Source organism: Lolium perenne, chromosome 4, assembly GCF_019359855.2.
Source record: "Lolium perenne isolate Kyuss_39 chromosome 4, Kyuss_2.0, whole genome shotgun sequence".
Lineage (NCBI taxonomy): Eukaryota > Viridiplantae > Streptophyta > Magnoliopsida > Poales > Poaceae > Lolium > Lolium perenne.
In genome coordinates, this window is record NC_067247.2 from 142,387,578 (window position 1) to 142,459,387 (window position 71,810).

Sequence of the window (71,810 nt, forward strand, 5' to 3'; positions counted from 1 at the left end):
CAGCCTGGTTTAGAGCTCGGGTAAGAAAGGAGGGTTCTCACATGAAATAATAACCATGCACTCAGTTGGAAATAGTCTATAAACTGACCACCTTGGGGTGTACCATCCAGGAACTACCTCGTTCTTGATAGTTCTCTACAGCACATTCGAAGAAGATAAAACTAGCTAAATCTGTTTGGAGATGTACATGTATTTAAACATTTTTTTCCTTCTGTTTGAGTTTTTCTTGGCAACTCGAATTGAACTGAATTGAATGGAACTGAAATCGGTACGTTGACGCTGACACACGGTAGATAGTTCATCGGTAGACACTGACACTGACACTAGGTAGATAGTTCATCGGTAGACACTGACACTGACACTAGGTAGATAGTTCATCGGTACACTAACACTAACATTGGTAGATAGTTCATCGGATAGTTGAAATCTAGGGTTTATATATCTCATAAGTCATCATCGAAATCGGAGTTGTCGCCATCCTCCGCGGCCTTCTTGGCGGCTTCCTCCGCGGCATCCTCGGCCTCCATCTCCGCGACCAACTTGTCGTACCAATCGCGGTCCTCCGCGGCCTTCTTGGCGGCTTCCTCCGCGGCTTCCTCCGCCTCCATCTCCGCGACCATCTTATCGATCCAACCGGGATCGTCATCGTCAGAGCTATCGTCAACTACGATAGTGGGAGGTGGCGCCGAGGATGAAGGCGGACGAGAGGAGGCCGCCGCAGCTCGCTGCGCCGCCATTTGCGCGTAGAACTCGAGCTCCTCTGCCAGGTGCAGCGGATGCGCCACACGGAAGGCTGCCATTTCCGCCTCATCGCGGTTCCGGATGGACATCCGCATGTATTCCCGGCGGACGGCGCGCTCCTCGGCGCGGGTAAAGACGCTGAACGGCGGCGCCACGAACTCGGCCGCCGCGAGGTTGTCGACGCCGAAGAAGTTCTGCGGCCCGGCGGCGCCGTCGTAGCGCCACACCATGACGTCGTACGCGCGGGCGGTGAGTTCGGCCGAGTCGAACATCCCCAGCCAAAATCGCTCGCCGCCGCGCGTGGTCTCGGTGCCCCACCGGCCGGAGAGGCGGTGCCACACGCCGTGGTAGCCGGTGGACGAGCGCGGCAGGGCGTGGCGCGGTGGCATCTCCACCGCAGGTGGAGGCTGGGCGCAGGCGGAGGCGGGGCGGCAGGGGTCGGCGGCGAGGCGGGGCGGCGCGGCTCGGGGAGGTGCGGAGGCGCGGGCGGCAGGTGCGGCTCGGGAGGTCGCGAATCGGGGCGTGGATCCGGGGGCGGGGGTGCTCGCGGCGGCGGCAAGGGTCGAGGGGAGGCGGGCGATGGCCAGAATCGCGGCAGAGGCGGGAAATTTCCCGCGCGACGAGGAAGAGATATTTTTGGAACCGTTTGGGTTCCTATCTTTGGAATAAGTAACTTCCTATTTTGGCTATATTTGCTGTGATATTTTTGGAATAAGTAACTTCCTATCTTTGCTATATCAACGACCGAAGCGTAGCACAGTGGCTCGGTCGAGTGTTCGTGCTCGGTCGAGGGTTCGACTCCTCGCAATAGCAGTTTTTGCCTATTAATTTGCGCGAGCGCAGTGCATCCACCGCATGGGCCGTCAGACTAGCTATTCATTCACCGCTTGGGCCGCCGTGATAACAGTGGGGCTGACCCATTAAAATAGATATATCATAAAGAGCCCAATAGAGGACAGCCCAACAGAGGAGGATATCACCAGCAGCCCAACACAAGGGTGGGCAGCACAGGAAAAAAATTAGCGAGATGCATAGGTCCCACATGTGTGAGGAAAAGTGATGACATGGTAGCCAAGTCACAGCTTCAATTACGCAGAAAGCCGAACGACGATCTTGTTTCGTCGCAATAGGCTGCACTATAACGTCGTAATCCATCCCGATTAGATTGTGACGTTATCGTTTACGCGGCTAACGGCCCCAGAACGTCACTATTTTCAAGGGTTTTCCCCCCTCCAGCGGCCAACAACGGTGTGGCTCAAAAACGTCACGAAATTATGACGTTTTCCTATAGCGTCACTATTAAAACATCATAGTTGGACAGTTTTCTTGTAGTGTGCTGTAACATGCTTCATTTGAAAAATGGTGTACAAAGATGCATACTATTGAGGAAGAGTAAGTTCACCTAAAATATGTATCCTCTATCCTCCCATAAGCGCGTAATAGAATCAATTCAACATCAAAAGCACATATGCTAAAGAAGCCATTTCAACACTTATTAAACCTTTCCAAAAGGAAGAGTCACCACCACTTGTAGGTTTTTTGCAAATTTCTCTTTGACTTGTACGCAGCTAAGGCCCATCCCATAAGCGCGCTTGCCTCCTTCGTTCCTCTTTGCCTAACTAAAATAAAAGTTTGATATGGTATCAGGCCTAAGGTCTCGAGTTCAAGTCCTGATTTTCGCTATTTATCCTAAAATTGTCGATGCCCTCTCTCTGTCCATGTATTTGCCTCTTTATTCATATGTGTATTTGTTGTTGTTCTTCATCTTCTTTTATTCTTCTCCCGTTACAAGGAGAGTAGGGCTGTGAAGTGTATAAGTTGATTGTACTAGCCATTTTCATCGGTTCGGATTTTTAGTTATGTTAGTTAGTGCATGAATCTTGACACGGTATCTTAGGTTCGAGTCCTAGTTTCATACGTGTGTTTGCTCTTCTTCTATTCATGTGTTGACTTTCTTTTCTTTCGTCACAACTGAGAGGGAGTGCTGTGAAGTGTATAGATAGATTTAGTAGCCCTTTCTATGAATTCGGACTTTCAGTTATATTGGCTAATGAAACTTGATGGGACACCCTCGCCCATATAATAGTCATGTGCTTTGCATCCTCCCACAATTGATATGAGACTAAAAATTTGTTTTATGCTTGTCTTTCTGCATACACCATGTGTTTGTTGTATTCTCCCGTTTTGTTGCTGCTTCTTCAAAAAAAAAAATCCCATTTCGTCAAATTTTCATGGAGGCCGACCTGGTTCCGTACTTGTGGATAGCAAAGTTCCCAATCTTGAGACGCCTGATGGCTGACGTGGTCGTGCTAGATAGCCAGTGCTACAAACATTTGGATGGCCACCGTTGGCTATCTACAACTTGGCACTTTTTGTCCGGCCCCAGTGGCTACGTGTACTCATCTACTCCTACTCGGCACCACAGAAAAGCACCATTCTTCCCCGCCCAAATCAAGGAGCCGGCACACAACGCTCCGGCTCACCGCGACTTCGCCGGAGAAGGTGAGGTTTTCCTCAACCACACGGCGCAGATACCATCTTCTTGGAGCCTTCTCCCCCCCTTCCGTCCTCACAATTTATCTATCTACCTACAGCTGCCGCCGACGCCTCAGTCCCAACCCCCATCCCCGCCTCTCACGCGCGTCGCCGCCTCCATCGGTTTCCCCTTCTTCCTCGCCCCGCTGGACATCTCTACTCCGACTTAGTCTTTGGCTGTCGGGTCTCCTTCCAATTTGAGGTATGAGCTAGGTTATTTGTTTTCATCCTGTGCAGGGAGCAACTCTCTTTATTAAAATCAGTCAATCCCACTCCTAGAGAGGGGGAGAAGGGATCTTCACAATTTCTGGGTGCACCCGGCACACCATATAGATCCGGACTCTGGTTTCCAGTTCAATTTTAGGAAGTAGGGCTGTTAGTGGCGTTGCATAGGTACGGACTGAAATAGTATACTGAATTACTGATGCAGCTTGCTGTCTTTTTCCAGATACCGTCGCTTATAGCGGTTCTTTCAGCATGGAGCTCTGCACAGCTTCTCTATCAACTTCGGCACATCGCTCTCATATATCCACGTTTAACCGTCCACTGCCATACCATCAATATGCCAGTTCAAGATCATGGGTTTCGAAAAGGAGAAGGCAATCCTCACTCTATGTCATGAATGCCGCATCAACCCGTGTCCTACCCTCTTCTCGGGGCATAGGCAAACCTGCGCAAACTAATGGCGCAGCTGTGAGCAACCAAAAGAACAGTGCACTAGAGCAGCTTGATATCGAGCGCGGTGTCTGTATCCCTTTCCGAAAGTACTCTCCAGAAATGGTATGGAGCACTACGAGCATTTCTGTTTGCAAGATTTGGTTTTCTGAAGTTTTGCTGTAATTATTTCCCATTCCATAATTGCTAGGTCAGGAATAAAGTGTTGGGGTCAAGTGGCTCTGTGCTGTCCCTCGCTAGTCGAGGAGTGGAGATTATCTGGAAGTTAGGCTTTTACTGGTCATCTCTGGTGTACGACTACTTGGTTGGACGGGATGAAGAAATCGTGCCATTCCGTGCCCGCCAGCTCCGCAATCTCTTATGTGATCTCGGGCCGTCGTTCATAAAAGCAGGCCAGGTTATGTTCTTTTCATTTTCAGATAAATCTTATAGAAAATTAAAGCTTTACTTGCTGCTCTGTGTTACTGTCTCAACATTTATGTATTTAATTATTTATTCAGGTTCTAGCTAACAGGCCTGATATTATTCGTGAGGATTATATGAGCGAACTGTGTATTCTGCAAGATGATGTTCCCCCATTCGCTAACCAGGTATATGGTTACAACCAAATTTTCTTGCAAATTGTTCTGGGCAAATATTATGGTAGGGCTGATCAAACCAGGATGGTCAACTGAGCTTTCCTTATTGCTGCATACCTGGTAGGTGGCTTTTTCCATAATCGAGGAGGAACTTGGACAACCTCTAGAACAATTGTTCAGCAAAATTTCATCAGAGACAATAGCAGCTGCAAGTCTGGGCCAAGTTTACCGTGCCACGCTTAGAGAAACCGGCGAGGATGTTGCTATCAAGGTTTGTTTTCGTTTCATTTTATTTTCTTACTTGAAGTACTCTGAAGTTTGTGCCTTCATGCATGCATTTCCCAAATGTTCTTTAACAAGGATGGCTATAGACATACTTTCTCTATCCCCCTCTCCCCCTGATGAAATCCATGTCTTTTATTGCTTGCATTGTTCATGAGCCAAATGCTTATGTATGCTCTCTTAGAATGTCCAGATGCTGACACTACCAAGATCGCCTTGTACTCTTTGCTGAATTCCTAAATCTAAATGTTCCTTTTAACTTCGAAAGGGAATAAGCTTATTTTATGTTTATCTCTTTAATTTGTCCCATTCAAAATTACAGGTTCAGAGGCCAGGGATTGAGCCAATAATATACCGAGATTTGTTCCTTTTCCGCACTCTGGCTTCATTTTTGAATGGGATTAGCCTTCAAAAACTAGGCTGCAATGCAGAGCTTATTGTTGATGAATTCGGTGAAAAACTTTTGGAAGAACTTGATTACACTCTTGTAAGTATTTCCTTGTTCCTTGTTCTGTTTTCATGTCGATATCTAGCCTCCCTAACTTGCTTGGGAAAAAGGCTTTGATGTTGTTGTTTTTCTTGTCGATATCAAGTTACCAGAATAAGCTATTATGCATCTCAACCTTCTGTTTCTTTGCACGGAGGTATTGCTATCTTTTATGTGTCATGAAGATACTATAGGTGGTTTCAGCAACGTTTTTTATGTTTAATTGTTTATTTTGGTGATGAATGTATGGATTGGAGTTGACGTCCTTCCATTTCTATGCAATCAGGAAGCTAGAAACATTGAGGACTTCATAGTAAATTTTAAGAATGATCCAACTGTGAAGATCCCTTTAGTATATACGAAGTTTTCAGGTTCTCGTGTTTTGGTGATGGAATGGATAGATGGAATCCGATGTACCGATCCACAGGTTTGCAGAATTTATCATATCATTTGTTACCTATTTCTAATGTGAGTTAGTTCATTTAAAATTTATAGCATCATTAAGTTCACAATTTTATTCTCTCAGGCTATAAAAGCAGCTGGGATTGATGTGGAAGGCTTTCTCACAGTTGGAGTGAGTGCAGCATTGCGTCAGTTACTCGAGTTTGGCCTTTTCCATGGCGATCCGCATCCTGGAAATGTTTTTGCGATGCGAGATGGCCGTATTGCTTATGTGGACTTTGGCAATGTGGCAGTCCTTAGCCAGGTCTGGAATCTTTTTTGTTTGGCAGCAGCAGAGTTCACCTTTCCAGTTGCACTCGATTGGATTTTTGTTGTTGCTTGTCTGTCAATATATGATTAATAATATATCATGCACGGTGTACTACCAATGATTGTTTAGTAGGAAAAACTGATCACTTGGGTGGTCAAAATGTTGGTCAGCTACTTATAGTTCTACAATCTGTTAAGTGTTAACACTCCACAAAATAAGTATTATCAACACACAAGAAATGTACCGCTTGTTGTGAATGTATTCTTGTAGTGTATTGCATTGGCAGATAAGAAATTGCTTACATGTTTTATTGTCATTGTTTGTCATATATGCAGCAAAACAAAGAAATCCTGATTGATGCTGTAGTTCATGCTGTAAATGAAGACTATGCGGAAATGGCAAATGACTTCACAAGGCTTGGTTTTCTTGCTAGTGGAACAGATGTATCCCCAATTATCCCAGCTCTTGAAGCTATTTGGCAAAACTCAGCTGGAAAAGGCTTGGCGGACTTCAATTTCAGGAGTGTGACTGGTAATCCCTATGTTTGCTTCTACCTGCTCTACATCTTCCCGATATGTTTTTAGATGACATGTTTGTTGGAGTGGAAGTTCTTGTTTATTAATTCATGATACTTTTCTAAGGAATCCCTTGTGGGTGCTCGCATATGTTGAAGAATATTCTTTATTGGTTTGCTTCCACCAATGATGAATTCTTAGTGTAACACTGCTCCATGTATTCAGATATCATCATTTCCTAATGACTAATGGAATTCAAAATTACAGGAAAGTTTAATCAGCTCGTGTACAATTACCCCATCCGTATCCCAGAAAGGTTTTCTTTGGTCATTCGGTCTTTGTTAACTCAAGAAGGAATTTGTTTTACTCTTGAACCTGATTTTAAGTTCCTTGAGGTATGGCATGTGCTACCCTTTTCAGTTCTCATGAAAACATTAGTGTATGTTTGTTTGCTTACTTATGTCCTTCACTTGTTTCTTCATATTTAGGTTGCATATCCATATATAGCAAATCGTCTTTTGACAGATCCAAATCCTGCTCTCCGTGAACGGCTGATACAGGTATGTTGTAATTTCTAAAAGCCCTTCTAACATAACTCCAGTTGGTAGTGTTTGCCATATACTACATCAGTCTGAGCCAAATGTGAAATGAAGCATCAGTATAACAGCAAGCTTTTTCTTTCTCCAATACCTGGGCAATAGAAGAAGAAAGCCAGACTTTGGCCAATATACAAACTCAAGGCTTCACAGCAAACAGAAAAATAAAACACAAAAGCCAGAACAAATAAAAACTTATACAGTTTGGGTTAGTGAATTGACCTTATAATTTGGAAGCCTGTTTCTATCAAAAATGAGAAAGCAGAAAAAAATATCTTTGGTAGTTAACTAGTTATGTCTATTAGTTAACAGTGAACAGTTCATAATTTGGAGGCCTGATGTACTGTGCATGCAATTTTGCTACCTTTACTTTACTGTTGCTGTTTATAACATTTTTGAAATATTATCACCATTTACCTACCTTTTTTCTATACAGGTGTTATTCAAAGATGGGTTGTTCCAGTGGAAACGACTTGAAAACCTGATAGTTCTTGCCAAGGAAAATGTGAACAAAATGAGCACCAATCCTGCACTGATTAGCAATAGTCTGTGAGTACTGTACACACCAGTTGTGTCATATTGTACTGTTGTACCTATCAAGTTGTTCCTGTAAGTGTTCTGATTTTCCGTACTGCAGGCAAACTGTGTCAAGTCAAAAAATGGAGAAAAAATTGGATCTCACTGACACAATAAAAGATGGAGCACGGCTGTTCCTTATTGATTCTGCGATCAGGAGACAACTTATAATGGCTTTCACCGAGGACTCCAAGTTGCATGTAGAGGAGGTACTACTCTATATGGATTGGTCAATGTTGACGGAAAGGAATACCCATACAGTTACAAACTATACAAATAGATTTCTTGATGAATTACCACAACTCATTTCTCTCTTTGGCAGCTTGCTGATGTATACAGACTGGTGGAAGATCAGATAGATATACCTTCAGTTGCTCTGGAGGTTCTCCAAGGTACATCTATGAAACTCCATTTTTCTTGCTCTTGCCATTCATGGAAACATTTCTCTGTGCTTAGCTCTCCACATGTCTATCGTACTCCCTGTGCAGATTTACCATCCGTGGCACGCGATTTTATGCTTTCATGGAGTGACTCTGTTCTGTCTGATCGCCAAAACTGACCCACCCAAACAGCTCGAACAGCAAGCAGCAACCTGCTAGTTAGGAACATCCATCAACTTACGACGAGTTAATCTGCATAGAGATATAGATAGATAGACAAGATTCTTCTTCTCCTATTCTTTTGTGATGCACTACTGTATAGCAAGATCACAGATCTGCACATGCCACTTGTATAGAGGAACAGGGACTTGTATATAATTTGAGCTTGTAATATTCTGGAAAAAAGACAGTAGGTGTACACATGAGGTACAGAGATATATCAATGTGTTTGCTCATTTTGATTCTCTGTTGTATACATCAGCATCTTATTAGGGTGAGACAATGATCATGATACTTATGAGCATCTTCATGATACTTGAGACATCTTTTTATAGACGAAGAGAGTAAAAAAATATGGTTGTGCAGGCATATAATGCAATTTCCTAAATCCTAGACCCAAAAATCAATCCTGGCACGGGCATTAGATCCTCGGGACGAGAACACGCACACATAATCAGTAGTCAGTCTAAGCTCTGAACAGTAGTTGGATCCAAAGATGTCAGAGATGTAGAAGTGAGTTTGGGATAAGTGGGTCAAGCTTATTAGAGTCATGTGACTTTCATTCTAAACTATAGTCCTCCTTTTCCTTGTTAATAAATTCGGATTTCATTACTCCCTCTGATCCATTCTACTAATTGACTCGGATTTATCAGAGTCAAGTAAAAGCGATCGGAGGGAGTATCCCACTTATCTCACTTAATTTGGCACGGCAGAGAGGGACACAAAATTAGATATGAGACCAGAACTCAGATTTGACTAATTACTCGAGGCATACTTGCAAACGGATGTGCTGATGGAAGACACCAGCGCAAGGAAACTACTAAGGATGAAGCGTAAACCTGTGATTGATTGTGGAAAACCTAAGTCTGATTGAGCAATTTGTGTGTGATTGTGAAAAACATAGCTGAAAATTATTCGATGCAAGATGTGCATGTGCGATTTTAGGATTTGTTGGTGGATAATTCATAATTGTGCTATTTGCACTGGTATCTACATTAACAATCTCGATTAAAAGAGTTAATATCATAATTGGCCAAAACTGCGCAAGCATGCGGATTATAGCGCCTAAGCACTGCCTAAAGCCATTTTTCTGCTTTTAGGCATGTAAATCGACGTATACAAGCACCCTGTAACATTACATTGTTGTAGTGTAAAATGATGGCTAGTAGATAGGAAAGGCATGACAATGTTTGTGTAATTTGGAATGTGGCATCATTAACAAGATTTATTTTTATCTTATCACTGAATTAGCCTCCCTTCTTAAAAGACAATTTAATTTAGAAATACCATACAACTTTTCATAGCTCGGACAAGTTTGACAGTGTAACATAACTCCTCTTTAGAGTACCAATGTAGGACAAAATGGCATAATAACATCATAAGCATACTTTTGGCATAAGGTTGGTTAAGCATAATTTTGGCATAAGGTTGGCACATGTACCTTTTCATTGTGTTCTACACTTCTACTTTAGCTAGGAGAAAGTTCATTCGATTTTAGCATTTAGACGCTCTCTCATATATCTTGGAGCTCCTTAAGGATTATTTTAGAACAATATTTTCTATTAATACAACTCTTTGTATCATCCTTTCTAAACTTGGACCTACAACTAATCATTAAAAAAATCTTATGGGTATATATAACAAACATAAGATGATTGAATCGGAAAAGGATATATGAACTAGATTCCTTTCTTTCGACGGTTAACTCATGGGGAAGAGTTTATAGGGCAAGATTTCCACGAAAGTACAATTTTTGTCATCACGATCCTTTTGAACGTCTCTACAATTAGTCGAGGCTCTATCTCCAATCCAAAATCAAGAATTTATCATTCTTCATAGGAGTTGTAAACTAAAAATACCTTCATTATCGTGATTATAAAGAACAATCGTATATAGTTCTAGCATTTTGATAAAAAAGGAAGTACAATGGTAAGAAAAATTAGATAAAAATGTAAATAAATTAAGATCTTATATTGGATTGGCATGGCATAATCCAAATATGACTAAGAAAGAGGTAAATTGCCAAAGATGCCTAGGGTGAGGTATGATCTCTAGCTTCCCCCCCCCCCCCCCCCACCCAGTTCAAATTCAAACCTTTTTGCTAGTGAACTCTCTTTATCTCCCTCCTTTTCTTCCCAAGTCCCTCGTGGCGGGACGGAATATTTTAAGGGTATCTCTGCGGTGGCTCCTAGCTATTGTGGGCCTCATTCTCCTATTGGGTCAATGTGTCCTTAACATAATCAACCAAATTCAACTTCACAGACAAGAGCCTCTCCGGCTCACCTGCAAGACGATCACGCCCTCCTCCATACCATAACAGGTCCATTCGGCAACATATTTCCACGCCGGTGCTCCCTCACACCGATGTCCAACGGTTTCGTGGATGGTGGCAAAGGTTTATTTCTTCTGAAACTCCGCATCAGAGCACGAGCCTAAAAGCCAAGGAATCTTCTTTGCCCGACATCATGATCAAGCAGGCCCAAGAGCTTGGAGCATTACACAGAGTATTTCAAAGGGCCGCTATCTTCTTCCCAAGTTTGAGCTCTCGCGTCACTTTTCTTACTCCATCTCCCATTTGATGAAGAGCTGATGGTACATGCATGAAGTGTGGGTTTTGAGGATGTGGTTTTAAAGCATGCCATATTGCACGGTATACACGATAGTGACAATCACTTTGGTTATGGGCTTGTGGCAGATTAGGCGATGAATATTCTATGCGGAGCTTCCATATAGGGATAACTTTTGTGATTAGGAGCGGTTATACGATAATACTACCCACGATTCAAATTATTTATTGCCGATTTAAACAAGTAATTTAGATTGGAGGGAGTAACTTCTTAAAACTGGTTTTAGATGACTAGTTTTTTTGAGGAATATAGTAGGGGAAGCTTCTACACTATTTTATTTTCAACACTAAGAACCAAAATCCGCGTCAGGGGAAACTTAAACTTAGATAGTTGGGTTGTACATCCATTTTCCTAACCAAGTGATCTAGTGTTTCAAAGACGGGTTCCAAAGTGCCGAACACGGGACACAGATGAGTTTTGGTATGCCCACATCAATATGGGAATTGGCGATTACCAATTTGGTCACTTGCAACCACTAGACATAATAAGTGGGTCAAAAAACCGCGCCAAAGGCGATGGGACATATCATTTTAAAACTTCATTGTCTTTGGTAGACTTTTGTTTCTAGAATTGTCATTTCTCACACATAATTTTGAAAATCATGATTTTTGATTACTCCCTCCGTCTCGGATTAACAGGCGCGCACGTAGTTTAAGAAATTGCTTTGACCATTATTTTAGTCAATAAAATATGAAATATATGGCACAAAAATTATATCATTGGAAAGTTTTTTTTGCATACGAATCTAACGATATATATTTTGTAGACATAAAAGTTATATTTTGTTGATCAAATCAATGGTCAAAGTTTATCTTGAACTGCGTGCGTGCCTGTTAAACCCAAACGGAGGTAGTACTACTAATCTTATGAACTTAAGTCGATATTAGCAAACCACCGTGAATGATTTGTCACACATTTTAGCTCGAAGAGCATGATATGGGTCCAGACTTTGGGGTGATACTCTTTTTAATGATTTGATCGATAAAATTGTTGAACCTTTTATACTCTCCGATCCATTTTAATTAATTTGGATTTAGTATAAAAGTAAGAGAGTAGAAAAAGACACACGGCGCGATTGCATTGTAAGAAGGAAGCGGCGCAGTGAATGCGAGGAGTACTCTCTTCCAAGCCAAACACAAGGCACATCGAGTGACAGACACTGGGATTCCCCGAATCGACCCAGCTCCAATCCCCCCCAAAACCCCAAGCTTTGCAAACCCTAGCAATGGCGATGCCAACAATTTCCATCCACTGAGTCACTCTGCTCCACTCCACTCCACTCCAATCGAATCGAATCTTAAAGGAAAGGAGGGAAGGATGGGTTCTTCTCGGCCGGTCTCCAAGCAGGAGAGAGGGCGGCGGGCGATGAAGGCCATGAAGCCCCTCGGCTTCTCCAGCAAGCTGTGCTCCAACGTCCTCCGGCGCCTCCTCGAGCTCTACGACCATAGGTGGGCGCTCATCGAGGACGATAACTACCGCGTCTTCGCCGAGGCCATCCTCGACGCTCAGGTCCCGACCCCCCTTCCTTCTTTCCTCGCCATCAATCCTCCAGTCCCCAATCCACTCCCCTCACAAAATGCCTTTTTCTTGGGGCGCTCTTCAGGCCAATGGCAACGGGGATCCGCAGCCGGAGCTGGAGCAGGAGGAGACCGACGATTTCCCGGCAGAAGGAGGCCCATCGACCTCCCTCGCCGCCGCCGCCACCCGCGAGGACCCCCTCGGCCCTCCCTCGCCTCCACCCTCCTGTCCCACAGCCGAACATCAAGGCACTACCACGGAACTGGCCATCTCTCCTCGAGCCGATTCGCCTCCGCTGGCTAGAGGCACTACGAGGGTGCTCGGCAAAAGGCGGCAGAGGCAGACAATCGACGCCTATCTTCAGCCGGAGGATGGCGTATTCCTGAGGGAGCCCAAGCCTGAGCCTGTCGATATGGACTGTTGTGATGTCCAGCCTGGCCTGGTATGCCGTTCGCCGCGAGGTGTGGCATCCTCGTCCGGACTTCGAGAACCGCCTCCGCCGCAGTCCGGTCGAAATCCTAAACAGATCCCAGGTTGTCACTGACCATTTGATCCTTTTGTCCTCGTAGGTTAAGCAGATACATTTGCCTTTCTTTTACTTTCAAATCATGCCGACATTGTGCTTCTTTGCTTGGTAACCGTCAGTCGTTAAAGCATAAGAAGTAATTCCATTATCTGCTTGCTTGATTACAATGTTACAATTATCTCCCGCGCCGCACATAGATATGCCAATTGCACTCTTGCTATAATTGAATCCTTTGCTTGGTAACTTAATGCACTAAATAAGGCCCTCTGAACTTCAGAGGTCGCACCTGCTGAAACTTTGCTTGGTTGAACTCTTGTTAAGTAGCATGTTAAATATGCCTCTGATCGATCACATCTTTGCTGTTATGTTCTTTCAGCAACGGTCTTATGCTGATTCGACTTCTTTGATTTTCTATAGGTGCTAGAAACAGGACATTTCAGCGTTGCAGAAATAGGGAAATAATAGAACCAACAAGCAGCTCATTGAACAATGGAACAGGATCTGCAGTTGGAAATGTTCAGGAAGCGCCTGATTTGCACATTGTTGTAGCATCATCTGCTATGGGTGAGATTAAGATGTCACTGAAATGCAGTGTCGATCCATCAAAGTTCCGCATGCCTGCTTTAGAAGAAGTTTTCAAGATGGTTGATGACAAATGTCTTGCCTCATCCAAAGTTCTTCCTCCAGATTTTTCCGTTGGCAGCCTCCTGACTGAGATATGCCAGTGTGTTTTACAACTGGGCACTGAACATGCTGTAGAGCATACTGCACAACCAGATATTGTTGGCAATGGCTGCAGGTCAGAGGATGATAGGAAGATGAAACAGAAAGCTGCAGAGGAGTTGTTGGTTTCTAATGGCTCAGAGAATTGGCCAGTGAATTCGACTCCTGTCCAGCAGCAGCATCTGGCACTATCCACATTGAGGATTAACCATGATCTAACGGATATATCCAAGGCAGAAGAAAACATAAGGATATCAATTGTAAATGAATTTGGCGGGGAGAAATTTCCGCCTTCGTTCTATTATATACCACAGAATGTTGTATTCCAGAATGCTCTTGTTGACATGTCACTTGCGAAGATTGGTGGGGAAGACTGCTGCGCTGATTGCTTTGGAAACTGCTTGTCTGCACCTGAACCATGTGCTTGTGCAAGAGAAACTGGGGGTGAATATGCATATACATTAGAAGGTTTGGTTAGGCCAGCACTTATTGATGAGTGTGTCTCTGTGAACCTCTTTCCAGCGGAAAATCAGAAGGTGTTTTGTGAAACTTGCCCGCTTGAGAGGTCTAGAAATAAAGCTTCACCAGAGCCTTGCCGGGGCCACCTTGTTAGGAAATTTATCAAGGAGTGCTGGAGCAAATGTGGCTGCAATATGGAATGCGGTAACCGCGTGGTTCAACGTGGCATAACATGCAATTTACAGGTAATATTTGCTATTTTTGTGAACATAATTGCTGGGGTATCATGAAGAAGGGACGGGATTATATTGATATTTGTTGCTTGCTTTATTTAATGATATGGCAAGGCGTTGTATAGCCTGTGTTACAACCTAACTTGGGAGATAAGTAAGGATAACTAACTCGGAAACTAATCATATCCAAGGATTTCGAGTCGTGCAACTAGTCAACGAGTCCCAACTTCAAGGCCGACTCAAGACTCATTGTATGGGTTGAGCGACTCATTCGACTAGTCATGACTAACCTCGACTAGTCCAGTTTTTTGAGTTGAGCAACTAAAAATTGACCTCACCTGTCATATATATTTTTTCAATATTGGTCTGCCCAGTTCTGGAAAACCTAGATCGAGCTGCCAAGTTTCCCCCCGTGAAACCCAAAATGAATATTGACTCCTGCCGACCCAGTCCTCCTCCACCAACTGCTGCTACTGCTGCGAGGCTCCTCCCCTGGTTGTTGTGGCTGCTGGTCTGCTCCTCCTCCGGTGGCTGCTGCTCTTGCTGCTCTTGCTGTATTGCTCCTCCACCGTCTGCTTCTGCTCCCAGGATCCTCCCATTATCTGCTGCTGTTGCTCTGCTATGCCAGCTGCTAGTTCATGGAGAAGAGGAAGGCCTTGGCCATTATATGGAATTGCCAAGGTTTTCCATCACTCACCTATTCCCAGCCTTCTATTGTATTACACATTTACTATTTTATGTACTAGTATTAGATTATTAGTAATTATACAGTCTAGTACTTTATGGTACCTATTGCTGGACTCATGTCGACTAGTCCACATGAGTCGTGACTAGTCATGACAGGTCTATGAGTCGCTACCCTAGATCGACTCGTGGACTCGTAATCAATGATTACGTGTCGACGTGTCGCAACTTGTCGCTGGGGTACCGACAAGCAGACAAGTCGTGACAAGTCTCGACAAGTGCTAGAATTGTCGATGTGTTGTCGACAAGGAACTACTAAAAAAATACTAAGTAACTAGCCTATCAATTTTTGTAGGATATCGACCCACTCATTATCCCATTGAAATTCTTCTAGGATAAGCACATTAGCCCTCTTTCCTTTGGATCCTTCCTCACGCAGCTTCTGAAACCTATTCTCCATTTGCCGGTTGCATGAGACATAGGATAGCTTGTTCTATCTCTTGTACTCTAAGCGGTTTCTCCCTTTAGTGTGGATCTGCAAAGCGCCAGGGGAGAGGCGTCTGGTGGAGGGAGACGCTACCAGTTTCTGGGTCGTAGGTGGGTCGTAGGGTTTCACGAAGACATTTTATATCCCAGGCATATGACTTGTCGCTCGACCAGTTGACCTAGACAAGTCGAGGTTTGTCGCCGACAAGTCAACTTGTCGATCGACAAGTTCAACTTGTCATGTTGCTCCAGTTTGTCGACATCAGAGTTGCACACACGTAAACTTGTCGTGCAAAAACCTAGACTTGTCGAGCGACACTTAATCATTGCTCGTAATGCTTGATCGTATCTTTAATTAAAAGAACAGTCTAAATAAGGATAATGGGGATCTGAACTGCTACTGCAAGACGCAGCCCCTTGTGGACTTGGTACTGCTGTGGGGATAATCAGCCCACACGACATGGGGTGTGCAGCGTGCTGATTCTACTAACAATTTCACAGGTTTGAAATCATTTAATCCATGAAGCCAGATGGTTTTCAACTATTGTTACTTTTATTATCTAGGTCTTCTTCACTGGAGAAGGGACAGGTTGGGGGCTCCGCACGCTTGATGAATTGCCTAAAGGAGCTTTCGTTTGCGAATATGCTGGTGAGATACTGACATGTACAGAAATGCATGAAAGGGCCGTTGAAAACATGCAAAATGATAGTTATGTACATCCGATACTTTTGGATGCTGGTTGGTGTTCTGAACTGAAGGATGAAGAAGCTTTATGCCTAGATGGCTCATTTTATGGAAATGTTGGTAGATTCATCAACCACAGGTATGCTCTAGCTCTTTCTGGCCGTTTCTTTGATGTTTTTTAATAGACAGCAAGGCCTATAAGTTATCTTCCCAATCTATCTTTTTCTGCTTGTAACAACCATCCACCATCATGTAGATGTTGTGATGCAAATCTAGCAGTGATTCCTATTGAAGTGGAGACTCCTGATCATCACTATTATCATGTAAGTGCTACTCTTGACCACTTTACCCATGTTGCACTTCGAAAATACCATATTATAGTGACGTCATGCTGATGATTTTACTGCTCTTGTCTATAAAAAACAGCTGGCATTCTTCACAAGCAAGAAGGTGGAGGCTTTCGAGGAACTGACATGGGTATGCTTTGCATATATATAATTTCTTAATGTTAATGCATTATTATATGTTTGTTGGTGTGTATTTTCTATGACTGCCAAACTCTATAGCTGCAAAAAGTGAACGAATCGCATGGCATTGCGTTTGCTGTTATCTATTTTGGGGCTTCCCTAATGTATGTATGTATGTATATGCAGTGTGGCTACTGTTGGCTTTATTTATTTATGAGTTGTATCCCTAGAATTTGTTTATGTGCAAGTCCTTGACAGTATTACATTTTTGAAAAGTACAAAAGTGCATATGTGCTGTAAGATAAAGAAAAGCCAACATATCACATATTAGATCCACAGCAAAAGACATGGCAAGTGAGTTGGTGTTGGTTTTTCAGGACTATGGCATTGATTTCGAGACCAAGAAGCAGCCTGTGAAACCATTCGAGTGCCTTTGTGGTAGCCGGTACTGCCGGGGCAGGAGGCATCATTTGAGTACGTGTTTGTTGCCATTGCTTGGCCTCGAAAAACATTGGCATTAGCTTGATTGGCTCTTTGTTTTGTTTTTTCAGGGAAGAGAAGCATAGTAGCTGCTGCTGCCATTGGGGAGGAAGGTTGATGCATTGCAATGCAATGGTTGCTTGGTTAGGGAGGGTTAATTAGGGCAATGTAGTTAAGGAATTTGCAGCAGCGGAAGAAACAATGTGTGTTGAGTTGTTGTGCATTTTGGACAAAGGATGGATCTGGGTGGTAAGCCCGGATGAGCAGACGATGGCCTTCTCCTCTGTGTGAGTATTATGACTTATGTAGTAGTAGTTGTAGTATTAGAGATGTATGTACTAGTTAGGTAGTAGTTGAACATGGTGTTTAATCTAATGGAATGGAACCGGAAGCATGCCTTTCAGTTGTGCATTTAAATATGCTTTCTGCATGGCCATTTTGGTATTAAGAAAGAGGTAAAATGCTCAAGTTGGCCAAGAGGTATACTCTGGTAATGGTCAAGGTCTCAAACAGGTTGTTCATGGCATTTCCATCAACAAAGAAAAGGGTCCCTTCTATGCAGAGACGAGAATCTTTTGCAAGTTGGAAAAGCTAGATTGATGTATTCCATTTGGAGGCCTCCCTTATTAAATTGTACAGTATATTATGATTATTGAGAGTTAAGTTAATCTGAGATTATCATGTTTGAGTTAACTTAAGATGATAAATGTTATGCTGGATGATTTGGTAGATAATAACAAAAGAAAATACTCTTAGGACTGGAGTGAGGCGCCTAGCTGGACAGCAGACAACGAACAAGCCGAGGCTGCTACTTGTCGTGAGTTGTGAGAGCAAAGGGGAAAAACCGAAGAAGGGAGCGGAGAAGAAAGAGATAAACGCATGGTTGGTCACAGCAGCCTAATACCAACAACCACTAGGAACACCATGCTAATTTCGATTTGGATTGGGATGCGGATATGAATGGAGCAGCAGGAAGCGAGCCCAAGGTGGAGAAGAGGACGACGACGATGGAGTACTAAGTGCGGTTCAACGACTGCAGCCTAACCCAGGTCCTAGAGTTCCAGCCAAGGTAACGATTCCCTCTCTCCGCTCCTTCCCTTTTCAACCCCCCTTCCTAATTCTTCTTCTTCTACTAGTACTAGTAGTACTAGCAATATACTGTTGTCTTTAGGAAAACTCAATATTTTTTGATTGTACTAGGTACTCCTTATGCATCTAAATTTTGAAAAACTTAAGACAAGTTTTCTAGGACGGAGAGAGTAGTATACTATAGTACTACTAGTCACCTCCAAAGCAAATTGTATTTTTCTTTAGAATATCAGAAACTTTGAAGCATATTTTTAATTGGTTTTCACATGGTATTTTCTCCTATGAGGAAGTTTCAGGAGAGAGGATAAAAAAGGTCTACAATGTCCTACTTTTAGGAATTGCATTTAGAAAACTAAAACAGCCTAGAGTCAGGAACTGAGGTGGCATGGCTATTCCCAGGACTAGCTCGTTGTCATGCTAGCTAATTATTGATTCATTGCAGACAACAGCCAATATACGAGTTACTATGTTTAGGCAAACGTCTAGGTACCAGTATATATTTTTCCACCTAATGGAACAGAGGCTCCTATGCTAGCTCTTCATTTGGGACAGCATGCACTGCTCTACTGTTTTCTCATTCACGAGAAAATAACTTCATGAATCACCTAGTTGACTAACGTGTTGTGAACTGTCTACAAATCACAAGCTATATACCTATCTCTCCAGTCTGTATGCAATATGCTTGCTTCAAAATACTGCTTCTGATAACAGAAGTTATTTAATTCCTTTTTTTGGTTTCAGTTTACATTCACAAATACCATCCTTCCGGAATATCTTAGCTAAGATAAATATAACCAGCATTCATTCAACATAGCTGTATAGAAGTCATGACTCATGAATTGCATAACAAGGTGTAGATAACATATAATGTATTTGCATAACACAATTTACAAGCATATACTTATGGACGAAGAGACATGTATTTATTCAATATTGTGTGTGTGAGAGAATATATGGAATTTTATAGTTTAACTAAGCCGTGGGGTAGGAAGGCTCCATGGCAAGGCCACACATGCCCTTCTTGTCAGCAATATCCTTTTCCATTCTTAGAAATCCATTCTCTCCCCATGTTGTGCCCCAAGAATTCTTGAGCAACCAATACTTTGTACCATCACTGGTCGTTCCGTAACCGATGGCTGCAATACCATGGTCCAAATCAGTACCACATGAACCGGTCATCACACCACCGGAATAGAATTGGAAAGTCATGTCGCCTCCGTCCACAGCTACTGACACAGGTTGGCTTGCGACTGCCTTCATGAGGGCACCCTCATCATTGCTAGGCACATCCTCGTAGCTCTTAATTGTTGCGGCACTACTAGACCCACTCTTGCACTTGCCGTCTGCTGCGGAATATGGATAGCTAGATTCCTTAGTGAGGCCTCCATTCTTGATAATGAACTTGAATGCGTCATCCATGAGACCACCCTCACATCCTTGGTCCTCACCGTGGACATCACAATCCACTAACTCTTGCTCCGAGAGCGAGATAAGATCGCCAGTGCTTAGCTTGACAATGCCTTCTGTTGCAGCAACAGCAGAAAAAGCCCAACAACAACCTGCAAATGAATTTGTTACGATATATGCAATCATACACGCGGTTATATAATGCAGAAGTTTCATATGTATGTGATTCTCTTGTAGCCTGAATTTACTTACCACATTGGCCTTGGTCTTTGATAGGAGTGACCGCACCCTTTGTCCTCCAGTCCACCATTGCTGGGAGTGTATCAAGGCTCACATTCTCGTACCTGAATTCCGTAGGAACCTTCACCTTGTTTGGAATAAACCCCTTGTTAGTCTTGGTTTCCCTGAACTCATCATTGGTGATGTCCGCAAACTGGTTGATGCTGAGCCAGAACTTGTGGCCCCTGGTGTTGAATGACTCGATGAATCGAGCATTAGTCTTGAATACCTCAAACCTCTGCGCCTTCTCACCAGCGTCCTTGTAGACGCGGTCATACTTGGCCATCCAATCCTCGTGCCTTGCCACCATGGACAAGTCATCGTTCAGCTCGCGAGCTGCGAGGACGGAACTAAAGAAGCAGAGGCAGCCGAGGAGGGCAAGGAGCGTAGCCCTGGGGATGGCCATGTTTGATCCTGTAATCTTCTTAATTGCTTGCCTCCTGTAGCAGTGAGTATGTTTTGGTTTGGTTTGTGCAATGAAACTAGGAGATATATATAGTTCTCGGAGGTGCTTGTATTTTTTAAAGCGGGAGATAGGTACACATTAGTACGGTGCGTGCACGAAGTTGTACTGTGTGAAAAGGAGCTAGCTCCTGCGTAGCCGTGAAGGAGTATTGTTGCCGAATGGTCGTAGAAAACAGAAATAACTATTTTTTGAAACGAGGAAACAGAAATAACTATTGTGCACGAGACGTACGGTTGTTGTGTAGCTCTGAGAATAACCCATGTTTATGCAGGAGTTCACATCTTCAGTGTCTCCTTCATATGACTGGGCTACAACGGAGCTTCCAAAGGTAACACAGCCACCTGTTTGAAGTTATTTTGCACAAAAAGTTGACCCCTACTGTATAATCGACACATATAGGACGGTGCTTGGTTGCTCGCAGGGCCGTTTATCGCTTTCACTGGGCCGAAAATCAGACGATTGGTTGGCAATGTTGTATGGAAAAACTGCAGTGTTTAAAGCGGCCCAAAAGTTAGCCCGCGAGGAACACTCAATTCGGCCGTTTTCCCGAGGACATACGCCGACGAGCGCAAATCGACTGAACTCCTGCGTGGGAGAAACACGGTGGAAAAGGCAGGAGCTGGAAACATGCTCCGCGTTTAGGCGCACAAAGTAGCCTCACCTCCCTCCATTGTCGGTCACCACCTAGCGAAAATGAAATCCCCTTAGACTAGAAGGCGACAGCAGCGGCGATCTAGATCTGCGACGGTACGGTCGACTGGGGAGATCCTCGGGACCGTCTCCGTCAACGTCTTTGCCGTGCTATTCAACTGGTGTGAGAGTGGCCGATCTCCTGGAGCGGCGACCCATCGTGGCCTCCATCAACCTTTGATCCCTTCGTCTCCGGCTCCAGCAGAATGAAGACGCCTTCAAAGAAGATTGTAAGCTCGATCAAACCACTTTCGCCCCTACTGTTACTGCTTTAACTTAGATTCAAGCCGATTTAGCTCATGATTATGCGACACCGAAATACTTCGGCCGACCTGCAGAAACTATTTGTTCAAGCTGGTGCCCTCGTAGTTGTGATCCAGGCATGAGTCTTCTCTATGCACGCAAGAGCCATTAGTCAACACACTAGGCCGCGCATCACACATATGCACCAATATTTGTCCGTGACAGAGATAGGATGTACAATCTGAATTACATCTACAACAATGGCAACGTCGAAGCTGTGAACATGCTCATGATGAACAATACCGCTTTTAACCAACTCGTGAACACATTAGGTCTAGGCAGTTGCTCATAGATAGCATCCACACATATATCGAAAAGCAAGTGGCTATGTTCCTTCATGTTGCTGGGCATAACCAAAAATTTCGAGTCATCCATAGCACATGGAGGAGATCGACTGAGACAGTTTCTAGGTACTTCAATGAAATCCTCTATGCTATTGGAGAACTAAGAGGAGAGATGATCAAGCCTACATCTTCCAGCACTCCCAACAAGATTGTTGATAGTCACCCTTGGTTTCCATATTTCAAGGTGAGCAACACTTTTGTACATCATATTTCAAGGTGAACCTTCTCAGTGGTGGAGCCTGCCTGTAATTAGAGCCTGGGCAAATTCTAGCTGTAGTTGCTTTGTCGAGTATTTGCCCATTAAAATAGCTTCTCTAATCACTATTCCCTACTAGTATTGTAATGGAGTTTGCCAACTTAGCCCGGGCAGCTGCCCGGGCATGCCGGGCCGTGGCTCCGCCACTGAACCTTCTGCTTTACACATTTGTACGACACAAACGTCTAACCATTTGTTCGTTTTCATATCAGGATTGTATTGGGGCCATTGCAGGTACTCATATAACATCGAAAGTGCCTAGAAGCCAGGCTCTTGCTTACAAGGGGAGAAAGCACTACACCAGGCAGAATGTGCTTGCCGCTGTTGACTACGATATGAAGTTCCCGGTGGGAAAGATCAACCCATGATGAAAATATTTTGACTGACATCTTGGGGAGAGATGATGACCTAAAAGTCACTAAGGGTAAGTTCTACCTGGCTGATGCCGGCTATGATTGCCGCCCTAGTTTTCTCCCACCCTTCGGGTCCACATGATACCACCACAATGAGTTCTCTACAAGGTTCTACCCTAGGAATGCTAAGGAACCCTTCAATTTTAGACACTCTAGCATCAGAGTCAAGATCAAGAGGGCATTCACAGCTCTGAAGAACATATTTAAGATCCTTGATCAGAAACATTTCCACACCTTCTCTACCTAGGTTAAGCTAGTTGTTTCATGTGGCATTCTGCATAACCAGATCTTAGGATGGGGTCTTGATTCGTTCTTCCCGGAGGAGCATGAAGTCCTGCCTAACGAGATTATGATGGACATGGTGTTACTTCTAATGATAACGTCGCCTGGAAGAACAATAAGCAGGAGTGGACGGACGCTATGTGGGCTGACATAGGCAACTCCAGGATTTGAAGTAGAAGAAGAAGCATTTTCATGCCGTGATGTGTTATGAAGAACTCCCGTTTGTGTTTTGTTTGTATATATAACTCGAATACTTTTGTGTTGAACTACCATTCGGTATTAGCTAGAACTAAACTAGTTGTGTTAAACTGCTATTTAAAAATAGCTAAGAATGAGTTTGTTTAACTGTTGTTATGCTCGTGTTTACATTCGCAAAAAAAAAAAAAAACTGTTGTTATGCTGCCTCTTTGTTCCAAGTGATGAGAGGTAATGACACCACCTGCGAGAAGTGGTAACTAGACCACGGAAAGATACATTAGAGCATCTTCAACAGCGCTGTAAACTACGGTTGCGCTAAAAAAACAATCAATATACATTACCGAACGCATTTTTGCGCCTTCCAGCAGACGTCGTAAAGTAGATCGCGCTGTAAATATTTTTGTGCGCGCGGAAGTGTGCGCTATCTAAAACGGTATATCTGGTGCACCGGCTAGCGCGCGCTTTAAACTGGCACCGCGATTCTTCCCACCGCGTGAAAAAAACGGTTCTAAAATATCTTGATCTCGCTTGCCTCTCCGCGCTGCAAGGACGACAGACGCAAGAGGCGCCCGTCGGCCCCGCCCAGCCTTGCCCGGCCCTCCGCGCGGAGACGACGAGGAGGTCTAGCGGCCGCGCTTTGGCTCGCCTGGCCTCGGCCTGAATCTCTGTTGAGCTCCACCGGCCCGGCCTGACCCCCGCAACCCGGAGCTTCGCCCGCCACGGCCCTCCTCGCGTGCCTTTCCTGGGCGTCCGCCGCGGCCAGTTTGAGCTCCGCCTCTCGTTCCAGCCGCCGTTTCATCGTCATCTGCAAATAAGATTCTCACGGCTAGCTTTGATTGCGGCGGCCGCGTGCGCATGGAATGGCCGAGCGCATGAAAATGAAATAGACAAGCTTACTCTCTCTGCTAGCTAGCATGGAATGGCCGCGCATGGAATAGACAAGCCGCTTAGAGTTGTGAAATTAGTCGATTTTTTCAGATTTATTTGTGCCTAGTTTGATCTTATTTGTTGTATGTATGTTGAAGAAATTTATTTGTGGAGCTCTATTTTACAGCCTCTGGCGAAGGGCTGTTTTTAGCTTCTTGGTTATGCTGTAAAATAGACACTACGGGAACCAGTCAAGGTGCCGACGACCAGATCCTGTGCCGACGGCAAAATATCGGGGCCGTCGGCACATGACTCGTTCTGGCCAGGCCAGCAGGTCAGCCGTTGGCACAGGTAAACCGTCGGCACATGAAGGTCTGTGCCGACGGCAACCTTCGGCACAGTTTCGGCCGTCGACACAACCTCTCCGACGTGACGGCGAGCTAACAGCGTTAGGCCTGTGCCGACGGCAAAGCCGTCGGCATATATTTCAGCCTCTTTGCCAAAGCCATCGGCATAGCTATTTTCCATTTTACCACATTAATCTTCAAAAAATCATAACTAAATCATTATAATTTAGAAAAATACAAATAATATATCAAAATTTTCAGAAAAATAAGTTCTATCTTGGAAAAATATTAAACTTGGAATATTTAAAATATCTCAAAGAACCTTCTCAAAAATGAACAATCATATCCGATGTTTTATGACTTTCACACAGAACAACAAATGTTAAGGATAGAATCACGGCATAGTTTGTGATAATGTATCCATATTGTGCACATATGTGCATCTTGGGATGTCTTACGATATTGCAGGAGGAAGTTTTCCATTTCATCGCACGAAAAAACTATTTTCCATTTTTGAGGTGTCGAAAACGGGGTGTTTTGTGAAGCAACCACCAAATTAAAGTCTCACATTGGTACCAACACATTTTTCAAAAATACTAGAACACATAATATGGATAATTTCTTAACCGGTATATCTAGAACCTTTCCGTTCACCCCTCATGAAAAAGACAAATTCCAGCCGTATCGGTAGGAGGCCGACCAGATTTGAACTACAGATACATGATATAATGCTTAAGATTTTTTGTAAAAATCATTTTTAGATTCACTACATGCTATTTCATCAGAGATCCAGTGCAAGTTTGGCGAGCCTCAGCCCTGGGCAAAGGATCTTCATGCCCGCCGTTTTGAATATAGTTTGAAACGGGCATAAAAATTTCGAAAACGATCCAAACAATGTGAAACCTTCGCATGGTGTCATATTATGTGTCATAGTTGCAAGGAAAAATATTAAAGTTGGAAAATTGCGAACATCACAAAAAATCCTTCACAAAATGAGCTATCATGTTCGAGGTTTCATGACATTTAGGTCAAACGACCATGTTATGGATATAATCGCGGCATAGTTTGTGATAATGTGCCCATATTGTGCACACATGTGCATCTTGGGATGTCTTACGATATTGCAGTAGGAAGTTTTCCATTTCATCGCACGAAAAAACCATTTTCCATTTTTGAGGTGCCGAAAATGGGGTGTTTTGTGAAGAAACCACCAAATTAAAGATTCACATTGGTACCAACACATTTTTCAAAAATAGTAGACCAACTAAGATGGAAAATTTCTCAACCGGTGTATCTGGAAACCTTTCCGTCCACCCCTCATGAAAAAGATAAATTCCTGCCGAATTGGTAGGAGGCTGACCAGATTTGAACTACATGTACATGATATATTGCTCAAGATTTTTTGTAAAAATCATTTTTAGATTCACAACATGCCATTTCATCCGAGATCCAGTTCAAGTTTGGCGAACCTCAGCCCCAACCAAATGATCTTCATGCCCGCCGTTTTGAATATAGTTTGAAACGGGCATAAGAAAATTCGAAAACGATGCAAACAATGTGAAACCTTCGCGTGGTGTCATATTATGTGTCATAGTTGTAAGGAAAAATATTAAAGTTTTAAAATTGCGAAAATCACAAAAAATCCTTCACAAAATGAGCTATCATGTTCGAGGTTTCATGACATTTAGGTCAAACGACCATGTTATGGATAGAATCGCGGTATAGTTTGTGATAATGTGCCCATATTGTGCACACATGTGAATATTGAGATGTCTTACGATATGGCAGGAGGAAGTTTTCCATTTCATCGCACGAAAAAACCATTTTCCATTTTTGAGGTGCCGAAAACAGGGTGTTTTGTGAAGCAACCACCAAATTAAAGATTCACATTGGTACCAACATATTTTTTAAAAATACTAGACCAACTAAGATGGAAAATTTGTCAACCGGTGTATCTGGAACCTTTCCGTCCACCCCTCATGAAAAAGACAAATTCCTGCCGCCAGATTTGAACTAAAGGTACATGATATATTGCTCAAGATTTTTTGTAAAAATTATTTTTAGATTCACAACATGCTATTTTTGTTAGAGATCCAGTGCAAGTTTAGCGAGCCTCAGCCCCGGGCATCCCTCATGAAAAAGATAAATTCCTGCCGAATCGGTAGGAGGCCGGCCAGATTTGAAATACTGGTACATGATCTAATGGTCAAGAATTTTTGAAAAAATTATTTTTAGATTCAAAATATGATATAGATGTCATATTTGGATTCCTCTCATTTTTCTAATCGATTTAGACATATTATTTGTCAAATTTTGATTTACAGAATTAAAGATATTAATTATTCCATATTAAATAAAAAAGAAAAAAAATAAATCATTTTATTGTCCATTTGAATTCAAGATTAATATACTTATTCTTGTAGTTTATGTAGGTAATTGTTTGGAATTCAAAAAATAATGATGTGCAACATCAAGTAATAAGGGTTAATAGTATTGATATGGTATTATTGTCAACAAGGTGTCATTTCTTTCATGGAATCTAGTCTAAATGGAACCGAGAAGTTAAGCGTGCTAGGGGTGGAGTAGTGTGAGGATGAGTGACTGACCGGGAAGTTTAACCATGAGTGGAATTTGAACTAATATTAAGTGTAGTTAGAGTTAAAATGATGCATGTGAGAGATTAAAAAAATTGGGATAAAAAATTTGAAATTAACCATGAGTGGAATTTGAACTAATATTAAGTGTAGTTAGAGTTAAAATGGTGCATATGAGAGATTAAAAAAGTTGGGATAAAAAAATTTGAATTTTTTTTTTTGAAAAAATTTGAATTTTTTTTTAAAAAAAATTCGAGCCAGAATTACCAAACGGCGTTATTTCTATGCCGACGGCCAGCCTGTGCCGAAGGCAACTTTGCCTGTGCCGAGGCGTTACTGCCGTCGGCACAAGCCTGTGCCGAAGGCAAAGCAAGCTGTGCCGACGGCCGCCCTTGACTGGTTCCCGTAGTGAGAGCCTCTGTATCTAGATAGAGGATACAGCGCGCGCTGAAAACGACTTTTACAACGCCAAATTTTAGATCCTCTGTTGGAGATGTGCTCTCCTAGTTCATACGTAGATTGCAGGCTAGTCGGTAACCAAACAATGTGCACAAACGGGCTGAATTTTCTTTGTTAGAAATCGAACAAACTGGCATTCAGCATATGAATTTGGCCCAGTTGAACATGGCTTTAGGAAGAAGATCTCGCCTGATGCAGAAATATGATGCAAGCAAACAATCACGCCTATAAGAATTAAGCTGGACTCAAGTGTGAGAGGTGCCCACCGACTTGCTCAGCTGAATATTAATTTGTGATGTACTCCCTTCGTATTGGTTTAACAGGTGCGCACACACTTTAAGACAAAGTTTGACAACTAATTTAGTTAATAAAATATAAATTATTTGTATACAAAATCTATACCATTAGATTCATATTTAAACAAGATTTTCGACGATATAATTTTTGTGACATATATTCTATATTTATTGATAAAAATAATGGTCAAAGAAAATTCTTAAACTACGTGCGCGCCTGTTAAACCGATATATATGACGCCACTAAAGCAATGATTACCACATAGGATTAGCTGTTGATTTATGAAGAAAGCAACTAATTTCCTCATAAATGGCTAGTGGAACCCGGTCCAGGCGGACCAGTTTTTTCTAAAAGCAAAAAATTGCTATTTAATTTTTAAAAAAATACATAAAATTTTGCATCCACGTATTGTCTGCATACTTGCTCATGCAATTTTTTAAGGAAAAATATAATTGTATGTGACATATACAAGAAGGCCAAAATGTCAAAACAACGTTACAAAGATTGGAGCAAAGAAATAAAAATTCCCATTTTTTGTGTCAGCCATATACGGGTCATATGTTGAATCGAAAATTCACACGAGCAAGTATCAAGGTAAAATTTGCATGCATAAATTATTTCAAGTTTTTCTGGAACTTCGAAATAGCATTTTTTGAATTCGAAAAGAGGGATCTACCTGGACCCGTGTCCACCGAATTCGGGTCGCTAATTTCCTTCACTACTACATAGTTCTATAGTTCTAAGTGCATGGGAAATTTAATTCGGCTCTCAGATGCATATGCTCCATCTACGTAATATAGTGTGTTCGTCAAGTTTCGCGAAAAAACAATACTATTTATAGCCCGTATAAAAAAGAATTTTTTTTGTCTTGTAGAGCTAGTAGACCTTTTGTCTATAGTAGACCTTTGGTGTCGGCCCTGTTAAAGTTGTTGGAGATATGCCCAAGAGGCAATAATAAAATGGTTATTATATATCTTTGTGTTTATGATAAATGTTTATATATCATGCTATAATTGTATTAACCGAAACATTGATACATGTGTGTTATGTAAACAACAAGGAGTCCCTAGTAAGCCTCTTGTATAACTAGCTTGTTGATTAATAGATGATCATAGTTTCATGATCATGAACATTGGATGTTATTAATAACAAGGTTATGTCATTATGTGAATGATGTAATGGACACACCCAATTAAGCGTAGCATAAGATCACGTCATTAAGTTCATTTGCTATAAGCTTTCGATACATAGTTACCTAGTCCTTTCGACCATGAGATCATGTAAATCACTTATGCCGGAATGGTACTTTGATTACATCAAACGCCACTGCATAAATGAGTGGTTATAAAGGTGGGATTATGTATCCGGAAAGTATGAGTTGAGGCATATGGATCAACAGTGGGATTTGTCCATCCCGATGATGGATAGATATACTCTGGGCCCTCTCGGTGGAATGTCGTCTAATTAGTTTGCAAACATATGAATAAGAGACCACATACCACGGTACGAGTAAAGAGTACTTGTCAGGAGACGAGGTTGAACGAGGTATAGAGATACCGATGATCAAACCTCGGACAAGTAAAATATCGCGTGAGAAAGGGAACAGTATCATATGTAAATGGTTCATTCGATCACTAAGTCATCGTTGAATATGTGAGAGCCATTATGGATATCCAGATCCCGCTATTGGTTATTGGTCGGAGAGAAGTCTCAACCATGTCTGCATAGTTCGCGAACCGTAGGGTGACACACTTAAGGTTTGATGTTGTTTGAGTAGATATGGAATATAGAATGGAGTTCGAAGTTTTGTTCGGAGTCTCGGATGGGATCCAGGACATCACGAGGAGTTCCAGAATGGTCCGGAGAATAAGATTCATATATAGGAATTCACTAGCAAATTTGCCCGTGCGTTGCATCGGGAGAAAAAGATCGATCCCATCGCGGCCCACGAAGAAAATTGCTTGTCGCCATCCACTCTTTTCCCTTCGCCGCAGTCCATAGAGTAAATTGACATTTCTTTGGGCACATTGACTGATGGAAATGTTCTGTAACCACCTCCATACCATATTACGCGCCTAGGTGATAAGGTGTGCCATCTATATCTTGCTTCCGATGATCTTTGGGCCGTTGTAATGCAAATGGATACATTGAATCATTTTTTATGTGCAGAGATCAATAATTTTAGTATTTTGTGCTAAAAACCTAATCATAATTATAAAATAACAATTAGAGAAGAAAGATACGTTTAGCTTAGAAAAAGATCCCATGCAAAGCTATATATATATATCTCAGGTGATTAAAAAAGTGCCATACACAGATACTCAAACCTCTTGTAGTATAGGTGTATAGCAGAGAAGAAATAGATGCCTAGACAGTAGTTACTCACCTGATCGATCAATATTGCCATATGCAGTTTTTCTCTCAAAAATTATTAGTCAAAACTTTCCCTAGACCACAAAGATCCAACCCTTCTAATCTGATTTTGAGTGGGGTGCCCATGGTCCTAGGAGCTCATTAGTATCACAAATCCTGCTATCATGCCTCAGTTTGTACTGCTCCATGCCTATACATCGTTGGGGGTGGGCGATCGTTAGGGTGGGTCTGGCTTTCGGGCGTGTAATGCGCAAGGTCTTCTCGGCGGGATCGATGAGGCTCTACATGGCGGGCGTGTCGTCAGTTCGTTAACGACCCGACAATGGTATATGTCGTGCGGGTGGTAGGAAGGAAAGGTTGGCGATGCTGACATGCTTCTCCGGAACTGACTCGTGTTAGCGTGACGCCGGCGCCAGCACCAGTGTGCCGACCAGCAGTTGCACATGCGACTTATCCCTCACGTGGTATATACTGCAGGAGGTGGGCAAGCTCGTTCCACCAGACAAATATGTGCATGTATAAAAGACAGATCGATTGATGGCGGCCGGCACCAGCGTGGCGACACAGATACGATCGACCGCGGCAATTAGCCCCATACTCCCATCCCCACGAGCGCCTTGACGTGACAGAGGGAGTTTAGGATGACCAGAGATGATCAAATCGATTGCGGCTACGCTGAGCTGAAGGCACACGTACGACGGGAAGCGTCCTAGCTCAATTCCTTCAATGGGGACGTGCTGCTCCAGCAGGTAGATCGAGATGGCTCGGTGGTCAGCTAGACCCCGGCACGGCTAACGCGACAACGGACCTTGGCCGTTCCCCTTTCTCCCGTCCACAGGAAAGGCGAACTTTTGGGCGACCCGAGTCTCCCCACCTCGCTCGCCGTCGATCCGTGGATTCCTCCGCCTCCGGCGGCCGCTCCGGCGGCGGGAGGTAGGGGAATCCACGGATCTAGGCCTGTACATAGTGTAGGGGTAGGTTTGGTGCTGGCCGGTGGCGTCTTGGAGGCGGAATGTCGTCGGCTGGTGTTTGGTTTGCAGGTGGCGGATCTCCTCTCCGGAGTCGACGCCGATCCGTTGTCAACCTCGTCCTCGCTCCTCTGTGGAGGTGTCGTGGGTGTCTTCCCCGTGTTAAGCTCCGAGGGCGGCGGAGTTTGCAGGTCAAGATCTTGAAGAAGAAGATGAGGCGCATCGGACCGACTGCGGCGGCGCTCGACGGTGTAGGTCCTTTGGGGCCGGCGCTCGGCGACTTCCCGCTCGCCTGGGGACTGCCTCCGATCCAAGGCATCGAGGGAGGCAGCGGCGGCGGCGCGCCACCGATGGCAACGGCGTGTCGACGACGTGGTCAACTTGCAGAAGGACGAAGCTGTAATTTTGTGTTTGTTGGGTTTCTTTCTGTAATATCTCCGGTGTAATTCGTCTTCTTGTTTCCGCAAAAAAAAAAGACCCCGGCACGGCTGTAAAGGCGGCGCGACAAGCAGCTATCGGTCGGCACCGGTGGGCGGTGGCCTTCAGTACATCCCGACGTGGGAGCGCGTATAGTGGCTTCTGGCGAGAACGGTCTGGCGATGCCTTATGTTTATCCATCGTTGACACGGATTGTAGTCATAAATTACTGATCTTGTCTGTGGGCTGGCCAGATTAACATAGAAACGTCTAGCTAGGCTTGTCATGTCCGGAAAGGACTCCAGTCTATCGACTTGTACACGGAATAAGCTACGTGATGATGTAGGACTCCAATCAATCCTCCAATCAATCGACTTGTGCGGACGGAATAAGCAACGCCACGGATGAAACACTACGGACGGACGACGGACGAAACTGAGGACGAAAATACGGACCAAACCACGGAAACACTTCTCCCTTTATTATTAGTATAGATATAGATATAGATTTTACAAGTTTGAAAATGATCCGGTGTATTTATGGAAGGTTCTAGAAAAGTCCAGAAGAAATCATTATGGAAGGCGGAGTCCCGGAGGGACTCCACCAACTAGGCCGGCCAACCCGAAGGGGAGGAGTCCCAGGTGGGCTCCACCTAAGGTGGCCGGCCAACCTACCTCAAGGAAAGGTGGGAGCCCCACCTTGAGTAGGACTCCCCCCTTGAGTAGGTTTCCCACTTTTGGGAGATTTTGTTGTTGGGGTCTTATTCGAAGACTTGGACTACAACTCTTGGGGATTTCCACCTATATAATGAGGAGCCAAGGGGAGGGGCCGGCCACACCAAAGCCTCCTAGGCCGCAGCCCCCAAGTGGCCGGCGCCCTAGACCCCCCTCTCCCCAAACCCTAGCGCCCCTCCTCCACATATCTCTCCCGTAGCGCATAGGCGAAGCCCTGCCGGAGATCTCCACCACCACCGCCACCACGCCGTCATGCTGCCGGGATTCCGAGGAGGATCTACTACTTCCGCTGCCCGCTGGAATGGGGAGGAGCACGTCATCTTCATCAACACCGTACGTGTGATCGAGTACGGAGGTGCTGCCCGATTGTGGCACCGTCAAGATCTTCTACGCGCTTTTGCAAGCGTCAAGTGACAAGAGATTAACTTATCAATGCCTACGTATTGTAGACTTGGGTTTGGTTGGAAGTAGAGGGCAAATAGATCTCGAAGGTTTCAGCCGAAAAGTACTCGACGATTAAGAAATTAGGGTTATGTTGACAATGGATTCGATCCTCTCTTTGTCCCTCGACTCCCCCTTATATAGGAGGCGGAGCCGAGGGTACCGTGTTACACAAGATTACAGATTCCGGGAAACTCTCCGAGTTCAACCCGTAAACTTACAAGTCTCTATATTTCCTAATACAACTCTAACTTTGCTTAATACTAATTGGGCTTCCGAACTTCATATTCTTCGACTTGTGGGCCTTCAGTAAACCCCGGGTACCATCTTCGGCAGACCCATTGGGGATGCCTATGTCAGCAAGTGATCGACTACATCCACCCCGAGATCTAATCTCGTTAAGCTTTGCGATCTTTGAGGGTTAGTCTCTTCATCTCCTCGTTGCTACCGTCTACTAGATTAGATCTTGGCTTGTGTTTTCGTTCTTGCGGTAGGATTTTTTTATTTTCTATGCTACGAATCCCATCAGTGGTATCAGAGCTGTGTCTATGCATAGATTGGTTGCACGAGTAGAACACAATTGTTTTGTGGGCGTTGATGCTTTGTTGTCTTTAGTTCGAGTACTTTGCATCTTTGTGGCATAGTGGGATGAAGTGGCTCGGGCTAACTTTACATGACCGCGTTCATGAGATTTGCTCCACGCTCGACGTGCAACTTGTATTGCATAAGTGGCTTTGCGGGTGTTTGTCTCTCCTACTATAGTGAAGATCCAATTTACTCTTTCTATTGACAACACTAGTATCACCGTTGTGGTTCATGTTCGTAGGTAGATTGGATCTTATGCGAAAACCCTAAACCACGTAAAATATGCAAACCAAATTAGAACCGTCTAACTTGTTTTTGCAGGGTTTGGTGATGTGATATGGCCATAATGTGATGATGAATATGTATGAGATGATCATTATTGTATTGTGGCAACCGGCAGGAACCTTATGGTTGTCTTTAAATTTCATGTTAAGTAGTATTTCAAAAAAGTTGTAATAGTTGCTACATGGCAGTACAATCATGAAGACGGCGCCATGGACCTTGACGCTACGCCGACGATGATGGAGATCATGCCCGTTGATGATGGAGATCATGTCCGTGCTTTGGAGGTGAAGATCAAAGGCGCAAAGACAAAGGGGCCATATCATATCACATATGAATTGTATGTGATGTTAATCCTTTTATGAATCTTATTTTGCTTAGATCGCGATGGTAGCATTATAAGATGATCCCTCTCACTAAATATCAAGATAATAAAGTGTTCATCCTTAGTAGCACCGTTGCTAAGACTTGTCGTTTCGAAGCATCACGTGATGATCGGGTGTGATAGATTCTACATGTGCATACAACGGGTGCAAGCCAGATTTGCACACGCGGATACTAAGGTTGCCTTGACGAGCCTAGCATGTACAGACATGGTCTCGGAACACGGGATACCGAAAGGTAGAGCATGAGTCATATGATTGATATGATGAACACTTTGAGTGTTCGCCATTGAAGTTACATCTTGTCTCGTGATGATCGGACTTGGTGTGGTGGATTTGGTTCGTGTGATCACTAAGATAATACGAGGGATATTGTTTTGAGTGGGAGTTCACCTAGTTTTTTAATTTTGTTGAATTAAAATTTGAACTCAGTTTGTCATAAACTTAGTCTAAACTATTGCAAATATATGTTGTAGATCATGGCGTCCCCATCAATCAATTTTAACCAGTTCCTAGAGAAAGAAAAGCTTAAAAGCAATGGTAGCAACTTCACCGACTGGTTCCGTCATGTGAGGATCTTCCTCAATGGCGGAAATCTGCAATATGTGCTTGATGCACCGCTAGGTTCCCCACCACCCCCTGCAGTATCCGAGGATGAGAAAAATGTTTACGAAACTCGGGTGACTCTCTACTCTCAAGTTCAGTGTGCCATTCTGTGCAGCCTAGAGGCAGAGCTCCAAAAGCGTTTTGAGCACCATGACCCTTGTGATATGATCAATGAGCTCAAAGTTATCTTTGAAACTCATGCGGCTGTGGAGAGCTATGAGGCCTCGAAACAGTTCTTTGGCTGTATGATGGAAGAGGGCAGCTCTGTTAGTGAGCACGTGTTCGCTATGTCCGGACACGCGAAGAAGCTCAGTGACTTGGGGATTATCATCCCCAACCAGCTGGGTATTCATCGTGTTCTCCAATCACTGCCACCAAGTTACAAGAACTTCGTGATGAACTACAACATGCAGAACATGAACAAGGAGTTACCTGAACTCTTCTCCATGCTAAAATCTGCTGAGATTGAGATACAGAAAGAGCACCAAGTGTTGATGGTCAACAAGACCACCAGTTTCAAGAAGCAAGGCAAACCTAAGAAGGGCAGCGTCAAGAAGGGTGGCAAGAAAGCTGCCGCTCCTCCTGAGAAGCCTAAGGGTGGCCCTAAACCTGATATTGAGTGCTATTACTGCAATGGGAAGGGGCACTGGAAGCGTAATTGCCCCAAGAACTTGGCTGATCTGAAGAGCGGCCTTGTCAAGAAGAAGAAAGGTATATCTAATATACATGTTATAGATGTTTATCTTACTGGGTCTCGTACTAGTGCCTGGGTATATGATACTGGTTCGGTTGCTCACATTTGTAACTCGAAACAGGAACTACGGAATAAACGAACCCTATCGAGGGATGAAGTGACGATGCGCGTTGGAAATGGATCCAAGGTCGATGTGATCGCTGTCGGCACACTCCCTCTACATCTACCTTCGGGATTAGTTTTAAACCTCAATAATTGTTATTTAGTGCCTGCGTTGAGCATGAACATTATATCTGGATCTTGTTTAATGCAAGACGGTTATTCATTCAAGTCTGAGAATAATGGTTGTTCTATTTTTATGAATAATATCTTTTATGGTCATGCGCCTGAGAAGAATGGTTTATTTCTATTAAGTCTCGATAGTAGTGATACACATGTTCATAACATTGATGCTAAGCAAATTAAATTGAATGATAATTCTACTTATATGTGGCACTGTCATCTTGGTCATATTGGAGTGAAACGCATGAAGAAACTCCATTCCGATGGACTACTTGAGTCACTTGACTTTGAGTCACTTGACAGATGCGAAGCATGTCTAATGGTAAAAATGACTAAGACTCCATTCTCTGGTATTATGGAGCAAGCTATAGACTTATTGGAAATCATACATACCGATGTGTGCGGACCAATGAGTGTAGCCTCGCGTGGTGGTTATCGTTATGTTCTAACCTTCACAGATGATCTGAGTAGATATGGGTATATCTATTTCATGAAACATAAATCCGAAACTTTCCAGAAGTTTAAGGAATTCCAAAGTGAAGTAGAAAATCAACGTAACAAGAAGATCAAGTTTCAACGTTACGATCGCGGAGGCGAATATCTGAGTTATGAGTTTGGCATGCATTTAAAGAAATGCGGAATACTTTCACAGTTGACACCGTCGGGAACACCACAGCGCAATGGTGTGTCCGAACGTCGTAATCGAACTCTCTTTCTATGATGTCTCTTACTGATTTGCCGTTATCGTTTTGGGGTTATGCATTAGAGACAGCTGCATTCACTTTAAATAGGGCACCATCTAAATCCGTTGCAACGACACCGTATGAATTGTGGTTTAATAAGAAACCTAAGCCGTCGTTCCTTAAAGTTTGGGGTTGCGAAGCCTATGTAAAAAAGTTACAACCGGACAAGCTAGAACCCAAAGCGGAGAAATGCGTCTTCATAGGATACCCTAAGGAAACTATAGGGTATACTTTCTATCACAAATCCGAAGGCAAAATCTTTGTTGCTAAGAACGGAATCTTTCTTGAGAAAGAGTTTCTCACTAAAGAAGTGACTGGAAGAAAAGTAGAACTCGACGAGGTTACTGAACCTTCTCTCGTTGATCAGAGTAGCGCAGTACCGGAAGATGTTCCTGTGCCGCCCGCACCGGTAACAGAGGAAGCTAATGATAATGATCATGAAACTTCGAGCGAGGTAGCTACTGAACCTCGCAGATCGACAAGGGAACGTACCACTCCTGACTGGTATGATCCTTGTCTAAATGTCATGATTGTGGACAACAATGATGAGGACCCTGAGACGTATGAAGAAGCGATGATGAGCCCAGATTCCAACAAATGGCAAGAAGCCATGAAATCCGAAATGGGATCCATGTATGATAACAAAGTGTGGACTTTGGTAGACTTACCTGATAGCCGAAAGGCTGTCGAGAATAAATGGATCTTCAAGAGAAAAACAGATGCTGATGGTAATGTTACTGTCTATAAAGCTCGACTTGTCGCAAAAGGTTTCCGACAAATTCAAGGTGTTGACTACGATGAGACTTTCTCACCTGTAGCGAAGCTAAAGTCTGTGAGGATTTTGTTAGCAATAGCTGCATTTTTCGATTATGAGATTTGGCAGATGGATGTCATGTCAAAACGGCGTTCCTTAATGGTGACATTGAGGAAGAGTTGTATATGGTACAACCCAAAGGTTTTGTCGATCCTAAAAATGCTGACAAAGTGTGCAAGCTTCAACGTTCCATTTATGGATTGAAGCAAGCATCCAGGAGTTGGAACCGACGCTTTGATAAGGTGATCAAAGACTTCGGGTTTATACAGTGTCATGGAGAGGCCTGTATTTACAAGAAAGTGAGTGGGAGCTCTGTAGCATTCCTGATATTATATGTAGATGACATATTATTGATTGGGAATGATATAGAACTATTAAGCAGTGTAAAAGGTTATTTGAATAAGTGTTTTTCAATGAAGGACCTTGGTGAAGCAGCGTACATTTTAGGCATCAAGATTTATAGAGATAGATCAAGACGCCTAATAGGGCTTTCATAAAGTACATACCTGGACAAGATTCTAAATAAGTTTAGAATGGATGAAAGTAAGAAATGATTCTTACCGATGTTGCCAGGTAAGGTCTTGAGTAAGACTCAAGGTCCGGCTACGGCAGAAGAAAGAGAGAGGATGAATCAGATCCCCTATGTCTCGGCAGTAGGCTCTATCATGTATGCCATGCTGTGTACTAGACCGGATATAGCACATGCTGTTAGTTTGACTAGCAGATATCAAAGTGATCCAGGAATGGAACACTGGACAGTGGTCAAGAATATCCTGAAGTACTTGAAAAGAACTAAGGATATGTTTCTTTGTTATGGAGGTGACCAAGAGCTCGTTGTAACCAGTTACACCAATGCAAGTTGGAACACTGATCCTGATGACTCTAAGTCCCAGTCTAGGTACGTGTTTATATTGAATGGTGCTGCAGTAAGCTGGTGCAGCTCCAAGAAGTGCACGGTGGCAAAGTCTTCAACAGAATCGGAATACATAGCGGCTTCGGAGGCTTCATCGGAAGTGGTATGGATGAAGAGGTTCATTTTTTGAGCTTGGTGTGGTTCCTAGTGCATTGGACCCACTAGTCATTTATTGTGACAACATGGGTGCCATCGCCAATGCACAAGAACCAAGGTCACACAAGAAGCTGAAGCATATCAAGCTTTCGATATACCATGCTATAATTGTTTATATACCATGCAATAATTGTATTAACCGAAATATTGATACATGTGTGTTATGTAAACAACAAGGAGTCCCTAGTAAGCATCTTGTATAACTAGCTTGTTGATTAATAGATGATCATAGTTTCATGATCATGAACATTGGATGTTATTAATAACAAGGTTATGTCATTATGTGAATGATGTAATGGACACACCCAATTAAGCGTAGCATAAGATCACGTCATTAAGTTCATTTGCTATAAGCTTTCGATACATAGTTACCTAGTCCTTTCGACCATGAGATCATGTAAATCACTTATGCCGGAAGGGTACTTTGATTACATCAAACGCCACTGCGTAAATGGGTGGTTATAAAGGTGGGATTAGGTATCCGGAAAGTATGAGTTGAGGCATACGGATCAACAGTGGGATTTGTCCATCCCGATGACGGATAGATATACTCTGGGCCCTCTCGGTGGAATGTCGTCTAATTAGTTTGGAAACATATGAATGGTTCATTAGAGACCACATACCACGGTACGAGTAAAGAGTACTTGTCAGGAGATGAGGTTGAACGAGGTATAGAGATACCGATGATCAAACCTCGGACAAGTAAAATATTGCGTGACAAAGGGAATCGGTATCGTATGTAAATGGTTCATTCGATCACTAAGTCATCGTTGAATATGCGGGAGCCATTATGGATCTCCAGATCCCGCTATTGGTTATTGGTCGGAGATAAGTCTCAACCATGTCTGCATAGTTCGCGAACCGTAGGGTGACACACTTAAGGTTTGATGTCATTTGAGTAGATATGGAATATGGAATGGAGTTCGAAGTTTTGTTCGGAGTATCGGATGGGATCCAGGACATCACGAGGAGTTCCGGAATGGTCCGGAGAATAAGATTCATATATAGGAAGTCATTTTTACAAGTTTGAAAATGATCCGGTGCATTTATGGAAGATTCTAGAAGGTTCTATAAAAGTCCGGAAGAAATCACTATGGAAGGCGGAGTCCCGGAGGGACTCCACCAGCTAGGCTGGCCAACCCTACGGGGAGGAGTCCCAGGTGGGCTCCACCTAAGGTGGCCGGCCAACCCACCTTAAGGAAAGGTGGGAGCCCCACCTTGAGTAGGACTCCCCCCTTGAGTAGGTTTCCCACTTTTGGGAGGTTTTGTTGTTGGGGTCTTATTCGAAGACTTGGACTACAACTCTTGGGGATTTCCACCTATATAATGAGGAGCCAAGGGGAGGGGCCGGTGATACGTCTCCGACGTATCGATAATTTCTTATGTTCCATGCCACATTATTGATGATATCTACATGTTTTATGCATACTTTATGTCATATTTATGCATTTTCCGGCACTAACCTATTAACGAGATGCCGAAGAGCCAGTTGCTATTTTCTGCTGTTTTTGGTTTCAGAAATCCTACAAAGGAAATATTCTCGGAATTGGACGAAATCAACGCCCAGGGGCCTATTTTTACACGAAGCTTCCAGAAGACCGGAGGGGAGACGAAGTGGGGCCACGAGGCGCCGCCACAACAGGGCGGCGCGGCCCAGGCCTTGGCCGCGCGGCCCTGTTGTGTGGCCACCCCGTGTGGCCCCCCGACCTTGCCCTTCCGCCTACTTAAAGTCTCCGTCGCGAAAACCCTACCACGTTCGACGAAACCAGAGAAAACCTTCCAGAGCCGCCGCCATCGCGAAGCCAAGATCTGGGGGACAGGAGTCTCTGTTCCGGCACGCCGCCGGGACGGGGAAGTGCCCCCGGAAGGCTTCTCCATCGACACCACCGCCATCTTCATCAACGCTGTTGTCTCCCATGAGGAGGGAGTAGTTCTCCATCGAGGCTCGGGGCTGTACCGGTAGCTATGTGGTTCATCTCTCTCTTATGTACTTCAATACAATAATCTCATGAGCTGCCTTACATGATTGAGATTCATATGATGATGCTTGTAATCTAGATGTCATTATGCTAGTCAAGTGGATTTTACTTATGTGATCTCCGGAGACTCCTTGTCCCACGTGTGTAAAGGTGACAGTGTGTGCACCGTGTGGGTCTCTTAGGCTATATTTCACAGAATACTTATTCGCTGTTATGAATGGCATAGTGAAGTGCTTATTTATATCTCTTTATGATTGCAATGTGTTTTGTATCACAATATATCTGCGTGCTACTCTAGTGATGTTATTAAAGTAGTTTATTCCTCCTGCACGGTGTAATGGTGACAGTGTGTGCATCGTGTAGTACTTGGCGTAGGCTATGATTGTGATCTCTTGTAGATTATGAAGTTAACTATTGATATGATAGTATTGATGTGATCTATTCCTCCTTTCGTAGTGTGAAGGTGACAGTGTGCATGCTATGTTAGTACTTGGTTTGGTTATGTCGATCTGTTATGCACTCTAAGTTTATTTAAATATGAACATTTAATATTGTGGAGCTTGTTAACTCCGGCATTGAGGGTTCGTGTAATCCTACACAGTTAGTGGTGTTCATCATCCAACAAGAGGGTGTAGAGTCTAGCATCTATTTATTTATTCTGTTATGTGATCAATGTTGAGAGTGTCCACTAGTGAAAGTATGATCCCTAGGCCTTGTTCCTAAATACTGCTATCGCTGCTTGTTTACTGTTTTACTGCATTTATACTGCCTGCAATATTACTACCATCAACTGCACGCCAGCAAGCACTTTTCTGGCGCTGTACTACTGCTCATATTCATTCATACCACTTATCTCTTCGCCGAACTAGTGCACCTATTAGGTGTGTTGGGGACACAAGAGACTTCTTGCTTTGTGGTTGCAGGGTTGCATGAGAGGGATATCTTTGACCTCTTCCTCCCTGAGTTCGATAAACCTTGGGTGATCCACTTAAGGGAAACTTGCTGCTGTTCTACAAACCTCTGCTCTTGGAGGCCCAACACTGTCTACAAGAATAGAAGCACCCGTAGACATCAAGCTATTTTCTGGCGCCGTTGCCGGGGAGGAAAGGTAAAAGGCACTCATACTCCGGTCCCAGGTAACTAAGTACTTTTCTGTTGCCATTGTGTGTGTGCTCGAAGCTATTTCCTTTAGATCCTGCAATTGCATCTTTTTGTTTCTTGTTTACACTAGTTTGGCATAATGGACAACAATAAGCTTCTTATTCTATTTCCTGATTTAAGACATGGATGGTTTGATGCGAAAATTAAAAAACCTATGGAACACATTAGTATGAACGCTTTGAACACCATTGTTGCTAATGATATGGAAAATTTTAAGCTTGGGGAAGCTGGCTTTGATGAGCATGATATTTTTAGTCCCCCAAGCATTGAGGAGAAAATTTACTTTGATGATACTTTGCCTCCTATTTATGATGATTATAATGATAGCAGTCTTTTAGTACCGCCTGTTATGGAGGATAAATTTGATTATCATTACAATATGCCTCCTATATTTGATGATGAGAATAATAATGATAGCTACTTTGTTGAATTTGCTCCCACTATTACCAATAAAATTGACTATGCTTATGTGGAGGGTAATGATACTTTTATGCATGTGAATAAAGATGTTTTATGTGATACTTATATTGTTGAGTTTGCTCATGATGCTACTGAAAGTTATTATGAGAGAGAAAAATATGGTTGTAGAAATTTTCATGTTACTAAAACACCTCTCTATATGCTGAAATTTTTGAAGTTACACTGGTTTTATCTTTCTATGCTTGTTACTTTGTTCTTCATGAATTCATTTGTGTACAAGATTCCTTTTCATAGGAAGAATGTTAGGCTTAAATTTTTTTTGAATTTGCCTCTTGATGCTCTCTTTTGCTTCAAATACTATTTCTTGCGAGTGCATCATTAAAAATGCTGAGCCCATCTTAATGGCTATAAAGAAAGAACTTCTTGGGAGATAACCCATGTGTTTATTTTGCTACAGTAGCTTTGTTTTATATTTGTGTCTTGGAAGTTGTTACTACTGTAGCAACCTCTCCTTATCTTAGTTTTGTTGCATTGTTGTGCCAAGTAAAGTCTTTAATAGTAAGGTTCATACTAGATTTGGATTGCTGCGTAGAAACAGATTTCTTGCTGTCACGAATTTCGACCTGCCTCTCTGTAGGTAGCTCAGAAAAATATGCCAATTTACGTGCGTGATCCTCAGATATGTACGCAACTTTCATTCAATTTGGGCATTTTCATTTGAGCAAGTCTGGTGCCACTTTAAAATTCGTCTTTACGGACTGTTCTGTTTCGACAGATTCTGCCTTTTATTTCGCATTGCCTCTTTTGCTGTGTTGGATGGATTTCTTTGTTCCATTAACTTTCAGAAGCTTTGTGCAATGTCCAGAAGTGTTAAGAATGATTGTGTCACCTCTGAACATGTGAATTTTTGATTATGCACTAACCCTCTAATGAGTTATTTCGAGTTTGGTGTGAAGGAAGTTTTCAAGGGTCAAGAGAGGAGGATGATATACTATGATCAAGAAGAGTGAAAAGTCTAAGCTTGGGGATGCCCCCGTGGTTCATCCCTGCATATTTCAAGAAGACTCAAGCGTCTAAGCTTGGGGATGCCCAAGGCATCCCCTTCTTCATCGACAACTTATCAGGTTTCTTCTCTTGAAACTATATTTTTATTCGGTCACATCTTATGTACTTTACTTGGAGCGTCCGTGTGCTTTTATTTTCGTTTTGTTATTTTCATTCTCTGAATAAATGCTTGTGTGGGAGAGAGACACGCTCCGCTGTTGCATATGAACACATGTGTTCTTAGCTTTATCTTAATGTTCATGACGAAGGTTGAAACTGCTTCGTTCATTGTTATATGGTTGGAAACGGGAAATGCTACATGTAGTAATTGGTAAAATGCCTTGGATAATTTGATACTTGGCAATTGTTGTGCTCATGTTTAAGCTCTTGCATCATATACTTTGCACCTATTAATGAAGAAATACATAGAGCTTGCTAAAATTTGGTTTGCATATTTGGTCTCTCTAAAGTCTAGATAATTTCTAGTATTGAGTTTTGAACAACAAGGAAGACGGTGTAGAGTCTTATAATGTTTACAATATGTCTTTTATGTGAGTCTTGCTGCACCGGTTCATCCTTGTGTTTGTTTCAAATAACCTTGCTAGCCTAAACCTTGTATCGAGAGGGAATACTTCTCATGCATCCAAAATCCTTGAGCCAACCACTATGCCATTTGTGTCCACCATACCTACCTACTACATGGTATTTCTCCGCCATTCCAAAGTAAATTGCTTGAGTGCTACCTTTAAATTTCCATCATTCGCCTTTGCAATATATAGCTCATGGGACAAAATAGCCTTAAAAACTATTGTGGTATTGAATATGTACTTATGCACTTTATCTCTTATTAAGTTGCTTGTTGTGCGATAACCATGCTCCTGGGGAGGCCATCAACTCTTTGTTGAATATCATGTGAGTTGCTATGCATGTTCGTCTTGTCTGAAGTAAGGGAGATTTACCACTCATTAAATGGTTAGAGCATGCATAATGTTAGAGAAGAACATTGGGCCGCTTACTAAAGCCATGAATCATGGTGGAAGTTTCAGTTTTGGACATATATCCTCAATCTCATATGAGAACATTAATTGTTGCTACATGCTTATGCATTAAAGAGGAGTCCATTATCTGTTGTCTATGTTGTCCCGGTATGGATGTCTAAGTTGAGAATAATCAAAAGCGAGAAATCCAAATGCGAGCTTTCTCCTTAGACCTTTGTACAGGCGGCATAGAGGTACCCCTTTGTGACACTTGGTTAAAACATGTGTATTGCGATGATAATCCTGGTAATCCGAGCTAATTAGGACAAGGTGCGGGCACTACTAGTATACTATGCATGAGGCTTGCAACTTGTAAGATATAATTTACATAACACATATGCTTTATTACTACCGTTGACAAAATTGTTTCTTGTTTTCAAAACCAAAGCTCTAGCACAAATATAGCAATCAATGCTTCCCTCTGCGAAGGGCCTTTCTTTTACTTTTATGTTGAGTCAGTTCACCTATTTCTCTCCACCTCAAGAAGCAAACACTTGTGTGAACTGTGCATTGATTCCTACATACTTGCATATTGCACTTGTTATATTACTTTACATTGACACTATCCATGAGATATACATGTTATAAGTTGAAAGCAACCGCTGAAACTTAATCTTCCTTTGTGTTGCTTCAATACCTTTACTTTGATTTATTGCTTTATGAGTTAACTCTTATGCAAGACTTATTGATGCTTGTCTTGAAGTACTATTCATGAAAAGTCTTTGCTTTATGATTCATTTGTTTACTCATGTCATTACCATTGTTTTGATCGCTGCATTCTTTACATATGCTTACAATAGTATGATCAAGGTTATGATGGCATGTCACTCCAGAAATTATCTTTGTTATCGTTTACCTGCTCGGGACGAGCATGAACTAAGCTTGGGGATGCTGATACGTCTCCGACGTATCGATAATTTCTTATGTTCCATGCCACATTATTGATGATATCTACATGTTTTATGCATACTTTATGTCATATTTATGCATTTTCCGGCACTAACCTATTAACGAGATGCCGAAGAGCCAGTTGCTGTTTTCTGCTGTTTTTGGTTTCAGAAATCCTACAAAGGAAATATTCTCGGAATTGGACGAAATCAACGCCCATGGGTCTATTTTTACACGAAGCTTCCAGAAGACCGGAGGGGAGACGAAGTGGGGCCACGAGGCGCCACCACAACAGGGCGGCGCGGCCCAGGCCTTGGCCGCGCGGCCCTGTTGTGTGGCCACCCCGTGTGGCCACCCCGACCTTGCCCTTCCGCCTACTTAAAGTCTCCGTCGCGAAAACCCTACCACGTTCGACGAAACCAGAGAAAACCTTCCAGAGCCGCCGCCATCGCGAAGCCAAGATTTGGTAGCTATGTGGTTCATCTCTCTCTTATGTACTTCAATACAATAATCTCATGAGCTGCCTTACATGATTGAGATTCATATGATGATGCTTGTAATCTAGATGTCATTATGCTAGTCAAGTGGATTTTACTTATGTGATCTCCAGAGACTCCTTGTCCCACGTGTGTAAAGGTGACAGTGTGTGCACCGTGTGGGTCTCTTAGGCTATATTTCACAGAATACTTATTCGCTGTTATGAATGGCATAGTGAAGTGCTTATTTATATCTCTTTATGATTGCAATGTGTTTTGTATCACAATATATCTGCGTGCTACTCTAGTGATGTTATTAAAGTAGTTTATTCCTCCTGCACGGTGTAATGGTGACAGTGTGTGCATCGTGTAGTACTTGGCGTAGGCTATGATTGTGATCTCTTGTAGATTATGAAGTTAACTATTGATATGATAGTATTGATGTGATCTATTCCTCCTTTCGTAGTGTGAAGGTGACAGTGTGCATGCTATGTTAGTACTTGGTTTGGTTATGTCGATCTGTTATGCACTCTAAGGTTATTTAAATATGAACATTGAATATTGTGGAGCTTGTTAACTCCGGCATTGAGGGTTCGTGTAATCCTACACAGTTAGTGGTGTTCATCATCCAACAAGAGGGTGTAGAGTCTAGCATCTATTTATTTATTCTGTTATGTGATCAATGTTGAGAGTGTCCACTAGTGAAAGTATGATCCCTAGGCCTTGTTCCTAAATACTGCTATCGCTGCTTGTTTACTGTTTTACTGCATTTATACTGCCTGCAATATTACTACCATCAACTGCACGCCAGCAAGCACTTTTCTGGCGCCGTACTACTGCTCATATTCATTCATACCACTTGTATTTCACTATCTCTTCGCCGAACTAGTGCACCTATTAGGTGTGTTAGGGACACAAGAGACTTCTTGCTTTGTGGTTGCAGGGTTGCATGAGAGGGATATCTTTGACTTCTTCCTCTCTGAGTTCGATAAACCTTGGGTGATCCACATAAGGGAAACTTGCTGCTGTTCTACAAACCTCTGCTCTTGGAGGCCCAACACTGTCTATAAGAATAGAAGCACCCGTAGACATCAACCGGCCACACCAAAGCCTCCTAGGCCGCAGCCCCCAAGTGGCCGGCGCCCTAGACCCCCCTCTCCCCAAACCCTAGCGCCCCTCCTCCACATATCTCTCCCGCAGCGCATAGGCGAAGCCCTGCCGGAGATCTCCACCACCACCGCCACCACGCCGTCGTGCTACCGGGATTCCGAGGAGGATCTACTACTTCCGCTGCCCGCTGGAACGGGGAGGAGGACGTCGTCTTCATCAACACCGTACGTGTGACCGAGTACGGAGGTGCTGCCCGATTGTGGCACCGTCAAGATCTTCTACGCGCTTTTGCAAGCGGCAAGTGATCGACTACATCCACCCCGAGATCTAATCTCGTTAAGCTTTGCGATCTTCGAGGGTTAGTCTCTTCATCTCCTCGTTGCTATCGTCTACTAGATTAGATCATGTCTTGTGTTTTCGTTCTTGCGGTAGGAAATTTTTTGTTTTCTATGCTACGAATCCCATCAAAAGTGTCCAACATGCCATATGTCGGCCCGCTTAATTTATAGCAAGTCTTGGGTGGGTTAACATCCATATTGCAGCAATTATATTCTACTTATATTTGTTGCTGATGCATGCCGATATTCCAAGGTGTACTTCTTATGTCCTAAACAAGTGAATGTTCAGATTTAAAAATTTATCCATAAAAGAGTGCACTTCTCTTTTTTTTCAATGCATTTTGAAATACTTCTCTCATCACACGGAGATCAAGAGCAACAATATTACCATACGGCCTCATTATTTCTACATGCATGTATATTTCTCAATGCAAAATTCTTAATACTACGTACAGTGTTGAAAAACCTAAACGTGGCTCAACAGTGTAGAGTATATCTTAAAACTTGTTCAAAAATATATATCTTGAAAAACCTAAACGTACACTGTTGAGCTATTGGCTCCTAAGTATTACTCTCGTGTGCATGCATACACGAACCGATGTCAAGAGGCACGTGTAGAACTGGGACGTCTCTATGCTTTGAGGTAGCCGTGCGGCGCTCGTCATACCCAATTACTGCTACACTCACGCGTGCGCCATCAAGTCTCTTGCGCGCATCCGCGGCGAGACCGACCGGTTGAAATGGCCGGCGCCGCCGCGACGGCCCAACGCATGCATTGGGTGGCCGTGCGCCTCGGTTATTAACTCCGCGGTGTTCAACCCGAAGCGAGCAACCGGCCTATACTCGCGTTGCCCTAGGCAGTCAGTGAGGTCACGCGCGCATGGTAAACTGCAGCGCTGCGAACGAGTAGTTTCGCTGGGCCGGCGTTTAACTTCCCAAGGTAACTTGCCCACTACAAGTACACTGTACACGTACCAGGAGAAGAAACGAACACACAATACAGATCCAGAGCCGCCTCAGAGCTAGCTTTGGTAAGTGCGAGAGCTTGAAGGCCATGGCGTGCCCTCAGATGCGTTCTTTGGCTGTACTGATCGTCCTCACCATCCTCCTGCTTCTCCTAGCTTGCTGCGAAGGTAGCCAATGTTTCGTACTACCTACTTATAAATCTGCATGTATGCCTATTCTTCAGTATTTCGCTCACGCCGTCTGCTCTTGTTTCTGCTAGCGTCACCCTCTTCCTCACCGCAGCTGCAGCACCGGAATCACACGCGCAAGATGCTCAAAGCCAGCGCACCTTCCCCGGCGACGGGAGGAGGAGTCCACTCGTCGAGGCGGGTGGACGTGTACGGGTGCTCGGAGCCGGAGGAGCTGGTGACGGTGGCCCAGAACAGCGACGCCAGCCTCCACAGCGGCATGCCGGCCTACACTGTGGAGATCACCAACAACTGCATCGACTGCACCGTGTGCGACGTCCACCTCTCCTGCGGGGACTTCGCAAACACGGAGCTCGTCGACCCGGCCACCTTCCGCCGCCTAGGCTTCGACGACTGCCTCGTCAAGGACGGCGGTCCCATCTTACCCAGCGAGATGATCATCTTCCAGTACGCCAACTCCTTCCTCTACGAGATGAAAGTCGTATCCGCCGCGTGCAACTGCGCCTAGCTGTAGTAGCTCCGGGATAGATCGATCGGTGACGCCTGGATGCAGCTATCCATTCTTATTAGCAATAAAGTTAAGTGGAGTTCAGCTGCTAGTCTGTTCTTAGCTCATTAGCTGGGGTTTTTAGGGCGTACGTGTAATTTTAGATTTGAAGATCTACCCCTTTGTAGTCTCATGTCTATCTACTTATGGTGCCGAGGCACAGAGTTGAATGAGTAATGTCGCAGCGTTAAGAAATGTGTCGGAGCTATGTCATATTCGTATATCTTAGCCAGCCATATAAACAATCCTTTTGCACACTTCACTCCATCTGTAATTTTAGATATGAGCAAATTGCAAAAAACCACTATTTTTAGGGCTATAGATACAATCAACCACCATTGGACGACCTTCCACAAGCACATTCTGGGCCGCATCCGCGATATGAACGATCTTAGGATCAAATTTACCCACCATAAACGAGATCGAGCCACCGTGTAAATAAGAGGGAATAGGGGGTGCCGAATGGGTAAGCTCACAAGCGTACACACCATCCACCTACCACCATCTCCCACATCCACCCACCATAAACGAGATCGAGCCACACCTCGAGACCGTCAGAGTATACTAAAGATAATCCACAACACAAGAAACATGAAGTAAGGTTTTTATCGGACATTGTACTTTTGGGGCCAGACTTATATAAATATATTTTTTCAGTCTGCTAGCATCCCAATCTCCAAGCGTGACCCTTCCGAACAAAATATACTATGAGGAGACGACCCTCATAGTTGGCAGCCATGTAGGATTCCCGTCGACGGAGCCTATGAGGAGATCGATGACCCTGAAGCACTGATGCAACGTGATCCCTTTAGGCAAGATAGGTCTTGGGGGCAACCATGCTGGTGATCGGATTAGGGAAGTTGAAGGGTCCATCATGAGTGAACTCGGCCAGAAGAGAGAGAAGAGAGAGAATGGATGGGGGACCAAGCTCCATTGATGTGGCGGACAACGAGGTAGCCGAGGTAGTGCTTGGTGCGGTGACGATGGTGGCGGCGACAGCGGAACCAGATGGGAGAGATCGGTGGCAAGTATAGGATGCAACATATATACATCACAATATACAAAACCGTACACTACAAGTATACTATAATCTTATGTTAGTGAATGGAGGGAGTAGTACTCTATCCGTCGCAAATTAAGATGTACATTAGTTTTAATCAAAGTCAAACTTTGTAAACTCTGGCCAAATATATAAAAAATAATACAAGTATCGAAAACATTAATTAATGTAAGTAAAACCATCAGGAAATAAATTTGCATATTATATGCATTTTGTATTACTAAAGTTAATATACTTTTATATATAGTTAGTTACATTTTATGAAGTTTGACTTTGATCAAAACAAATACTTCATTTTTATTTCAAGTATCACCTTGATCATTGCTTCTAGCGAGGTCAGGCCTGTTGTCGCCCAATCACCATTGAACGGACCGCGTGCCTCTAAGATAAACACAAGCACGGGTCCTGCTTCTTGCCATCTCTCTCCATACCCCTTTGATGTCTACGGGTGCTTCTATTCTTGTAGACAGTGTTGGGCCTCCAAGAGCAGAGGTTTGTAGAACAGCAGCAAGTTTCCCTTAAGTGGATCACCCAAGGTTTATCGAACTCAGGGAGGAAGAGGTCAAAGATATCCCTCTCAAGCAACCCTACAACCACAAAGCAAGAAGTCTTTTGTGTCCCCAACACACCTAATAGGTGCACTAGTTCGGCGAAGAGATAGTGAAATACATGTGGTATGAATAAGTATGAGCAGTAGCAATGGCACCAAAAAAGTGCTTTGTTGTCCAGGACTGGCGTGTGGTTGATGGTGGTAATATTGCGAGCGATATAAATGCGGTAAAACGATGAAACAAGCAGCGATAGCAGTATTTAGGAACAAGGCCTAGGGATCATACTTTCACTAGTGGACACTCTCAACATTGATCACATAACAGAATAAATAAATAGATGCTAGACTCTACACCCTCTTGTTGGATGATGAACACCACTAACTGTGTAGGATTACACGAACCCTCAATGCCGGAGTTAACAAGCTCCACAATATTCAATGTTCATATTTAAATAACCTTAGAGTGCATAACAGATCAACATAACCAAACCAAGTACTAACATAGCATGCACACTGTCACCTTCACACTACGAAAGGAGGAATAGATCACATCAATACTATCATAGCAATAGTTAACTTCATAATCTACAAGAGATCACAATCATAGCCTACGCCAAGTACTACACGATGCACACACTGTCACCATTACACCGTGCAGGAGGAATAAACTACTTTAATAACATCACTAGAGTAGCACACAGATAAATTGTGATACAAAACACATTGCAATCATAAAGAGATATAAATAAGCACTTCACTATGCCATTCATAACAGCGAATAAGTATTCTGTGAAATATAGCCTAAGAGACCCACACGGTGCACACACTGTCACCTTTACACACGTGGGACAAGGAGTCTCCGGAGATCACATAAGTAAAATCCACTTGACTAGCACAATGACATCTAGATTACAAGCATCATCATATGAATCTCAATCATGTAAGGCAGCTCATGAGATTATTGTATTGAAGCACATAGGAGAGAGATTAACCACATAGCTACCGGTACAGCCCCGAGCCTCGATGGAGAACTACTCCCTCCTCATGGGAGACAACAGCGTTGATGAAGATGGCGGTGGTGTTGATGGAGAAGCCTTCCGGGGGCACTTCCCCGTCCCGGCGGCGTGCCGGAACAGAGACTCCTGTCCCCCAGATCTTGGCTTCGCGATGGCGGTGGCTCTGGAAGGTTTTCTCTGGTTTCGTCGAACGTGGTAGGGTTTTCGCGACGGAGACTTTAAGTAGGCGGAAGGGCAAGGTCGGTGGAGTCCTGGTGGGGCCACACACTAGGCCGGCGCGGCCAGGGCTTGGGCCGCGCCGCCCTACTGTGTCCCCACCTCGTGACCCCACTTCGTTTCCCCTTCGGACTTCTGGAAGCTTCGTGGAAAAATAGGACCCTGGGCGTTGATTTCGTCTGATTCCGAGAATATTTCCTTACTAGGATTTCTGAAACCAAAAACAGCAGAAAACATCAACTGGCCCTTCGGCATCTCGTCAATAGGTTAGTTCCGGAAAACGCATAATAATGACATAAAGTATGCATAAAACATGTAGATATCATCAATAATGTGGCATGGAACATAAGAAATTATCGATACGTCGGAGACGTATCAACATCCCCAAGCTTAGTTCCTGCTCGTCCCGAGCAGGTAAACGATAACAAAGATAATTTCTGGAGTGACATGCCATCATAACCTTAATCATACTATTGTAAGCTTATGTAATGAATGCAGCGATCAAAACAATGGTAATGATATGAGTAAACAAATGAATCATAAAGCAAATACTTTTCATGAATAGTACTTTCAAGACAAGCATCAATAAGTCTTGCATAAGAGTTAACTCATAAAGCAATAATTCAAAGTAAAAGGTATTGAAGCAACATAACGGAAGATTAAGTTTTAGCGGTTGCTTTCAACTTATAACATGTATATCTCATGGATATTGTCAATGTAAAGTAATATAACGAGTGCAATAGGTAAACATGTAAGAATCAATGCACACAGTTGCCACAAGTGTTTGCTTCTAAGATAGAAAGAAGTAGGTAAACTGACTCAACAATAAAGTAAAAGAAAGGCCCTTCGCAGAGGGAAGCAGGGATTAAATCATGTGCTAGAGCTTTTTAAGTTTTGAAATCATATAGAGAGCATAAAAGTAAAGTTTTGAGAGGTGTTTGTTGTTGTCAACGAATGGTAGTGGGTACTCTAACTACCTTATCAACCAGACTTTCAAGAGCGGCTCCCATGAAGGACGTTATCTCTACCAGCAAGGTAGATCATCCCTCTTCTCTTTTGTTTACACATGTATTTTAGTTTTATTTATGGATGACACTCCTCCCAACCTTTTGCTTACACAAGCCATGGCTAACCGAATCCTCGGGTGCCTTCCAACATTCACATACCATGAAGGAGTGTCTATTTGAAAAATTAAGTTGCTTACTGATGAATCAGAGCAAAACATGTGAAGAGAATTATTAATGAAGGTTGATTAATTGGGGGCTGGGAACCCCGCGCCAGCTCTTTTTGCAAAATTATTGGATAAGCGGATGAAGCCACTAGTCCATTGGTGAAAGTTGCCTAACAAGAATGAAAGATAAACACCACATACTTCCTCATGAGCTATAAAACATTGACACAAATCAGAGGTGATAAATTTTGAATTATTTAAAGGTAGCACTCAAGCAATTTACTTTGGAATGGCGGAGAAATACCATGTAGTAGGTAGGTATGGTGGACACAAATGGCATAGTGGTTGGCTCAAGGATTTTGGATGCATGAGAAGTATTCCCTCTCGATACAAGGCTTAGGCTAGCAAGGTTATTTGAAACAAACACAAGGATGAACCGGTGCAGCAAAACTCACATATAAACATATTGTAAGCATTATAAGACTTTACATCATCTCCTTGTTGTTCAAACACCTCAACCAGAAAATATCTAGACTTAGAGAGAACAATCATGCAAACCAAATTTTAACATGCTCTATGTAGTTATTCATTAATGGGTACAAGGTACATGATGCAAGAGCTTAAACATGATCTATATGAGCACAACAATTGCCAAGTATCAAGTTATTCAAGACATCATACCAATTACTACATGTAGCATTTCCCGTTTCCAACCATATAACAATTAACGAAGCAGTTTCAACCTTCGCCATGAAAATTAAAAGCTAAGAACACATGTGTTCATATGAACCAGCGGAGCGTGTCTCTCTCCCACACAAGCATGAACTTATTCAAACATAAACAAAAACAAACAGACGCTCCAAGTAAAGTACATAAGATGTGACCGAATAAAAATATAGTTTCAAGAGAAGAAACCTGATAAGTTGTCGATGAAGAAGGGGATGCCTTGGGCATCCCCAAGCTTAGACGCTTGAGTCTTCTTAAAATATGCAGGGGTGAACCACCGGGGCATCCCCAAGCTTAGAGCTTTCACTCTCCTTGATCATGTTGTATCATCTCCCTCTCTTGATCCTTGAAAACTTCCTCCACACCAAACTCGAAACAACTCATTAGAGGGTTAGTGCACAATAAAAGTTTACATGTTCAGAGGTGACATAATCATTCTTAACACTTATGGACATTGTACAAAGCTACTGGACATTAATGGAACAAAGAAATTCATCCAACATAGCAAAAGAGGCAATGCGAAATAAAAGGCAGAATCTGTCAAAACAGAACAGTTCGTAAAGACGAATTTTAAAGTGGCACCAGACTTGCTCAGATGAAAATGCTCAAATTGAATGAAAGTTGCGTACATATCTGAGGATCACGCACGTAAACTGGCAGATTTTTATGAGTTACCTACAGAGAGCCCTGCCCAAATTCGTGACAGACAGAAATCTGTTTCTGCGCAGTAATCCAAATCTAGTATCAACTCTACTATCAAAGACTTTACTTGGCACTACAATGCAATAAAATAAGATAAGGAGAGGTTGCTACAGTAGTAAACAACTTCCAAGACTCAAATATAAAACAAAGTACTGTAGTAAAAAAACACATGGGTTATCTCCCAAGAAGTTCTTTCTTTATAGCCATTAAGATGGGCTCAGCAGTTTTAATGATGCACTCGCAAGAAATAAGAGTTGAAGCAAAAGAGAGCATCAAAAAGCAAATTCAAAACACATTTAAGTCTAACATGCTTCCTATGCATAGGAATCTTGTAAATAAACAAGTTCATGAAGAGCAAAGTAACAAGCATAGGAAGATAAAATCAGTGTAACTTCAAAAATTTCAGCATATAGAGAGGTGTTTTAGTAACATGAAAATTTCTACAACCATATTTTCCTCTCTCATAATAATTTTCAGAGGCATCATGAACAAACTCAACAATATAAGTATCACACAAAGCATTCTTATTCACATGCATAAAAGTATCATTACTCTCCACATAAGCATAATCAATTTTATTAGTTGTAGTGGGAGCAAATTCAACAAAGTAGCTATCATTATTATTCTCATCATAAAATATAGGAGGCATATTGTAATCATAATTAAACTTATCCTCCATACTAGGCGGCACCAAAAGACCACTATCATTATAATCATCATAAATAGGAGGCAAAGTATCATCAAAGTAAATTTTCTCCTCAATGCTTGGGGGACTAAAAATATCATGCTCATCAAAGCCAGCTTCCCCAAGCTTAGAATTTTCCATATCATTAGCAACAATGGTGTTCAAAGCGTTCATACTAATATGTTCCATAGGTTTTTTAATTTTCGCATCAAACCATCCATGTCTTAAATCAGGAAATAGAATAAGAATCTCATTGTTGTCCATTATGCCTAACTAGTGTAAACAAGAAACAAAAAGATGCAATTGCAGGATCTAAAGGAAATAGCTTCGAGCACACACACAACGGTAACAGAAAATTACTTTACCTGGGACCGGAGTATGAGTGCCTTTTACCTTTCCTCCCCGGCAACGGCGCCAGAAAAGTGCTTCGTTGCCGGGATCCGGTGTGTGAGTGCCGTTTACCTTTCCTCCCCGGCAACGGCGCCAGAAAAGTGCTTGATGTCTACGGGTGCTTCTATTCTTGTAGACAGTGTTGGGCCTCCAAGAGCAGAGGTTTGTAGAATAGCAGCAAGTTTCCCTTAAGTGGATCACCCAAGGTTTATCGAACTCAGGGAGGAAGAGGTCAAAGATATCCCTCTCAAGCAACCCTGCAACCACAAAGCAAGAAGTCTCTTGTGTCCCCAACACACCTAATAGGTGCACTAGTTCGGCGAAGAGATAGTGAAATACAGGTGGTATGAATAAGTATGAGCAGTAGCAATGGCACCAGAAAAGTGCTTTGTTGTCCAGGACTGGCGTGTGGTTGATGGTGATAATATTGCAGGCAGTATAAATGCAGTAAAACAGTAAACAAGCAGCGATAGCAGTATTTAGGAACAAGGCCTAGGGATCATACTTTCACTAGTGGACACTCTCAACATTGATCACATAACAGAATAAATAAATAGATGCTAGACTCTACACCCTCTTGTTGGATGATGAACACCACTAACTGTGTAGGATTACACGAACCCTCAATGCCGGAGTTAACAAGCTCCACAATATTCAATGTTCATATTTAAATAACCTTAGAGTGCATAATAGATCAACATAACCAAACCAAGTACTAACATAGCATGCACACTGTCACCTTCACACTACGAAAGGAGGAATAGATCACATCAATACTATCATAGCAATAGTTAACTTCATAATCTACAAGAGATCACAATCATAGCCTACGCCAAGTACTACACGATGCACACACTGTCACCATTACACCGTGCAGGAGGAATAAACTACTTTAATAACATCACTAGAGTAGCACACAGATAAATTGTGATACAAAACACATTGCAATCATAAAGAGATATAAATAAGCACTTCACTATGCCATTCATAACAGCGAATAAGTATTCTGTGAAATATAGCCTAAGAGACCCACACGGTGCACACACTGTCACCTTTACACACGTGGGACAAGGAGTCTCCGGAGATCACATAAGTAAAATCCACTTGACTAGCACAATGACATCTAGATTACAAGCATCATCATATGAATCTCAATCATGTAAGGCAGCTCATGAGATTATTGTATTGAAGCACATAGGAGAGAGATTAACCACATAGCTACCGGTACAGCCCCGAGCCTCGATGGAGAACTACTCCCTCCTCATGGGAGACAACAGCGTTGATGAAGATGGCGGTGGTGTTGATGGAGAAGCCTTCCGGGGGCACTTCCCCGTCCCGGCGGCGTGCCGGAACAGAGACTCCTGTCCCCCAGATCTTGGCTTCGCGATGGCGGTGGCTGATACGTCTCCGACGTATCGATAATTTCTTATGTTCCATGCCACATTATTGATGATATCTACATGTTTTATGCATACTTTATGTCATATTTATGCATTTTCCGGCACTAACCTATTAACGAGATGCCGAAGAGCCGATTCTTTGTTTTCTGCTGTTTTTGGTTTCAGAAATCCTACAAAGGAAATATTCTCGGAATTGGACGAAATCAACGCCCAGGGGCCTATTTTTACACGAAGCTTCCAGAAGACCGAAGGAGTCACGAAGTGGGGCCACGAGGCGCCGCCACAACAGGGCGGCGCGGCCAGCAAGGGGCCCGCGCGGCCCTGTTGTGTGGGGCCCCTGTGGCGCCTCTTGACCTGCCCTTCCGCCTACTTAAAGCCTCTGTCGCGAAACCCCCAGTACCGAGAGCCACGATACGGAAAACCTTCCAGAGGCGCCGCCGCCGCCAATCCCATCTCGGGGGATTCAGGAGATCTCCTCCGACACCCTGCCGGAGAGGGGAATCATCTCCCGGAGGACTCTTCACCGCCATGGTCGCCTCCGGAGTGATGAGTGAGTAGTTCACCCCTGGACTATGGGTCCATAGCAGTAGCTAGATGGTCGTCTTCTCCTTATGTGCTTCATTGTTGGATCTTGTGAGCTGCCTAACATGATCAAGATCATCTATCTGTAATGCTATATGTTGTGTTTGTCGGGATCCGATGGATAGAGAATACTATGTTATGTTGATTATCAATCTATTACCTATGTGTTGTTTATGATCTTGCATGCTCTCCATTATTAGTAGAGGCTCTGGCCAAGTTTTTACTCTTAACTCCAAGAGGGAGTATTTATGCTTGATAGTGGGTTCATGCCTCCATTAAATTTGGGATAGTGACAGAAAGTTCTAAGGTTGTGGATGTGCTGTTGCCACTAGGGATAAAACATTGATGCTATGTCCGAGGATGTAGTTATTGATTACATTACGCACCATACTTAATGCAATTTTCTGTTGTTTGCAACTTAATACTGGAAGGGGTTCGGATGATAACCTGAAGGTGGACTTTTTAGGCATAGATGCATGCTCGATAGCGGTCTATGTACTTTGTCGTAATGCCCAATTAAATCTCACTATACTTATCATATCATGTATGTGCATTGTCATGCCCTCTCTATTTGTCAATTGCCCGACTGTAATTTGTTCACCCAACATGCTATTTATCTTATGGGAGAGACACCTCTAGTGAACTGTGGACCCCGGTCCATTCTTTTACATTGAATACAATCTACTGCAATATTTGTTCTTTACTATTTTCTGCAAACAATCATCATCCACACTATACATCTAATCCTTTGTTACAGCAAGCCGGTGAGATTGACAACCTCACTGTTTCGTTGGGGCAAAGTACTTTGGTTGTGTTGTGCAGGTTCCACGTTGGCGCCGGAATCCCTGGTGTTGCACCGCACTACATCTCACCGCCATCAACCTTCAACGTGCTTCTTGGCTCCTCCTGGTTCGATAAACCTTGGTTTCTTTCTGAGGGAAAACTTGCTACTGTGTGCATCATACCTTCCTCTTGGGGTTCCCAACGAACGTGTGTGTTACACGCCATCAAGCTCTTTTTCTGGCGCCGTTGCCGGGGAACGAAGAAAAGTTACACCACAAAGATTTTCAACTCCCACGTCAACAGCTCTTTTTCTGGCGCCGTTGCCGGGGAGATCAAGACAAGCTGCAAGGGGAGTCTCCACAATCCAATCTCTTTACTTTGTTTTTGTCTTGCTTTATTTTACTTACTACTTTGTTTGCTGCATTATATTAAAAACACAAAAAAAATTAGTTACTTGCTTTACTTTATCTAGTTTGCTTTATTTACCACTGCTAAAATGGGTACTCCTGAAAATACTAAGTTGTGTGACTTCACAACCACAAATAATAATGATTTCTTATGCACACCTATTGCTCCACCTACTACTACAGCAGAATTCTTTGAAATTAAACCTGCTTTACTGAATCTTGTTATGAGAGAGCAATTTTCTGGTGTTAGTTCTGATGATGCTGCTGCCCATCTTAATAATTTTGTTGAATTATGTGAAATGCAAAAGTATAAGGATGTAGATGGTGACATTATAAAATTAAAATTGTTCCCTTTCTCATTAAGAGGAAGAGCTAAAGATTGGTTGCTATCTCTGCCTAGAAATAGTATTGATTCATGGACTAAATGTAAGGATGCTTTTATTGGTAGATATTATCCTCCCGCTAAAATTATATCTTTGAGGAGTAGCATGATGAATTTTAAACAATTAGATAATGAACATGTTGCTCAAGCATGGGAGAGAATGAAATCTTTGGTAAAGAATTGCCCAACCCATGGACTGACTACTTGGATGATCATCCAAACCTTTTATGCATGAGTGAACTTTTCTTCGCGCAACCTATTGGGTTCAGCTGCTGGAGGTACCTTTATGTCCATCACTCTTGGTGAAGCAACAAAGCTTCTTGATAATATGATGATTAATTACTCTGAATGGCACACGGAAAGAGCTCCACAAGGTAAGAAGGTAAATTCTGTCGAAGAAACCTCTTCCTCGAGTGATAAGATTGATGCTATTATGTCTATGCTTGTGAATGATAGGACTAATGTTGATCCTAATAATGTTCCATTAGCTTCATTGGTTGCTCAAGAAGAACATGTTGATGTAAACTTCATTAAAAATAATAATTTCAACAACAATGCTTATCGGAACAATTCTAGTAATAACTATAGGCCATATCCTTATAATAATGGTAACGGTTATGGTAATTCTTATGGGAATTCTTACAACAATAATAGGAACACACCCCCTGGACTTGAAGCTATGCTTAAAGAATTTATTAGTACACAAACTGCTTTTAACAAATCTGTCGAGGAAAAGCTCAATAAAATTGATATTCTTGCTTCTAAGGTTGATAGTCTTGCCTCTGATGTTGATCTTTTGAAATCGAAAGTTATGCCTAATAAGGATATTGAAAATAAAATTGCTACTACAGCAAATGCCATCCAAGTTAGAATTAATGAGAATATAAGATTGATGGCTGAATTGCATGCTAGGTGGGAAAGAGAAGATAATGAAAAACTTGCTAAAGAGAATAATGTAGCTAAAGTTTGGACTATTACCACCACTAGTAATGTTAATGCTCCACATGTTGCTGCACCTCCTACTAATAATGGTGAAAGAATTGGTGTTGGCAATGTTTCTACTTCTAATGCAAAGCCTGCAAAACTGCCGGAAACTGCCTGTGATAAAACTGCTGAAATTTTTTCCAACATTGGGGATGATGATCCCATTGCTGTAGATCATAATGGTTTAGACTTTGATGATTGCCACATCTCTGAAGTCATAAAGTTCTTACAAAAGCTTGCTAAAAGTTCCAATGCTAGTGCTATAAATTTGGCCTTTACAAAACATATTACAAATGCTCTCATCAAAGCAAGAGAGGAGAAACTAAAACTTGAAACCTCTATTCCTAGAAAGTTAGAAGATGGTTGGGAGCCCATCATTAAGGTGAGGGTCAATGATTTTGATTGTAATGCTTTATGTGATCTTGGTGTAAGTATTTCTGTTATGCCTAAGAAAATTTATGATATGCTTGACTTGCCACCATTGAAAAATTGTTATTTGGATGTTAATCTTACTGATAATGCTATGAAGAAACCTTTGGGGAGGATTGATAATGTTCATATTATGGTTAACAATAACCTTGTCCCCGTTGATTGTGTTGTCTTGGATATTGAATGCAATGCATCTTGTCCCATTATATTGGGAAAACCTTTTATTCGAACTGTTGTAGCTATCATTGATATGAAGGAAGGTAATATTAAATATCAATTTCCTCTCAAGAAAGGTATGGAACACTTCCCTAGAAAGAGAATGAAGTTACCTTTTGATTCTATTATTAGAACAAATTATGATGTCGATGCTTCATCTCTTGATAACACTTGATATACACTTTCTGCGCCTAGCTGAAAGGCGTTAAAGAAAAGCGCTTATGGGAGACAACCCATGTTTTTACTACAGTACCTTTATTTTATATTCGAGTCTTGGAAGTTGTTTACTACTGTAGCAACCTCTCCTTATCTTAGTTTTGTGCATTATTGTGCCAAGTAAAGTCTTTGATAGTAAGGTTCATACTAGATTTGGATTACTGCGCAGAAACAGACTTCTTTGCTGTCACGAATCTGGGCCTAATTCTCTGTAGGTAACTCAGAAAATTATGCCAATTTACGTGAGTGATCCTCAGATATGTACGCAACTTTCATTCAATTTGGGAATTTTCATTTGAGCAAGTCTGGTGCCACTTTAAAATTCGTCTTTACGAACTGTTCTGTTTTGACAGATTCTGTCTTTTATTTCGCATTGCCTCTTTTGCTATGTTAGATGAATTTCTTTGATCCATTAATGTCCAGTAGCTTTATGCAATGTCCAGAAGTGTTAAGAATGATTATGTCACCTCTGAACATGTAAATTTTTATTGTGCACTAACCCTCTAATGAGTTGTTTCGAGTTTGGTGTGGATGAAGTTTTCAAGGATCAAGAGAGGGAAATGATGCAATATGATCAAGGAGAGTGAAAGCTCTAAGCTTGGGGATGCCCCGGTGGTTCACCCCTGCATATTTTAAGAAGACTCAAGCGTCTAAGCTTGGGGATGCCCAAGGCATCCCCTTCTTCATCGACAACATTATGAGGTTCCTCCCCTGAAACTATATTTTTATTCCGTCACATCTTATGTGCTTTGCCTGGAGCGTTGGTTTGTTTTTGTTTTTGTTTGAATAAAATGGATCCTAGCATTCATTGTGTGGGATAGAGACACGCTCCGCTGTTGCATATGGACAAATATGTCCTTAGGCTTTACTCATAGTATTCATGGCGAAGGTTGAATCTTCTTCGTTAAATTGTTATATGGTTGGAATCGGGAAATGCTACATGTAGTAATTCTAAAATGTCTTGAATAATTTGATACTTGGAAATTGTTGTGCTCATGTTTAAGCTCTTGCATCATATACTTTGCACCTATTAATGAAGAAATACATAGAGCTTGCTAAAATTTGGTTTGCATATTTGGTCTCTCTAAAGTCTAGATAATTTCTAGTATTGAGTTTTGAACAACAAGGAAGACGGTGTAGAGTCTTATAATGTTTACAATATGTCTTTTATGTGAGTTTTGCTGCACCGGTTCATCCTTGTGTTTGTTTCAAATAACCTTGCTAGCCTAAACCTTGTATCGAGAGGGAATACTTCTCATGCATCCAAAATCCTTGAGCCAACCACTATGCCATTTGTGTCCACCATACCTACCTACTACATGGTATTTCTCCGCCATTCCAAAGTAAATTGCTTGAGTGCTACCTTTAAATTTCCATCATTCGCCTTTGCAATATATAGCTCATGGGACAAAATAGCTTAAAAACTATTGTGGTATTGAATATGTACTTATGCACTTTATCTCTTATTAAGTTGCTTGTTGTGCGATAACCATGTTCCTGGGGACGCCATCAACTCTTTGTTGAATATCATGTGAGTTGCTATGCATGTTCGTCTTGTCTGAAGTAAGGGAGGTTTTCACAATCAAATGGTTTGAGTATGCATACTGTTAGAGAAAAACATTGGGCCGCTAACTAAAGCCATGAATCGTGGTGGAAGTTTCAGTTTTGGACATAAAACCTCAATCTCTTATGAGAATATTATCTGTTGTTGAATGCTTAAGCATTAAAAGAGGAGTCCATTATCTGTTGTCTATGCTGTCCCGGTATGGGTGTCTAAGTTGAAGAATGATCAAAAGCGAGAAATCCAATGCGAACTTTCTCCTTAGACCCTTGTACATGCGGCATAGAGGTACCCCTTTGTGACACTTGGTTGAAACATATGTCATGCAATGATAATCCGTGTTAACCCAAGCTAATTAGGACAAGGTGCGGGCACTACTAGTATACTATGCATGAGGCTTGCAACTTGTAAGATATAATTTACATGATACATATGCTTTATTACTACCGTTGACAAAATTGTTCCATGTTTTCAAAATAAAAGCTCTAGCACAAATATAGCAATCAATGCTTTCCTCTTTGAAGGACCTTTCTTTTACTTTTATGTTGAGTCAGTTCACCTATTTCTCTCCACCTCAAGAAGCAAACACTTGTGTGAACTGTGCATTGATTCCTACATACTTGCATATTGCACTTGTTATATTACTTTACATTGACACTATCCATGAGATATACATGTTATAAGTTGAAAGCAACCGCTGAAACTTAATCTTCCTTTGTGTTGCTTCAATACCTTTACTTTGATTTTTTGCTTTATGAGTTAACTCTTATGCAAGACTTATTGATGCTTGTCTTGAAAGTACTATTCATGAAAAGTCTTTGCTTTATGATTCATTTGTTTACTCATGTCATTACCATTGTTTTGATCGCTGCATTCATTACATATGCTTACAATAGTATGATCAAGGTTATGATGGCATGTCACTCCAGAAATTATCTTTGTTATCGTTTACCTGCTCGGGACGAGCAGAACTAAGCAGGGATGCTGATACGTCTCAGACGTATCGATAATTTCTTATTTTACATGCCAAATTATTTATGATATCTACTTGTTTTATGCATACTTTATGTCATATTTATGCATTTTCCGGCACTAACCTATTAACGAGATGCCGAAGAGCCAGTTGCTGTTTTCTGCTGTTTTTGGTTTTAGAAATCCTACAAAGGAAATATTCTCGGAATTGGACGAAATCAACGCCCAGGGGTCTATTTTTACACGAAGCTTCCAGAAGACCGAAGGAGTCATGAAGTGGGGCCACGAGGCGCCGCCACAACAGGGCGGCGCGGCCAGCAAGGGGCCCGCGCAGCCCTGTTGTGTGGGCCCCCCGTGGCGCCTCTTGACCTGCCCTTCCGCCTACTTAAAGCCTCCGTCGCGAAACCCCCAGTACCGAGAGCCACGATACGGAAAACCTTCCAGAGGCGCCGCCGCCGCCAATCCCATCTCGGGGGATTCAGGAGATCGCCTCCGGCACCCTGCCGGAGAGGGGAATCATCTCCCGGAGGACTCTTCACCGCCATGGTCGCCTCCGGAGTGATGAGTGAGTAGTTCACCCCTGGACTATGGGTCCATAGCAGTAGCTAGATGGTCGTCTTCTCCTTATGTGCTTCATTGTTGGATCTTGTGAGCTGCCTAACATGATCAAGATCATCTATCTGTAATGCTATATGTTGTGTTTGTCGGGATCCGATGGATAGAGAATACTATGTTATGTTGATTATCAATCTATTACCTATGTGTTGTTTATGATCTTGCATGCTCTCCGTTATTAGTAGAGGCTCTGGCCAAGTTTTTACTCTTAACTCCAAGAGGGAGTATTTATGCTCGATAGTGGGTTCATGCCTCCATTAAATGCAGGACAGGTGACGAAAGTTCTAAGGTTGTGGATGTGCTGTTGCCACTAGGGATAAAACATTGATGCTATGTCCGAGGATGTAGTTATTGATTACATTACGCACCATACTTAATGCAATTGTCTGTTGTTTGCAACTTAATACTGGAAGGGGTTCGGATGATAACCTGAAGGTGGACTTTTTAGGCATAGATGCATGCTCGATAGCGGTCTATGTACTTTGTCGTAATGCCCAATTAAATCTCACTATACTTATCATATCATGTATGTGCATTGTCATGCCCTCTCTATTTGTCAATTGCCCGACTGTAATTTGTTCACCCAACATGCTATTTATCTTATGGGAGAGACACCTCTAGTGAACTGTGGACCCCGGTCCATTCTTTTACATTGAATACAATCTACTGCAATATTTGTTCTTTACTATTTTCTGCAAACAATCATCATCCACACTATACATCTAATCCTTTGTTCTGACAAGCCGGTGAGATTGACAACCTCACTGTTTCGTTGGGGCAAAGTACTTTGGTTGTGTTGTGCAGGTTCCACGTTGGCGCCGGAATCCCTGGTGTTGCGCCGCACTACATCTCGCCGCCATCAACCTTCAACGTGCTTCTTGGCTCCTCCTGGTTCGATAAACCTTGGTTTCTTTCTGAGGGAAAACTTGCTACTGTGTGCATCATACCTTCCTCTTGGGGTTCCCAACGAACGTGTGTGTTACACGCCATCAGTGGCTCTGGAAGGTTTTCTCTGGTTTCGTCGAACGTGGTAGGGTTTTCGCGATGGAGACTTTAAGTAGGCGGAAGGGCAAGGTCGGTGGAGTCCTGGTGGGGCCACACACTAGGCCGGCGCGGCCAGGGCTTGGGCCACGCCGCCCTACTGTGTCCCCACCTCGTGGCCCCACTTCGTTTCCCCTTCGGACTTCTAGAAGCTTCGTGGAAAAATAGGACCCTGGGCGTTGATTTCGTCCGATTCCGAGAATATTTCCTTACTAGGATTTCTGAAACCAAAAACAGCAGAAAACGACAGCGGCCCTTCGGCATCTCGTCAATAGGTTAGTTCCGGAAAACGCATAATAATGACATAAAGTATGCATAAAACATGTAGATATCATCAATAATGTGGCATGGAACATAAGAAATTATCGATACGTCGGAGACGTATCACCCTTCTCCCCCAATCACTGCCTTATCCCCTGCCTTCCGTCCGACGGGGTTCAATTTCCAGAGGAGGCATCCGAGTTTTTCAACTTCTTCTATAAAAATATTCTGAGGGGTTCCTCCCCCTCTGATCTCATTTTTTTCTTGCCTCCAGCTCATGCACCTCCCTAGCCTCCCCGACGGTATTGCTGACCCATAATCGCAACTCACCAGAGTAGTGCTCACCGGCCACCCACCCACCTGGTTCCCTCGCCGACGTTGCTTTCCCACTCCATCATCTGAGATCTTTGCAAGCCTTAGAGGCTCAGTACCGGCTCGAAATTCCACGACGACGTGGTTTTGGTCGGCTAGGCCTCGCCGGAAGATGCACATGTTGTATTATATGCTCCTCGTGCATGAAATAAACCGTGTCGAGTCGAGGCCATCCGCGAATAGGTCCTGTCTAATCCACAGAGGGCATCACCATCGACGGGGCCAACCCACCTACTTAGCCAGTCCACCCTCCTCCCCCTCCATTCCTGCTATGTTCTGCTCAGTCCATTGTGCTTTGATTTTCGGGCAGCGCATCAAGGAAGAAGGGGGAGATGTACAACAGTCTCAACTCAGTTTGGCTCTTGGTCACCGAGCAGGATGGCAGTGGAGAAGACGACCGAGAGTAGACTTTCAGAGCAGGTGCTCAGAGCGCACCCGTATCTGGACCGTCTATACTGCATCATCATCTGCGCTAGCTCTTTTTCCCCCTCTCAAACAAACTTCTTATTTTTGTATCTCTCACACCACACAATATTTGAACTTGAAAATTGGCAGATCACTTAAATATAAAAAATAGAATGTGGGAAAAATATTTCGAATTTTTTATGTCATTATATATATATATTTTTTAAGAATTTATTTTAATTTTAAAATAATTGAAATTTAAAATTGCAAAAAAATCCAAACTTTGTTTCCCATTCTATTTGTTATTTTTGAGTGAATTGCAAAAAATTGAAATAAAAAAATGCACAATTTAAGAGACAAAAAAAGAAAAAGACAAAAAATGAGAAGATGCGTAGAGCGCACCTGCTCCATTCATGTTTTCCCGAAGACGACCTGGACATGAGGGACCCCACCCCCGAGGAAGATGAGCTTCCATCTCGACATCCTTCGTCCAACCTGACCGCGTAAGGTCATCTTTTTCATGTCATGATGTGCTATAGTGCTACTTTCACATGATCGATCCAGCCGAGTTAGCTACTGTATAGAAATGATGTTCCTTGTGTTACTAGCTGAGATGTCATTTTTTTTAGAAGAGATATGGAAATCTTGTGCAGCAACATATGTATTTCTTCACCTGGATGAAGAAACCTTCTGCTGCTTCTTTCGGTGAGGCCAATAAGTTTTTTATCAACTAGATGTGACTTATGGACGGCTTGTGTTTCCATAGACCCCCAAACCTCATATCAGTGTAAATCTTCGAAGGGATATTGTCATACCGTTTAATCTCAACCACCATACCCCTAATCCCAAACAAATATCATTTCTTATTTGTGTTTTACTGAGAAAAAATGTTTCAGTCTTCGAGGTATATGGAAGCACAAGCCGCGACTTATATGCTATACATGAGCATGAGGACATCTCATCTATTGATACATCCGCTGTACCTACAGCCCCACAAATACAAGGACCAATCACTCGTGCTGGTGCCAAACAACTATCATGTACTTTCGTTTCTTGAAATTATTCCTCACATACATGAGAATATGATGCTGCCTAAATTAGATGTGTTTGTTACTCTTACGAATGACGGCCATAGCATGGACAAGAGGGAGAAGCATTGGAGCATGATCGTGCATGGAGGTGGCACCAAGCATGTGAGGATTGAAGAGGATGCCGCAAGTGGAGATTTCAGAACTTTGAAACCACCATAATGAAGATTGAAGACTTGGACGAAATACACAAGATTATACTTCATAATTTCGACCATAGCATAATATGGTGCTACTTCACCTTTAGTTTTGAGCCATGCTCATGTCATTTTTGCAAGAATTAATTCAGCCACCGTTTAGAGTTTGTATTGAAGGGGGAAAAGCCTTCTAGGGTTTGGTTCGGCCACCATACGTATGACTGGCCGAAACTCCACCATTTCCTCCTTTAAATACCCTCATAGCCGTCACGTTTAGACTCGGATTTTGTTTAGACTAAAAGTTAGCCATTGCTAGAACTCTCGTGTACTTCTTTTGAGGCCAACGTCCAGGACCGCCTATTCAAAATCCCAGCTTTTTTTAATAAATCTTTCATCTATATCCGCAATATTCTGATTGCATTATTAGTTCTTACTTGTTCTTGTCTTAAGGTAGGAATTAAGACCTTTTTTTTGTCAGGCTGATCGTACATCCGCAAGATCAGTAACTCCCGGAGATTGTCCTAGTGATTACATTGGCGCACGAGCTAGCTTTGCACGTGTAGTAGCATCAAGCACGAACTCCTCTCATCGAAAGATCGACCACCTTTGCCCTATCACATGACCTATCTTTTTTTCCGTAAAATTAGATGTATTATATTTGGTGTTTTTTTTGCATTAGATGGAAGTTACTAGTGTCTACTGTAGGGATTCGTAGCATAGAAAAGAAAAAATTTCCTACCGTGAGAACGCAATCCAAGCCAAGATGCAATCTAGAAGATGGGAGCAACGAGGGGATGAACGAGACTAACCCTTGAAGATTTTCAAAGCCTACGAGAGGAGGCTCTCGTTGCTGCGGTAGACGATCACTTGCCGCTTTCAAAAGCGCGTAGAAGATCTTGACGGTGCCACAATCGGGCAGCACCTCCGTACTCGGTCACACGTACGGTGTTGATGACGACGTCCTTCTCCCCGTTCCAGCGGGCAGCGGAAGTAGTAGATCCTCCTCGGAATCCCGGTAGCACGACGGCGTGGTGGCGGTGATGGTGGAGAACTCCGGCAGGGCTTCGCCTATGCGCTGCGGGAGTATTATGTGGAGGAGGAGAGGCTAGGGTTTGGGGAGAGGGGGTGGCTAGAGCGCCGGCCATGGGCAGCCCTAGGTGGTGCGGCCAAGAGTGGCTGCCCCCTCCCTCTTCTCCTCATTATATAGGTGGAAATCCCTAAGAGTTGTAGTCCAAGTCTTCGAATAAGACCCCAACAACAAAACCTCCCATAGGTGGGAAACCTACTCAAGGAGGGAGTCCTACCCAAGGTGGGACTCCCACCTTTCCTTTGGGTGGGGTGGCCGGCCACCTATGGTGGAGTCCACCTGGGACTCCACCCTTTAGGGTTTGGCTGGCCATGCAAGGTGGAGTCCTTTCCATGGTGATTTCTTCCGGACTTTTCTAGAACTTTCTAGAACCTACCATAAATGCACCGGATCATTTCGAAACTTGGAATATGACTTCCTATATATGAATCTTATTCTCCGGACCATTCCGGACCTCCTCGTGATGTCCTGGATCCCATCCGAGACTCCGAACAAAACTTCGAACTCCATTCCTTATTCCATATCTACTTAAACGACATCAAACCTTAAGTGTGTCACCCTACGGTTCGCGAACTATGTAGACATGGTTGAGACCTCTCTCGGACCAATAACCAATAGCGGGATCTGGAGATCCATAATGGCTCCCACATATTCAACGATGACTTAGTGATCGAATGAACCATTCACATACGATACCAATTCCCTTTGTCACGCGATATTTTACTTGTCCGAGGTTTGATCATCGGTATCTCTATACCTTGTTCAACCTCGTCTCCTGACAAGTACTCTTTACTCGTACCGTGGTATGTGGTCTCTTATGAACCATTCATATGCTTGCAAGCTATTTAGACGACATTCCACCGAGAGGGCCCAGAGTATATCTATCCGTCATCGGGATGGACAAATACCACTGTTGATCCATATGCCTCAACTCATACTTTCCAGATACTTAATCCCACCTTTATAACCACCCATTTACGCAGTGGCGTTTGATGTAATCAAAGTACCTTTCCGGTATAAGTGATTTACATGATCTCATGGTCGAAAGGACTAGGTAACTATGTATCGAAAAGCTTATAGCAAATAACTTAATGACGTGATCTTATGCTACGCTTAATTGGGTGTGTCCATTACATCATTCACATAATGACATAACCTTGTTATTAATAACATCCAATGTTCATGATCATGAAACTATGATCATCTATTAATCAACAAGCTAGTTATACAAGAGGCTTACTAGGGACTCCTTGTTGTTCACATAACACACATGTATCAATGTTTCGGTTAATACAATTATAGCATGGTATGTAAACATTATCATAAACACAAAGATATATTATAATAACCATTTTATTATTGCCTCTTGGGCATATATCCAACAGTCTCCCACTTGCACTAGAGTCAATAATCTAGTTTACATATGTAAAGATATAACACCTTGGCCTTCCGGTGCTTTATCATGTTTTTCTCACGGGAGAAGTTTTAGTCAACGGATCTGACATGCTCAGAAACGTATGTATTTTGCAATTCATTTGCGTCTCAACGCATCACTCATTTTCCAAATGAGTCGGCATTAAATATGTTTGGTCTTCTGGTGGAACCTTAATTCCGCGGTCTGAAATATGTCACTAATATTGTCACATACAATATAGCTTTAAAGTTCTGACACTATCGGAACTACACCAAGTTCTCAAAGAACTTCTCGACTCAACATCCTTAGTCATTGTCAAAACAATGTCATGCTTTGCCTATGTTTGTAGAATCCGTCACAATATTTAGAACTCTTCTAAATCTAGCATTGTGTTACCTTTTAAACAATACTTAGCCTAATTGAGATTTGAATTTCATTTTTATATGTGACCAAACAAATATCGGTGCAACACCTTACAGCGATTTGTTTGACATTACCCCATATAAAATTATATATATATCCTTGGTTCTTCTAAAGTACTTCAAGGATATTCTTACTGTCGTCCAATGATCATCACATGAATCATTCTGGTATATGCTCATAACATTTTAGAGCACAGGACATTTGATTGTGTACATATTATTTGTGATCCATAATCACTCATGTGGTTTTAGTCATTGAGTGTCAGATACACTCAAGTCTTGTTAAAACTTCACATGAAAAGAACACCTTCTTAATTTTTCTATATTGAACTACTTCAATATCAATTCTATGTACTTTGACTTAAACTTATTATGTGTTTCAATCTATCTTCATAGATCTTGACACTAAATATGTTTCTGTCCATATTCTTTCATTGAAGTTAATTCTCAATGAAACCTTTTATAATCAAGTATATAATTACATCATTTATAATCAACTATATGTCATCTACATAAAGTATTATAAATATGTCTCAGCGCTCCCACTTAATTTCTTGCAAAAGCAAGCATCTTCATCGTTTCTGATGAAATCCAAAACTCTTTGACTATTTCATCCGGTGAAGATTCCAACTCCGCGATACTCACTTTATCCAATTGAAGTTCGTATACCTATCTAGTATTCCACGGACTAGCAAAACAATTGGTTGTATCTTGTATACACCTTTAATACACACTTCTGTTAAGTAATGTATTTTGCCATCCTACTATCATATCTCATGAAAGAAATATGTAGCGATTACTAGAATAATCCGACTATAAGCATTGCTACGGAAGATCTAATCTTATCGTAGTCAACTATTTGAACTTTGTCGTAAATAACTTTTCGACAAGTCAAGCTTATTCAAGGATATTCCATCCAAGTCCATCAATTTTATAGATCCATTTAAAAAGTATTCATCTATCTTGGATTTCATGGCGTATAGCCATTCTAACGGAGTCAGGGCCCATCATAACTTCTTTGTATGTAGTTGGTTTATCATTGTTCAAAAAACAATCCTTTGTTCACAAATCATTTATTTGATCACAAAGTAAACCATACCTACAAGGTTCAATAAGTACTTCGATCTCCATGACTATAACATTTTGTAGACATGGGAGCCATGATCGTCGTGGCCGCTTCCGGAACCAATTCCGACGCTGCGCTACTCTGATCATTATGCTCAGGTTCATAAACCTTATCAAGTTCTATTGTCCTCCCACTCAAATACTTCGCTAAAAACAATTTCTTGGAAATAAGTAAGAAACATTGACAAACACTTTTGTCTTTGTCTCCATAGTGGAAAGAATTCCCAATCAATTCTGTAGGATAACCAACAAAGACATTCATCCGATTTTGGTTGTAAACTTATTTACTTTATGCTATGCATTCCAAAATTTAAGAAAGGACTATTAGGGTTCATACCCATGCCATAACTCGTATGGTGTCATTTCAACGGATCATGATGATGCTCTATTCAGTGTAAAATCGGTAGTCTCTAAAGCATAATCCACAAAAATATAATGGCATCAATATTTTATCTCATCATTTGCAACATCCCAAAATTTTCAAAATTTTGGAATGTAAAAATAAATAAATTTAGTGATTGAATTGTTTGTCTTTGTTGAAATTTCACATGGAATTAAAACTTTTTGAGTTTTATCTAAAAGCCTTTTTCCAAAATAAGTTTTCACAAAGTATTGTTTTCAAAGTATTTTCAAACCAAACCTATTTTTATTTTATGGTTTTGAAATCGTATAAGATTTTATTTTGAGACGAAAGATCCAAACCTTATTTTGAAATATCAATGCCCAAGTAGCCATATAAAGTGTTATATGCATAATAACATTTTTGTCAATTGGTTTTGACCAAAATTAATTTTATAAAGTCAATTTAGACATTTTGACTTCAATATCAAAATCCATGTTGAAATAAAACCTACGAAAGGTTTCATTTTCGGGACATATTTTAGTTACCCGATTTAATAAAATCCAAAGTATGTTTCCAGTTTTCCTAATATGTCATTAGGCCAAATGCATAAAAATATATCTCTGTATTTTTTTATTTTGGACTGAAAGAGTAATCCTTTGTGTTCCAAAATCATACTGGCACATTATAAATTTTACAAGGTTTATGTGAGTTATTTTGCTGACCTAAATCGATTTATACAAAAGATACCAGAGAAGAATTAAGAAGGAAAAGAAAACAGAACGACCGGCCGGGCCGGCCAAGCCGGAACCGCGCACGCGCGTACGCGCAAAGCTGAGCGGCCGACCGGCCAGGCAATAGCAGCTCCACTTCTATTCTCGTTCTTTCTTTTTTTTTTCTGCTGACGGTGGGACCCATCAAGCATCTTCAACCTCTGGCCGGGTTCCATCTCGCGTACGGAAACCATAGTGAACCAAAATCCACGAAAATCGCAACGAATTCGTGCCCCTTTTCCACGCATAATCGCCCTATAAA

At 42.5% G+C, this 71,810-nt stretch overlaps 4 protein-coding genes across 5 annotated transcripts; 3 read left to right on the plus strand and 1 right to left on the minus strand.

The window, feature by feature from the left end:
• The first annotated feature begins 3,086 nt into the window (after window positions 1–3,086).
• Window positions 3,087–8,538, plus strand: LOC127294081 (protein ACTIVITY OF BC1 COMPLEX KINASE 1, chloroplastic). The gene is made up of 16 exons (XM_051323826.2): window positions 3,087–3,243; window positions 3,336–3,478; window positions 3,725–4,056; window positions 4,142–4,348; window positions 4,452–4,541; window positions 4,654–4,800; window positions 5,134–5,298; window positions 5,585–5,725; window positions 5,825–6,004; window positions 6,346–6,541; window positions 6,793–6,920; window positions 7,014–7,085; window positions 7,558–7,670; window positions 7,759–7,906; window positions 8,020–8,089; window positions 8,186–8,538. Exons 3-16 carry the CDS (start codon window positions 3,754–3,756, stop codon window positions 8,254–8,256), a joined length of 2,031 nt encoding a protein of 676 aa, XP_051179786.1. The 5' UTR covers window positions 3,087–3,243; window positions 3,336–3,478; window positions 3,725–3,753; the 3' UTR covers window positions 8,257–8,538.
• A 3,507-nt stretch (window positions 8,539–12,045) lies between these two features.
• On the plus strand, window positions 12,046–17,601 carry LOC127294082 (probable inactive histone-lysine N-methyltransferase SUVR2). 2 transcript variants are annotated; one of them, XM_051323827.2, is made up of 8 exons: window positions 12,046–12,432; window positions 12,527–12,974; window positions 13,385–14,394; window positions 16,117–16,376; window positions 16,494–16,560; window positions 16,664–16,714; window positions 17,082–17,178; window positions 17,256–17,601. In XM_051323827.2, the coding sequence occupies exons 1-8, from the start codon at window positions 12,241–12,243 to the stop codon at window positions 17,300–17,302; spliced, it is 2,172 nt and encodes a 723-aa protein (XP_051179787.1). In that variant the 5' UTR covers window positions 12,046–12,240; the 3' UTR covers window positions 17,303–17,601. The 2 variants fall into 2 exon arrangements, with proteins under 2 accessions (XP_051179787.1, XP_051179788.1); XM_051323828.2 differs by lacking the exon at window positions 16,664–16,714.
• Window positions 17,602–19,019: 1,418 nt separating this feature from the next.
• On the minus strand, window positions 19,020–20,365 carry LOC127294083 (senescence-specific cysteine protease SAG39). Its single transcript, XM_051323829.1, has 2 exons — window positions 19,933–20,365; window positions 19,020–19,832 (listed from the first exon to the last, which is right to left on the minus strand). Exons 1-2 carry the CDS (start codon window positions 20,363–20,365, stop codon window positions 19,246–19,248), a joined length of 1,020 nt encoding a protein of 339 aa, XP_051179789.1. The 3' UTR covers window positions 19,020–19,245.
• Window positions 20,366–47,296: 26,931 nt separating this feature from the next.
• Window positions 47,297–48,196, plus strand: LOC127347253 (TPD1 protein homolog 1B-like). Its single transcript, XM_071819674.1, has 2 exons — window positions 47,297–47,452; window positions 47,545–48,196. The coding sequence occupies exons 1-2, from the start codon at window positions 47,374–47,376 to the stop codon at window positions 47,979–47,981; spliced, it is 516 nt and encodes a 171-aa protein (XP_071675775.1). The 5' UTR covers window positions 47,297–47,373; the 3' UTR covers window positions 47,982–48,196.
• The last annotated feature ends 23,614 nt before the right edge of the window (window positions 48,197–71,810 follow it).

What these genes read in the sequence shown, in the direction of transcription:
- LOC127347253 (XM_071819674.1), top strand. Translation starts at nt 47,374, where the DNA reads ATGGCGTGCCCTCAGATGCGTTCTTTGGCTGTACTGATCGTCCTCACC. An exon ending in TCTCCTAGCTTGCTGCGAAG is followed by an intron (nt 47,453 to 47,544) that starts GTAGCCAATGTT and finishes TGTTTCTGCTAG; the next exon opens with CGTCACCCTCTTCCTCACCG.
- LOC127294081 (XM_051323826.2), top strand. Translation starts at nt 3,754, where the DNA reads ATGGAGCTCTGCACAGCTTCTCTATCAACTTCGGCACATCGCTCTCAT. An exon ending in GAAAGTACTCTCCAGAAATG is followed by an intron (nt 4,057 to 4,141) that starts GTATGGAGCACT and finishes CATAATTGCTAG; the next exon opens with GTCAGGAATAAAGTGTTGGG. An exon ending in CAATTTCAGGAGTGTGACTG is followed by an intron (nt 6,542 to 6,792) that starts GTAATCCCTATG and finishes TCAAAATTACAG; the next exon opens with GAAAGTTTAATCAGCTCGTG.
- LOC127294082 (XM_051323827.2), top strand. Translation starts at nt 12,241, where the DNA reads ATGGGTTCTTCTCGGCCGGTCTCCAAGCAGGAGAGAGGGCGGCGGGCG. An exon ending in AGGCCATCCTCGACGCTCAG is followed by an intron (nt 12,433 to 12,526) that starts GTCCCGACCCCC and finishes GGCGCTCTTCAG; the next exon opens with GCCAATGGCAACGGGGATCC. An exon ending in AAATCCTAAACAGATCCCAG is followed by an intron (nt 12,975 to 13,384) that starts GTTGTCACTGAC and finishes GATTTTCTATAG; the next exon opens with GTGCTAGAAACAGGACATTT.
- LOC127294083 (XM_051323829.1), bottom strand. Translation starts at nt 20,365, where the DNA reads ATGGCCATCCCCAGGGCTACGCTCCTTGCCCTCCTCGGCTGCCTCTGC. An exon ending in CAAAGACCAAGGCCAATGTG is followed by an intron (nt 19,833 to 19,932) that starts GTAAGTAAATTC and finishes ATTCATTTGCAG; the next exon opens with GTTGTTGTTGGGCTTTTTCT.